This window comes from Panulirus ornatus, chromosome 28 (assembly GCF_036320965.1).
Source record: "Panulirus ornatus isolate Po-2019 chromosome 28, ASM3632096v1, whole genome shotgun sequence".
NCBI lineage: Eukaryota > Metazoa > Arthropoda > Malacostraca > Decapoda > Palinuridae > Panulirus > Panulirus ornatus.
In genome coordinates this window covers 12,910,802-12,982,890 of record NC_092251.1, presented here as the reverse complement: position 1 = coordinate 12,982,890, position 72,089 = coordinate 12,910,802, and the positions used below count along the sequence as shown (strand labels likewise).

The 72,089-nt window shown below is 44.2% G+C and overlaps 3 protein-coding genes and 1 long non-coding RNA gene across 4 annotated transcripts; 2 read left to right on the top strand and 2 right to left on the bottom strand.

Annotated features, from left to right (window-relative positions):
• Window positions 1–9,129: 9,129 nt before the first annotated feature.
• LOC139757848 (uncharacterized) lies at window positions 9,130–10,772 on the top strand. The gene is made up of 3 exons (XR_011714714.1): window positions 9,130–9,261; window positions 10,150–10,277; window positions 10,500–10,772. It is a non-coding gene; the product is annotated as an uncharacterized lncRNA (long non-coding RNA).
• A 13,413-nt stretch (window positions 10,773–24,185) lies between these two features.
• LOC139757846 (cuticle protein CP575-like) lies at window positions 24,186–25,406 on the top strand. The gene is made up of 3 exons (XM_071678747.1): window positions 24,186–24,303; window positions 24,792–24,919; window positions 25,069–25,406. Exons 1-3 carry the CDS (start codon window positions 24,292–24,294, stop codon window positions 25,226–25,228), a joined length of 300 nt encoding a protein of 99 aa, XP_071534848.1. The 5' UTR covers window positions 24,186–24,291; the 3' UTR covers window positions 25,229–25,406.
• Window positions 25,407–29,082: 3,676 nt separating this feature from the next.
• On the bottom strand, window positions 29,083–30,556 carry LOC139757704 (cuticle protein CP575-like). Its single transcript, XM_071678454.1, has 3 exons — window positions 30,420–30,556; window positions 29,553–29,680; window positions 29,083–29,433 (listed from the first exon to the last, which is right to left on the bottom strand). Exons 1-3 carry the CDS (start codon window positions 30,429–30,431, stop codon window positions 29,274–29,276), a joined length of 300 nt encoding a protein of 99 aa, XP_071534555.1. The 5' UTR covers window positions 30,432–30,556; the 3' UTR covers window positions 29,083–29,273.
• Window positions 30,557–43,239: 12,683 nt separating this feature from the next.
• On the bottom strand, window positions 43,240–47,834 carry LOC139757845 (uncharacterized). Its single transcript, XM_071678746.1, has 3 exons — window positions 47,699–47,834; window positions 43,889–44,016; window positions 43,240–43,743 (listed from the first exon to the last, which is right to left on the bottom strand). Exons 1-3 carry the CDS (start codon window positions 47,708–47,710, stop codon window positions 43,551–43,553), a joined length of 333 nt encoding a protein of 110 aa, XP_071534847.1. The 5' UTR covers window positions 47,711–47,834; the 3' UTR covers window positions 43,240–43,550.
• Window positions 47,835–72,089: the final 24,255 nt, after the last annotated feature.

Here is a 72,089-nt window from a genome sequence, read left to right as displayed (position 1 = left end):
GCTATCTGCTGGCTTTGTGCGCCTGTTGGGAAATAACCGGTGTAGACCCCGTTGCTCACCAATGTGAGACGAAAGGTATTCGAATACATAGTATTCGAATAGTTATTTCCTATCAACCAGGGCCCATAGCCTAGCGGTAGCATTCCCGCCTGTGGCAAAGGGGTCCCGGGTTCGATCCTGGCTGTTGAAGGTTTGTATGTTCTAGGAAGGTGCGCGTTCATATGCACTGTATTAGTATATATATATATATATATATATATATATATATATATATATATATATATATATATATATATATATATATATATGCGTATGTGGGTAGGAGAGATGGCCATAGAGCGTTATTGGATTACGTGTTAATTGATAGGCGCGTGAAAGAGAGACTTCTGGATGTTAATATGCTGAGAGGTGCAACTGGAGGGATGTCTGATCGTTGTCTTGTGAAGGCGAAGGTGAAGATTTGTGGAGGTTTTCGAAAAAGAAGTGAGAATGTTGGGATGAAGAGAGTGGTGAGAGTAAGTGAGCTTGGGAAGGAGAATTGTGTGAGGAAGTACCAGGAGAGGCTGAGTGCAGAATGGAAAAAAGTGAGAGCAGAGGACGTAAGGGGAGTGGCGGAGGAATGGGATGTATTTAGCGAAGCAGTGATGGCTTGCGCAAGAGATGCTTGTGGTATGAGAAGTGTGGGATCTGGGCAGGTTAGAAAGGGTAGTCAGTGCAGGGATGAAGAAGATTATTAGTGAAAGAGAAGAGAGAGGCATTTGGACGATTTTTGCAGGCAAATAGTGCAAATGAGTGGGAGATGTATATAAAAAAAAGAGGCAGGAGGTCAAGAGAAAGATGCAAGAGGTGAAAAATAGGGCAAATGAGAACTGAGGTGAGAGAGTATCATTAAATTTTAGGAAGAATAAAAAGATGTTTTGGAGGAGGTAAATAAAGTGCGTAAGACAAGAGAACAAATGGGAACATCGGTGAAGGGGGCTAATGGGGAGGTAATAACAAGTAGTGGTGATGTGAGAAGGAGATGGAATGAGTATTCTTAAGGTTTATTGAATGTGTTAGATGATAGAGTAGAGATATACGGTGTTTTGGTCGAGGTGGTGTGCGAAGTGAGAGGGTTAGGGAGGATGATTTGGTAAACAGAGAAGAGGTAGTAAAAGCTTTGCGGAAGATGAAAGCCGGCAAGGCAGCGGGTTTGGATGGTATTGCAGTGGAATTCATTAGAAAAGGGGGTGACTGTGTTGTTGATTGGTTGGTAAGGATAATTAATGTATGTATGACTCATGTTGAGGTGCCTGAGAAATGGCAGAATGCATGCATAGTGCCATTGTACAAAGGCAAATGGGATAAAGGTGAGTGCTCAAATTACAGAGGTATACGTTTGTTGAGTATTCATGGGAAATTAAATGGGAGCGTATTGATTGAGAGGGTGAAAACATGTACAGAGCATCAGATTGGGAAAGAGCATTGTGGTTTCAGAAGTGGTAGAGGATGTGTGAATCAGGTGTTTGCTTTGAGGAATGTATGTGAGAAATATTTAGAAAAGCAAATAGATTTGTATGCAGCATTTATGGATCTGGAGAAGGCATATGATAGAGTTGATGGATATGCTCTGTAGAAGGCATTAAGAATATATGGTGTGGGAGGCGAGTTGCTAGAAGTGAAAAGATTTTATCGAGGATGTAAGCCATGTTTACGAGTAAGAAGAGAGGAAAGTGATTGGTTCTCAGTGAATGTTGGTTTGCGGCAGGGGTACGTGATGTCTCCATGGTTGTTTAATTTGTTTATGGATAGGGTTGTTAGGGAGGTGAATGCAAGTTTCGCAGAGAGGGGTAAGTATGCAGTCTGTTGTGGATGAGAGAGTTTGGGAAATGAGTCAGTTGTTGTTCACTTATGATACAGCGCTGGTGGCTAACTCGGGTGAGAAACTGCAGAAGCTGGTGACTGAGTTTGATAAAGTGTGTGAAAGAAGAAAGCTGAGAGTAAATGTGAATAAGAGCAAGGTTATTAGGTACAGTAGGGTTGAGGGACAAGTCAACTGGAGGTAAGTTTGAATGGAGAAAAACTGGAGGAAGTGAAGTGTTTTAGATATCTGCGAGTGGATTTGGCAGCGGATGGAACCATGGAAGCGGAAGTGAGTCACAGGGTGGGGGAGGGGGCAAAAGTTCTGGGAGCGTTGAAAAAAAATGTGTGGAAGGCGAGAACATTATCTCGGAAAGCAAAAATGGGTATGTTTGAAGGAATAGTGGTTCCAACAATGTTGTATGGTTGCGAGGCGTGGGCTATAGATAGAGTTGTGCAGAGGAGGGTGGATGTGTTGGAAATAAGATGTTTGAGGACAATATTTGGTGTGAGGTGGTTTGATAGAGTAAGTAATGAAAGGGTAAGAGAGATGTGTGGTAATAAAAAGAGTGTAGTTGAGAGAGCAGAAGAGGGTGTTTTGAAATGGTTTGGTCACATGGAGAGAATGAGTGAGGAAAGATTGACCAAGAGGATATATGTGTCAGAGGTGGAGGGAACGAGGAGAGGTGGGAGACCAAATTGGAGGTGGAAGGATGGAGTGAAAAAGATTTTGAGCGATCGGGGCCTGAACATGCAGGAGAGTGAAAGGCGTGCAAGGAATAGAGTGAATTGGAACGATGTGGTATACCGGGGTCGACGTGCTGTCAATGGATTGAACCAGGGCATGTGAAGTATCTGGGGTAAACCATGGAATGTTTTGTGGGGCCTGGATGTGGAAAGGGAGTTGTGGTTTCGGTGCATTACACATGACAGCTCGAGACTGAGTGTGAACGAATGTGGCCTCTGTTGTATTTTCCTAGCGCTACCTCGCGCGCATGCCGGGGGGAAGGGGGTTGTCATTTAATGAGTGGCGGAGTGGCGACGGGATTAAATAAGGGCAGCAAGTATGAATTATGTTTATGTGTTTATATGTATATGTATGTGTATGTATATATATGTATACGTTGAATTGTATATGTATGCATATGTGCGTGTGTGGACGTGTATGGATATACATGTATATGTGGGTGGGTTGGGCTATTCTTTCATCTGTTTCCTTGCCCTACCTCGCTAACGCGGGAGATAGCGACAAAGTATGGTAGATGATATAAAAGAATAAATATATGTATATATATATATATATATATATATATATATATATATATATATATATATATATATATATATATATATATATATATATATATATATATATATGTATATATATATATATACATATATATTGGAAAGGATCACAATTATGCGCGTGATCAAGTATATTCCCATGAGCCAATGGGGAAAATGAAACACGATAAGTTCCCAAGTGCACTTTCGCGTAATAATCACACCATCAGCGGAGATACAAGAAAGAAATATAACAATCAGTTGATATACAACGAAGAGACTTAGCTAGGACGCCATTTGGTAAACAAGTGATTGTCCAAGAAAGACAACGAACGTATCATAAACTTATGATGTGGACAAGAAGGTGAATTGCTTAAAAATTTTATCAACAATAAAGTTATCCAATATGTATAGGCCTTCACTAAGATTAAGGATATAATTCTTTGTGTTTTTAATAATAGATGATTGAATGATATTGTATTGACTGGAGTAATACCATCTCAGTTATCAACTCTACCTCTAGTACCACGAGAAATATCATTGAATCTTCTATTATCAAATACACAAAGGATTATATCCTTACAAGTTGGATAACTATATTGCTGATAGAATTTGTAAACAATTCACCTTCTTGTCCACATAATAAGTCTATGATACGCTCGTTGTCTGTCTTGAACAATCACTTGTTTACCAAATGCCTTCCTAGCTACGTCTCTTCGTTGTATATCAACTGACTGTTATATTTTTTTCTTGTATGTCCCGTGATGATGTGATCATTACATGAAAGTGCACTTGGAGCTCATCGTGTTCCATTTTCCCCGTGGACTCATTGGTCTTGGACGATCGAATGTTTACCAAATGGCTTCCTAGCTACGTCTCTTCGTTTGTATATCAGCTGACTTATATTTCTCTCTTGTGTCTCCCCTGATGATGTGATTATTACATGAAAGTGCACTTGGTAACTTATCGTGTTTCATTTTCCCCGTGGACTCATAGGAATATACTTGATCACGCGCAAAATTGTGATCCTTTCCAATATATATATATATATATATATATATATATATATATATATATATATATATATATATATATATTATCTCTGGGGATAGGGGAGAAAGAATACTTCCCACGTATTCCCTGCGTGTCGTAGAAGGCGACTAAAAGGGGAGGGAGCGGGGGGCTGGAAATCCTCCCCTCTCGTTTTTTTTTTTTTTTAATTTTCCAAAAGAGGGAACAGAGAATTGGGCCAGGTGAGGGTATTCCCTCAAAGGCCCAGTCCTCTGTTCTTAGCGCTACCTCGCTAATGCGGGAGATGGCGAGTAGTTTGAAAGAAAAAAGAAAAGATATATATATATATATATATTTTAAGATTTAGTGTCTATACACTGCTAATTAGTTAACAGACAACAAATCATAACACTTGGGTCAGGTAAAATTATGACAAAATGAGGAAAAATTGCTGGTTTTCGGAACTTTGTTTTGGATTCTACAGGGATTGTTATAAAGAGAATAGACTATTCATTCTACAGATTTCGACGCTCTACGTAATGGTAGCTGTTTGGTTAGTTTGGATTTCGGCCTATCGACTTCCAGGGTCATTAAGGCCACAACCATAACCGAGAAAATCTTAAACACCTTCTTTAGGTGATATGGATAAGCCTACGACCATACATACTCTCACTATGTATATGGCCCTTATGTCTGATGCCACTGAGTCAATTTCAGAGTAAGAAATAGGTTTCAATTTTCCCCGCTTGTTATGTAAAGCAATTTTTGGTTACAGAATTTCATACTCCTTGATTTGTTCTTATTTTGCAACAAGATACCCGTCAAGACCCGTTGTTAGAAAACGGGTACCAGTGTTTCTGAATCGTTTTATCTGATTCACTATATCTATCAATTATCGTTTTAGTTACGCAGGTTTTAGTCATGTCGAGCATTCTGAATCGTTTTATCTGATTCACTATATCTATCAGTTATCGTTTTAGTTACGCAGGTTTTAGTCATGTCGAGCATTCTGAATCGTTTTATCTGATTCACTATATCTATCAATTATCGTTTTAGTTACGCAGGTTTTAGTTATGTCGAGCATTCTGAATCGTCTCATCTGATTCACTATATTTACCAATTATCGTTTTAGTTACGCAGGATTTAGTTATGTCGAGCACCATTGTTGATATAATGACAATAGTAGAAATTTCTGCTTAATAATAGGCTTACACTGCCGTTTCTTTTTGTTATATGGGTGTGTGTGTGTGTGTGTGTGTGTGTGTGTGTGTGTGTGTGAAATATATACATATACGACATGTTTGGCGGACTCATACTGCTTTATGATATATGAGAGGGATGAATGGTGAATATGAGACAGAAAATCCCAAGAAGAGTACGCCACAAATGTTAGTAACATACGAGACAAACTTTACTGATAAGTGAATTATCATGGCTATGAACAGAATGAGGCTCTGAAAGCAGGCCTGTTAAAGGGGTACAGTGACTAAACGATGGTAGGGAAATCGAAAAGCAATAGAATCTGCTTAAAGAGATGTTTAACTCCAAATATGTCAGCTGGAAATAATCGGTGCACGTGTTAGAGTCCACAAGTATTATAGAAGTTATATACGTGTCTTGTGGTAGGAAAAAGGTGGCTGTTAATGATACACTGTTCAAAGAATTAATGGAAGGAGATCGTGGGGAGACGTTCGCCACGATACAATGCCACTATTGGCAGGTGGGGCATACAGCAGGAGTGCCAGCATTGAAGAGATGTGTGGAACATGTGCATCAGTGACCATGAGTGTAGTAGGAACATACTCTCCAGGTGTTTCTTGAACGTGCCTCTGGCCATGACCCTCTTAATAGGAGCAAAAACCTGATGTTTGGCTGAGAACCAACTGCACGTTGCAGGTCATATAACTTTAGATCGAGTCACCAGAGTGACGTTACTGATGACCAGCAGTGACGAACCCTTACACAGTAAACTAGGTGTGAAAGTGCCTGGGTATCAACCGTATTGGGTAGATTAGATGCACAAGAAACTGAACATCATGATCCTATCATCAGTCCAGCATCGTTGACCTGTAAATGCTACACTCGGATTGTCGTAAGTATTCAGAGCATTTATATACGAATCAAGCCACAGTCTACTGTACTTAACATACTTTTAAGAAATTGAATTCCTAGATAAACGAAGGAGAGGAGGCTGGGCAACTTAAATTCTCCGTAACAAACGCCGGAATTTAGCTTAGATATTCTGCACACAGGCAGCAGAGGATTGACAACGTCTTGTGGATTCCACATAAAAGAAACAATGGTTAATACGCGAGTGTGAGGGTCGGCTCTCAACCTCCATGAGGGGATCCTAGGTCTACTGAAACTTCACATTATAATTCACTCTGACAGGTGCTTGATTCTACCTGGATGTGGATACTTCAGCTAACTTGATGCGTCAGTCGCAAGACAGACTGGCGAAGTCTTTATATCTTTTTGAGAATAGGTCACAGAGGAGTCGGTTTGCTTTTTGAAGGACGAGTAAAACCTTAGCTTGCTTTGGATGTTGTCTGTGGGTCAGCTTGGAGATCATTTCAGTTTCTGGTATCAAGAATGTGCCACTAGAGTTGATGAGGTGGATCACGGGTCAGACGTGTGAGAGATCGTTCCTACAGAACAAAGGAGAGAATCAGCCAGATGGATTATGAGGCTGAAAACTGATATAACTCCCTCCAGACACATCTTAAACATTTCCCAAGGCAGTGGGATCCATATGTGACGGAGGCAGCCTATAGTTAAGTCAACTTGCTAACTTACTACTCGTCAAATAACAGAAGACATTTCATTTTCGCGATTCCCTTCCTTTCTTAGTATTAATGATTGTTCAATGATATTTCACCTCTCACATTGTGAAAGATAACTGTCGTTTAACGAGTATTTTCCTATTGCACAACGTATTAGTGGCCGGAGAAGGTGTATTCCAACTGGAAGTTGCTGACTAACACGAGAGATTCATTACTCTGTAATGCCAGCTTATCTCTGAGTCAAGCGTTTGACAAATGGTGGACATTGTTGCCCAGATTGAGGGTGCGAGCCATTTCTTGGGACACTGTACGGTGTTGTTGCTTCCTCTTAATTGTTATATTATTATCAATAATTGACATCAAGCTTGCAAAATGTCTTCACTGGGCAAGCCGATATCTACTGACTCAGCATCGACACGCGGTCTCAGAGACTGACATCTAGACACTGGTACACAAATGTTATCTTGTTTTGTGATATGTCTTAAAGGAAAATTGTCAGTTCAAGATCACAGTTGGTTACTTCACTTTGGCTACGAGACGTCGAGAATGAGCGAGGCGAAGACAATCAGTAAATGTGCAAACATTCTAAGACATCCCCGTCCCTCCTTCAGCCTACTTCAAGGTACAGGTGCGGTTTGCCCAGCATGGCAATAAGGAACAAGTGGCTTCGATATAGATCTCTGCAACACAATCAACTTTCTCACGATGACCCGCATTTCAATCACATCACTTTCGGTCTACCAGTTGACACAGAGCCAAGAGAAAACTTTTGTTCCCACATAACTGACCCAATTGCCGGACAAAGCAGGGCTCCCACCCTATACGAGAAGATTCCCTTTGCTTGTTGATCACTTCCTTCCCTGCTTGGGTTCATCGTCTTTTCCTAGGGCGGCGCGGAAGATTCCCAGAAACGGGATGCGTCCCCAGCCCTGAGAACACATGATCAACCAAAGACGACACTAACGTTCGTAGCCAAGAGGGCAAGACGAATGTGGAAACTGATGCCGTCCACGACAAGATACTTCCTTCGACGAACTGCGCATCTTGACCCTCTGCTTCGGCCGGACCCTGAGCGATAGCGCACCAGTAGATCCCTACTGGCAAAAAGTAGTTCATGAGCTACTCAGTGACCGTGATCTGGTCGTTGAACTCGTTTAGAGCTCATCACACCCTCCCTACACAACATAAGTCCAATCTGTCAACGTCTGTGGCTTACTCAGTGGCAGATCACTTAAGATCTTAAGCACCTAAATCGAGATCATGAGGGTAGTCGTTCCCTTAACGCGTACTCTCCGTTGGACAAGTGACATTAAAACCTACAGCTACTTTTCCATTGAAAGCCAAATTCACTTAGACCCATGTGGACCAGTTATGGTGACTTCCTCCTCACCTGACATCACTGGAAGGCTGGGTGATCTGACTGCGAAGGAAGCAGGTGTGAGTGTAAGTAAGAAGGCTGTGGAAAGCATTGATGAGGGGGGAGTATGCTCCTATAGGTGGGTGAGTTAGTTGAGGGCTACAAGTCTAGTGGGTCTAGCTGACGAAGATGTGAGTGAAGAACAATCGACGCTGGTGATTGAAAACCCAGACACTGTAGGTCACACGTCGGACAATCTGCAGTAACCTGTAACCCAGCGACGTATAATGCAGCAACTGCTTCTTGGGCCACGACTCTCGTAGTTACAGCCAACTAGTGGCTTTCACTAGCTCAGGCAGTACTGAACTACCTATCCTCTGCTTGATGTTGATATTGTCTGCCATATCATCTGCAGTTTTATTGTCTTTTCATAGATCATGATACTTAGTTTTTTTTCTTTTAGAAGGGTAAAATGTAATCCATAGAGAAGAAAAACTTAATATGTTGAATTAGTTAATGATATTCATCTACTGTGCTTTAGATATTCACAGATGTAGCCTAATTTTCCACATCAGGGTGGTGGCGCCAGGGGCGAGTGACGTCACAGACGGGTTTACCATAAACAAACAAAGGAGACAGTCTGAAGTCGGGGGAGGGGGTGTGAGGGAGGTGATGGAGGACATGGCTTGGGTGGGAAGAGAGCCAGGTCGTTGGAGTGACCCCTCTCTGTTAATGACCTGAACCTGATTGGCAATGTCATCTATCAGATAATGTACTGGAGGAAGGACTACAAATAGCCAAACGAAAAAAAGAAATTGATCTTATTCTCCATCTGATGTGATCTGCCTGACAGAGGGCAGGTGAAGGTCAGCCTACAGCAGGAGGTATAAAGGTCTCGCCAGACTGTGGGGCAAGACACTGCGTCTCCAGACCACCACCGAGTTCCCCCACACCTCACACTTCTGAACTTCCACCATGAAGGTCTTGGTAAGTGGCAGTCGTAGCACCATAAAAGTCCTGGTAAGTGGCACTCGTGACACTATAAAGGTCCTGGTAAGTGGCAGTCGTGACACCATGAAAGTCCTGGTAAGTGCCCTTCGTGGCACCATGAAGGTCCTGGTAAGTGGCTGTCGTAACTCTATGAAAGTCCTGGCAAGTGGCCGTCGTGGCACCATGAAGGTCCTGGTAAGTGGCCGTCGCGACACCATGAAGGTCCTGGTAAGTGGCAGTCGTGACACCAGGAAGGTCCTGGTAAGTGGCTGTCGCAACTCTATGAAAGTCCTGGCAAGTGGCCGTCGTGACACCATGAAGGTCCTGGTAAGTGGCCGTCGTGACACCATGAAGGCCCTGGTAAGTGGCCATGACAACCTGAAGGTCCGTCGTGGCTGGAGCCTTGCGAGTCATTCTTTAATCCGTCATCATCACCTTAAGATCTCATGCAATCTAAGGACAGCATAGTTCATGACCGGCAGGATGGGTGACAGCATAGTTCATGACCGGCAGGATGGGTGACAGCATAGTTCATGACCGGCAGGATGGGTGACAGCATAGTTCATGACCAGCAGGATGGGTGACAGCATAGTTCATGACCGGCAGGATGGGTGACAGCATAGTTCATGACCGGCAGGATAGGTGACAGCATATTCATGACCGGCAGGATGGGGGACAGCATAGTTCATGACTGGCAGGATTGGTGACAGCATAGTTCATGACCGGCAGGATGGGTGACAGCATAGTTCATGACCGACAGTATTATCATTTTCATAGGATTCGTACTGGTAGTAAACATTTAGTGTCTCACTTCCCACCCACGTCTATGAAGGACGCCCCTTCCTGTAGAGGTGATGACCGAAGTGTTCTTTCTCCCATCTGCAGCTGATCATCACCCTTGCCCTGGTCGTGCTGGCCGCCGCCAAACCCGACGATGTCTTTGACTTCGACGGCGACAACGCCGAGCACGAGCAAGACGGCTCCCCTGGAGTCTCTGTCAGTGGCACGTATAAGTGAGTCTTCGTTCCAGCAACGCCCTCTCTCTCTCTCTCTCTCTCTCTCTCTCTCTCTCTCTCTCTCTCTCTCTCTCTCTCTCTCTCTCTCTCTCTGGAAGGTGGATGTAACCTCATTCAATCTATTCATTCTACATATATCTTTCGCAGTGTATTATGGATATAGCAAAACCCTGTGCATGTCTTATAGTTAATGGTGGGGTGTGACGGTGTTGCCTGCAGGTGGGTGAGCCCAGAAGGCATCGAGTTTGAATACAATTACATCGCTGACGACCACGGCTTCCGCCTGGTCTAGCTCAGCCCCGTTCACATCACCACCTGTGTCATCATGGCCCATGACGGACACCATAATGAAGGCAACGACATTACACAAACTTCAAGGACAAGAGTCGTGGATGGAATTTGATCCTCATCACAGAAGGGATCCAGTAGTCAATAGCAATAAGTGAATCACACGCAAATCTCCTTTGTTCCACAACTGTTTTTTTAGTCATTATCTTTAATCTTACAAAATATTTCATTTATATTTGATCTTAAGAATATATTATTAATGACGTTTCTTGAGGTATTATGGATCCTGATGTGAAAAGTATATTCATTGTTATTATTATTATTATCATTATCATTAATGAGAAAACAGTGAGAAGTGCTCCAGTATCGCTGAGTTACAGTTGACATCATTATGCACCAAGATAATGCAGAGCAACACTGAGTGGTCTGGACGATAACAACAGGGCAACAAGACATTAACCCACAGAGGAACAGCAGCAAAAGTTAATAGTTTAACCTCCTTAATCATTCCTTGAAAAGTAAGTTTAATGATGGCGTGTTTACGTGCACCTGATCACTATAGTCTTGTCAGCAATCATCTGTGTCTATAGACTTGAATATATCTATACTAACCCAGAGATAGAAGTTTTCTGACGACTTAAATAGATTCAGGATAGATCAAATGAGAGTTAATGTCATGTATATGACAACGTACGATGAATCAATGAATCATATGATGATACAAGACGATGACTTTTTTGCTTAGGATGATAATGATGAGTATATTCTCCACCGGCTGATATCAGACCATTAACCATAACCATGCCCTTGAGATGACTGGACAACATAACCCACGACGTAGGACGAGAGGACGGACGCCTGGCTTGTGGAGGACCTTCGTGACTGAGAGGTTTTCCTGCGTGGTACACATGAAGCTACTGAGTCTCGAATCACACAATTGTAAGCTACTATTTCCATCATTATGGTGTTATAGCTTAGCAGACTGATTTCTCTCCCCAGAAATCAAGAGGAGGAGTGACTATTCCTACGTTTGAGTCGATATAAGGAAATTTCACTGCGTGAAAGTGGGTTTTAGTGTCAGCAAGAAGATATAAAGAAAAAAAACTAGTACAGTTTATCTGATAACTCACTTGCTGGCCGTAAGAACAGCGCGTAGTAAATAATTATTGGTGGCGCCTCACAAGACGGTAATATGATTTCTATCAGGTGTGGGTAAACACCGAGTCAGAGGCAACTCACCATCGGGGTCAGAAAGTTATGAAGGATGAGATGCTGCATTCGTTGCCTCTCTCTCTCTCTCTCTCTCTCTCTCTCTCTCTCTCTCTCTCTCTCTCTCTCTCTCTCTCTCTCTCTCTCTCTCTCTCTCTCTCTCTCTCTCTCTGGTGCATGAAAACTCCTCCTGCTTCGTGTTCAGCAGGAAAAGCCTTCAGTATCAGGTAAGATATCGGGTTTCCCAGGGAATATCATCTGAGATATCGTTCTGAAGTGACGCGAGGTACCTTGTTTGTGACAGAGAAAACTGAAATGTGTGAATCTGGATCATGAATAATGAGGTAGTGAAGTGTAGAAGTTGGTTAACAGGATTTACGATATTAATTATATGAATTTCTGAAGTCCTTCATACAAAATCTTTCAAAGGTGAAGAAATACTGCTATGAGAGACAGTTTATTTGTTTCTTTGTTTTTTCAGGCCATCAAACCACTTTATTGTTGGCACAAAATCGACGAAATATTCAGTTCTTTGTAGATTATCATCACTATCATATATTATCATCACTATCGGTATCACGTTATCATCACTATCAGTATCATGTTATCATCACTATCAGTATCATGTGTTGACGCAAAGTCGAGGGTACGAGGGGAAAAAACGACTCTCAGTCATAGAATACAGATGCATTGCATGATGTTTTGCAACGAGGCAAATGATTGACCTCAGCACACTTGATACATGCAGAGCCACAACACCTGGAACACTTCATTACTTGTCAGTGTTTGTCAGTAGTTCTGGGTAACTGGAAGAGTTCGGCTAGCTGTTGAAACAAGCAGCCTCCCCGCTTAACGAGCGTTAATCACCTCACCAGTGAAGATGCAGCATACCTTACTACTGACCTTCGTAAGTCGCACCCTGACCTTTGTCATAGACGGAAGTCTTTGATCTGCATTCTCTAACGGTGAGATCGACTGTAATTTCCTAGAGGCCTTTACGCATCTCACTCCTCCTGCCCTGATGTGCTCCCGTGTTCTCACAGACGAACTTCTACTCAATAAACATGTTTCACGTCTCTTTTTGTGACCTCCACAGTAGGTCGTTACAGAAGCTATTAGTGAAAGCAGTGAAGCTGTTGAATGCCCTTGCAGTAGATTAAGGATGTGTGAGGGGAAGGGAGGACTCGTTGTAGCCAAAGCCATGCACTTTAGGGATAAGGAGACAAAGGTTATGCCTGAGTCAGGAAAGTTAAGAGACATTGTGGTCAGGGTAGAGTGTACGTCCATAAGATAACAGCAACAGTTGCTAGGTGGTTGATAGGGGTACGAACCCCCCAGCTAGGAAGGAACGACCAGGGGACAGAGACAAACGTAGGGGCTAACTTTTTGTACTTACACGGTATTTACATTTGTATTCCAGATCTATTCCTATGAGTCCACGGGGAAATGAAATACGATAAGTTCCCAAGTGCACTGTCATGTAACAATCACATCAGCGGAGATATAAGAAACAAATATAATAGTCAGTTGATATACAACGAAGAGACGTAACTAAGATGCCATTTGGGATCCCTTTACTTCACGCGTGTACTAATGTAGAAACTGATTTAAAGAAGCACAGGTGTATGATCTTAGTACATATATATACTATTCTTAGAAATTACTCATCCACTTGAGTGACCTTAACAAGAAAAATAGTGTCAGTTATTCATACAGCCATAGTCATCCATCAGTGAAGCAGTACAACAACATTAACAACTGTGCTTGCATTAAATCTCGTCCCAAAGTGACCTAGTTCAAAAGGCTGTGGCCAGTTCCCCTGATACTAAGTAGATACAGTACACCAAAGTTTACTCTGTACAGATGAGACGTTCAGCTCTACACTAAGGTCGTTTCACGTTAAGTCTTTTAATCTGAACCAGGCTACTTGTTTGCATGATGATGATCATGAACTAGATGCACTGTTCCGTCCATTGCTCCAGAGAGAGAGAGAGCAATTCCTGGAAGCTTTTGCTCTTGACATTATCAGAAGCGAAGCAGGTCTTATGGGTAGAGGCATCAGGAAAGCGAATTCGTACAGTTGATCGGATAGGAGATATCTCAGTCTCTGGTCTACTTACGTCACCTTAGGGTATACTAAACGCCATCACATGGGTTACTTGTGACGTGGCTCTGGTATACTTTTGTCGCCCCCAAGATGTACGAAATGTCATCACTTGGGTTACTTATGACGAGTCTCTGGTCTACTTATGTCACCCTCAAGGCATAGTAAACGCCATCACATGGGTTACTTATGACGAGTCTCTGGTCTACTTAAGTCACCCTCAAGGCATAGTAAACGCCATCACATGGGTTACTTATGACGAGTCTCTGGTCTACTTAAGTCACCCTCAAGGCATAGTAAACGCCATCACATGGGTTACTTATGACGAGTCTCTGGTCTACTTATGTCACCCTCAAGGTATACTAAACGCCATCACATGGGTTACTTATGACGAGTCTCTGGTCTACTTATGTCACCCTCAAGGTATACTAAACGTCATACCATGGGTTACTTATGACGAGTCTCTGGTCTACTTATGTCACCCTCAAGGTATACTAAACGTCATCCCATGGGTTACTTATGACGAGTCTCTGGTCTACTTATGACGCCCTCAAGGTATACTAAACGCCATCACATGGGTTACTTATGACGAGTCTCTGGTCTACTTATGTCATGACGAGTCTCTGGTCTACTTATGTCACCCCCAAGGTATACTAAACGTCGTCGCATGGGTTATTTATAACGAGTCTTTAGGAAGTAACCACCTCACCAACCTGTCTCATCTGCACATGCGACATTTGCACTAATCCATTTCCGTCTAGATTCAACACTCAGGCAGCAGAGTGGCGCCTCTCTTGAGACAAGATATCCTTAATGTATCCGGGAATAATACTGATACAAGAATCCTTAAAGTGACAACATCTTCCTCAATGTCTACAGCCCAGAAGTCTCTGTACCCAAGACTACAAATTCCATAAAGCTTGGGGTGAACACTCGACTGCCGGAGTGCACTGCGTGAGCGCAATAGAACATGAACGATTATGAACAAGGGTCCCTCGGACGAACACCACATTGCATGTAAGCGTGCGGTGGCTCAGACGAGGACTGTAAGAATAACCAGAAGGGACTCCCAGCTTGGCTGTGCTTCAACTATCACAAAGGACACAAATCAGTCACGTTTGATCTGCAAATAAGAAAACATTATAGAAAACAGAAACAAACCCATCTACCTACCCATCTCATTAACAACAGCCAACACAGTCGTCAAAACCTCTAACATTGTGTGCTTGGTCCACTATCTACGGCCACCGTTTTCCATGCCATAAATAAGAGACCGAACAACATATAATTATATTTGATGCTGAAGATGGAAATTCATGTTCTAAAAACGTAAACACATTAAATGAATGATTTGATCTCTACCTTGAAATGCTGTGAAGGTTAAAAAGTCCTGGATCTACCGGGATAACATACGAGATTAATCAGCCTCATAATCAAGACAACCTAAGTAAGCTGTCAATCCTCTACAGTGAGATTTGAACGTCTCGAATGTTGCCTGACTCATGACGCTTCGCGTATGATATCCAAATTTCAAGGTGTTCAATCCATTGTATGGACAACTTGCATTTGTTTCCATCAAGGAAAGGGAAAAATAATCTATCAAATGGTTAACATTGTGGCTTCAGGAAAAGCAATGGACAATTTGATAAATCTGGAATAGTCTCTTAGTGTAAATCAGCAACTATATATTTTTGGACTGGAGTATTCTTCTTTTTACTAACAGCGTATGACATGAAACAGTGAAACGGAATCATGAGGAAAGCGTATCCCACTGGTCACAAAGATTATATTTGACCGTTCTTATCATTTGCCCATGAGAATGGAGTGCCGCAAGGCAGTTTTCTTAACCCTATTCGTTACTCGAAGACTCATATGCTTAACTGCATAATATGGTACTCTTCGCCTAATGCACAATTTTCGGCTGGGCGAGCTCAAATCTAAGTCCGTCCACTGTTGGCAACCACAATCTTTCATCGACTGAAAAAGTTGTTATCACGCTTACCCGAAACAGCAAAATCCTGAAGCTCAATTCAAAGGTAGAATTCCTTTTTTTCTTCTATTTTCTGAGGATGCCCAGCGTCCCCATGATTCTGATGTTGTGCATCGTGACTTGTCTGTCAGCCGTGGTTCGGTCACCAGAGCTTCTGCAGATCAAACTCCGCACGAGCTGGAAGGACGGTTCAAGGACTTCATATGGTCGGTATGTTGTTAGAAAAGAACGTCTCTCTTCTCCTCAGTACGGGTTCCCCAGGCAATACGATGATGGCTGAATACTTTGTAGTCTTCATGTCTCTGTTGGCCACAGACGCCATTCGCGACTCCTTTGCATCGTGTTAAAGGACAATGGAGGTAGTTTCTCTCTCTCTCACTCTGAATTTTGGGTTTATGACAATAGTAAACACATTCCTGCTATTCACTGCAGGAGACCTGCAGTTGGGACATACAATTGTGACGGACCGTTCGTTGTAGAACACTTGGAGAAAACATTGCATTATCATTGATGATGATGATCTCCTCCTTAGTAAAATCAACAGAGGAGGTAGAATTTTTAGCCGTAAAAGACACGTACTCTACTGTGAGAGTGGAGGATCATTGCACGATAGGTCCTGAAAGAAAAGGAGTGACAAGGAAACTGAAAGAAAAGTCTGTGGTTTATCGGTCTGGTAATTGTGGCTTTATGGACGTGTCTGAATAGTCTTCAGCAGAACTGGCTACGCTGGGACTGAGGCAGATCAGGATTACAAGATGGGGAGAAGCAGTTTGTGTGAGGACACTGACACTCACACCTCACTACCTCTGGTCAACATGGGTCTGCATGATAATAACAAGGGTGTACGTGCATTTCCCATCCCAAAATCATGTCGAATACAAATGATGGACTCTTGAGTGTTTGATGTCAGGAATGGCACTGCACGTGTTTCTCTGACCAAAAGATGCAGGGATACATCTACTTGAAGGAAGAGCTTATATCATCGGTTTTAATATGAGTGTCAAGCAGTTCCACGCTGTGAATGACATTACGGGAAGTGGAGTAAATGCTATAATCATAGACGAACAGGATTACTGCAGCAGATCACAGCAGCGTGCTGTAGAAAAAGACTGTTAAGAGAGCTAGACGGGATAATTGTGCTAACCGAACTGTCCTGTGTAAGGCAGGGTTAGTTACCTTGCATTATCAAATCACTTTTGAAGTGACACACACGATGCGCCAGGAGAGTCGCACAGTGCTACAGATAACCCGTGAGTAGGAAGTGTCCTTGACTTGGATGACTTTGAGCTAAATGCCCTAAATGAGGACGCAGAGTATACCTATTTTGTCACCAAGGAGCCAGGATCTAGTGAGTGTAATACGTATATTTACTGATAGTTTTAAGAACAAACTCCCTCCCTCCCTCCCGAGTTGATACACTCTCCTCTGATGATGTAGAGTTGTATGTTAGATTCTCAGGGAAGCCAACCTGACTGTATGAAATTTGAAGAAACCAATAAGGCCCAAAGTCTTTCCCTGAGTACCTGTGTGATAAGGCAAGTTCGACAATGAGAAATTCCACACTTGATCTTGTCTTGTACCCATGTAACATGTCTAGAGCTGTCACCCATAACATTGTCCTGAGGAGAGTGCCAGATTAATCCACAAGGCTTTACGAAAACATGTAAACACAAGCAAGGCTATTAAGGGTAACTTGATCCCTGTGTGTTAAGCTGACAATGTTGCTGACACGATGGTCAAACCTGCACCCACGTCCTCTCTGCCACTGAAGGAGTAGTTAATTTGTCAGCATCTTAGAATGTCCGCTGGTAATCTCTCGAAATCTCGTGGTGGTATGTGTGTAACATAGCATACCACACTCTGTGTGTGATGCTTCACATGCCAGCGTCTCGAACGTGTGTTTCCAGTTGTTATTCGGAGAGTTGGAACGTTTAGCCCTAATCATGGCTTAGTTACCCGAGACGTGAGATTCCCTAGTAAGAAATGTCTCAAAAATGTACCATTATGGTGTTGTGAGGATTACATCTTGTGGTCCAAAGAGATCCTCATATAATGCTACTTAGCCTTATGAAATTCTCCATTTATCAGCTACAGTTATGATTGGCATTGTTCAGTTAAGAGTCCCGTGTCATTCGTGGTTAATGGAGACTTAGAAAACATTAGGGTGATCCGAATAACAGCAACACAATGCTTCACTGTGCAAGTGAGGCAGAGTGAGATGCTAGTGGCATTCTGGGTAGGAGACGAGGCAGGCATCCCACAGGAGAGAGGCGTGATAGCTGGGTTTCGTTCACCTTCTGCAGGAGGATGAGATGGCGTGCCACAGCCCTGAGTTTAAAGGGCTGTTTCCGTTTGTGCTTTAGAGGGCGTGGCTATAGGGTCCCGTAATTCAAGCTGCTTCTTAATACAGGCGGGAGCGATGTCCCACATGAGCCCTGCCGATGGGAGCCCTGGTAGATGAGGTAGCAGAGAACCCTGCCAGGAAGGTGAAAAGTCAAGAGTTTCACGGTGCGCTGCTAGCGATGGTACAGAAGCCCAAGGGGCTCCTCGAGTCTAGTAGCATCACACACCCCAGGTGTACTCAGGCACCACCTGTGGCCAGAGGCGATACGACCGTATGACTCAATGACTGCTGATATCTAGGTCTTCATGAGTACGTCAGATCACCTACATGGAGGGCGTGGCCACTAAGCTCACTGACTTTCTTTTTAGGGATCAAAAAGTCAGGTAAGATCACTGTTCGTTTCTGTCGGTTGCTTATTGTCGTATTCACAGTGGCCAGGTTCAGCGGCCTATGACTGATTTCCCCAACACATCAGGTGGGTGTCAGATGTTACGCCAGATGTGTCATGACATTGAAAAATATCACTACTGTGGTCCCCTTCTGAGTATTTTTCCTTTTTTTTGTGTGTGTACGTGTCTGATAAATTCCCGGAGTACTAGTAGATGCTGTAGTTGGGTGAGCATCCAGTGCTAGTGGATAGGTGTGGGTATCGAGATGGCCTCTGAGGTTAAGGAGCGTCCACGCGGTAAGAGGCTTAGGCAGCAGAGTGCAGGGAGCTGCTGGATTAGCAGGATGGTTGCGAAATACTGCCTGGACCAGTCAAAGATACATGAGGGTACAGAAGCAGGTGTGAGATGCAGATGAGTGGGGTAATGGCATCGGTGGTCGGGTCGAAGAAGGTTGACAATTAGCACAGTGTGAGGGTGTCTCTGTCACTCAACTCCCCGGGGTCACCAGTTAAGTAGTGTTCAGTTATGTGTGTAAGTTCTTTTGATATTGTGAAGACTGAGGAAAGATTACGGTATCACTAGTGACAAAAGCAATACAGGGGTTTAATGTTAAGTACAGACGTGGTGAGCTGGTACGCATGGTCTAGGTCTATGCTAAGAAATGAGGTCAGGTTTAGTCAGTCATTCTAAAGGTAGGCTTGACAGGAGTCCATCGGTGCTTGTGTAGGTGTAAGATGAGAGAGGCATCCCTGGAGGGAGAGGTGCGCGATCACCAGGTCTCTTGGAGAGAAGGATGGCATGCCGCGGTCCTGAGCTAGTGAACAGTCGAAGTTTGTTCGTCATGGTGTAGAAGCACGTTCTCGTAAGTCCTGTGTTTCAAGCTGTGTCTCGAGAGGGGTGGTGGCGACATCCCACGGGAGTAATGCCTAAAAGGGACACAAAGGCAACAGGTGAAAATTTAGGAGTCACATGATGAGCTCCTACTGACGTTGGAGACCCAGGGGCGCCAGCAGTCACTTACCGCCAGTCATACCCAGACACCAACAACACAACTGTGGTCTGAGGCAACTGCTTGACAGATTCCTTTTGGTGGTGCTCGGGTATTTATGAGGTAGTCGGGTCAGCTAAGCCATGAGTGTGGCCGCCAAGCTCGTTAACGCCTCCTTTGGGAAATAAGAAGTCAGATAAGATCACACTTAACTCGTGTCAATTGCTTAATGCGATGATTACAGTATCTAGGTGCACCGACCTGTGACTGATTTCGACACCATGCTAAGTCTCCGTCAGAATCTAAACTGGATGTGTTGTGACAATGAGATTAATGTCACTAAACGTATATTTCGTTCTGGAGCTTGAATGTGTCGTGGAAGTTTACGTAGGTACAGCTCCATGTGCTAAATTACAAGAGATAAACCATAAACTGCATCGTCCCCCTTACAAGCTCATTGCAGCATTCTCTGTGGTATGGAGAGAGTGACTCGACCTGGGCCACCTCCCTTTTTAGGTTTCCATCCAGTGTCAACACGTCCTATCTTCCACGGTAGTGGCATTAGTCAGTGGGTTGTCTCTTCGGCAGGGTTCCCACCCATTGTATCATGTGTGCCATCCTAACGACGTGGTATTAGCCATACGTTGTGACTTTTGATCTTATCGCTCCGCTGACATCTATATCTTTTACTACCAGACCCACGATAACTTCCGTTTCGAGCAATCAACGTGGTCTTGTGGTTCGGCTGAAGCATTTAAGAGCCCTTCCACCTACCGTGGTAGAGATCACCCAAAGACCTTGTCACCTGTGCCACAGTGAATACCCTACCATCACACCGCAGGGGTTGGCCTAATGGATGTATCTTGGTAATCAGTGGAGGTGTGATATTGACCATGAAAAGCCATAGTGGCCACCACTGCTGCCACATCCCTGCTGCAGGAAGGTGTTTCCCGGATGCTCTTTGATCTCATCTCGTCTGTCTGAATGGGGCAGCCATGAAGGTCTTCAGGTGACAGTAACCCGGAGACCTTCAGTGACACTCGTGGTCTCTGTACCCCTGAGTTCCCTACAGCAAACACAACACATCAGGAGGAATTCTCAGATCTGCAGAACAAGAAAACAAATTGTACTTATAGATGAATTAAATCTAAGGCCATAATTTTTTGGTGGGAGGGAAATAAAGGAATATTAGTGAGTATTAAGTGATCACAATCAAGTGCTGTTGATCATACTGAGTAGCGTTACACATAGCAACTCCGACAACAGGGAAATAAAGGAATATTAGTGTGTATTAAGTGATCACAATCAAGTGTTGTTGATCATACTGAGTGGCGTTACACATAGGAACTCCCACAGCAGATAGTGACCAGCTGGACCAGAAAAGGAAGGAGAGTTAAGGTTGGAAAAACACAATGGACAAAATACATACACAAAAAAAATCTGATATAGTTTGATTGTTATTTACATGAGTACCTCACCATCACCCGAGACCAGTTAACAACACTTGATGTTATGTATTGTCAAAAATGACCTAAATATATTCAAGAAATAATCATTTACCTCAACATTTAAACCAGATATCAAATTTTTTAAGTTTTTCTCGATCAGCGAGCTCTATCTTAGCTCCCGAGCAAGATGCAGCCACTTAACAACCATATGACAGATATACTGTGATATCTTCGACCATTTGGTAGAACCAGAAGCGAGTAACAACACACTGCCTCATGTATTAGCAGGACAAACAAGGAATTGCATATCACAGATCCTAAAGTATTTCACCAGGACCTCGCCCTGGAACACACGGTAAACAGTTTGTAAGTCCCGTACCATAAAACCTTTTCTCATTAACAGTTGAAAATTAGAAAAAAGAACAGTATTGTTAGAACTGCGTCATTGCCAAATTACACCTAGAATACTTCAATGGCATTTATACGTCTTGATGTCAGGACTCACATGGAATCGAATCTCAAACCGTGCGTGAGACAAGGCCTCAAAACAGACTACCCCGTATAAACACCAGAAGCAAGTCCACACACTCCACATATACAAACAAATGACGTATGATCTCCCACAGATTCCTCATAACTAGAGCGACGGTATAACCATGATTACATTCTCGATACTTGGCACACAGACTGGGACCCCAACTCCACTGAAGTTTGAGAAGAAATCTATATTCAATATTTGTTCGATCAGTGGCTGATTCTATCGTGAGTGTGTATGTGTGTGTGTGTGTGTGTGTGTGTGTGTGTGTGTGTGTGTGTTCTCCCAGGTGGTGATGAATGACCTTCATCTAATTAGCCAACTCGTCATGGACGATCATCATGCAAAACATCGTTGTATCTATATAACGATAACCTTCCCCCACCACGATGCATCAGGAAGGACGTGTTGCATGATGGCGACACCACTCGCTATCTGCGCCCATTCAAGGATCGTCAATGCCAGTTTGTGTTTGATCCGAGCAATAAAAGTAGGCCTTGTGTTTCCCACTTGTGTTGGCGGACCATTCCTTAAGATGGGTTGTCGTTGTGTTCCTCAAGCACGTCCCCCTGATTTATTAACATGTAATGGCGTGCCCTATACACCCGCCATCGTCTCTCAAAAGCTGAGTGATAAGTGGAACACAGATACGTTGATCTGATGCGAAGGCAAGATTCTACGACAATGTCCTCGATTTAAACATCTATGATGAATACTGGACTACCACCTCAGTGTCCACCAAGAGGAGAAACCTATCTTGTGGTAGTTACTAACCCCTTGGGAACACACGGGGCTGTGTAAGGTTACCTCCACATAAACACACTCAGCCAAGGCCAAGGAAGAAAAAACAAAAAGGCTCAGTCAAGAGAACGAACACGCCCAGCGTGGAATCCGGCACGCTCAGTCAACATTGTCGAGGTAACGATATAACACTTGCCCGACTTTCGAGTGCCAAGCTGCAGCAGCAGTAACTAGGATGCTCTCTCTTCCCTGACACCTGGCTACTGACTGGGAGTGCGAGCTTCCCGCTATTTACCACACACTAATGGTCAACTCGTGTACTTACGTCCGACTGCCACACCCGTTCCTTATTCCTTGTCTGAACTTGAAATAGCGAAGAAGATTTGACTACCAAGCGCAACCCGAAGATGAATAAAGATATTGATGAATAAGATCTTAGTATAAAAGACACAGTTTTTACATTTACACCAGCATGATATATGACCTAACACAATTTGGGTAACTTCCAATTTCTAATCCTCTTCTTTCGCCAGCGAGAAAGCAGCTCATACATTATTTGTTCCCATTTGACAAACAGAAGGACGATGTCGTCACACTGTACACAGTGACGAGGCAGAGTGATCATGAAAACTTACCCACAGCGCAGTACCCACACACACACACACACACACACACACACACACACACACACACACACACACCGCCACAACTGCAGTCCATAAAGTTTGCCCCTCAGTCAGCTGCGGGACAACTGAACTTCTCAGCAGGAATTGGGTGGAGGGCGTAGGTTGTGGCAAGCCTACCATGTACATTCCCGAGGACCAGTTACACTAAGACTTGCCATTACTTTCCCTCCAGAACTAGTCTCAGACGCAATGATCCTCACCAGTTATGGAAACAAACGCACCAAACATACATGGGAGGCTGGCTGATGTGACTGATGATGTAAACACAGTAATACACATGTAAGTGACGCGAGTATTGATGGTTAAAGTTACGAATCAAAAGGGTGTAAGAGAGATGGGTGTGGAGGACCAAGGTGTAGGTGAAGGTTGCTGAAGGAGCAAGAATATATGACGATGGTGTATCTGTTCAGGGTCTTGACTACTATGTTACATGAAACACATATGTAGTTACTGCACATACATATGATGGGAGAACATGGTGGGGGTACATGAAAATATGGTTATAAATGACGTGTTTAGCCGACACAGGTGAAGAGTATATGGTTCCGCTGGGCTCACATTGTGAAGTCATAAAGGAGAGTCATGTGTAGTCTGAGATTCAGTTGTGATACTCGGAACTAGCATGACCAATAAGGTCATGTATGATTCAGTTGATAGAAAACTTGCACTAGTCTCATCACAGAATCTGAGGGTCACAGTGAGCGAAGTACTGACTGTACTCTCTCATGTCACTGTATCAAGCCAGGCCTGCGTACCAAGCTACTACACGTATGGTATACATACATATATATATATATATATATATATATATATATATATATATATATATATATATATATATATATATATATATATATATATATATATATATATATATATATATATATATATATATATATATATATATATATATATATATATATATATATATATATATATATATATATATATATACATATATGACTGGGACATGAAGAGGACAGGGGTGACTGGACAGGAATAGGAAGGAGGTCAAGTGGCTGACCAAGGGTGTGGCCTCTCAGTGTTTATGTCTTGGATCTACATTACGGCGCTGCTTCCCAAGTTTTTTGTCAGCGTGACGGACACAAGCAGAAAAAAAAAGATAGATATCTGACCTTATCCCGACTGATGTGACCTCCCAGGAAGAGTGCAGGTGAAGGTGAGCCTACAGCAGGAGGTATAAATGCCTCGCCAGGCTGTGGGAAGACACTGCGCCTGCAGACCTCCACCGAGCTCCCCCACACCTCACACACTCCCAAACTTCCATCATGAAGGTCCTGGTGAGTACCAGACGTGGCCAGAGCTCAGTGTCTCACACTTTCCTCTGTGGTGATTAACTTTAGAGTTCCAAGGATGGCGTTCTTCATAAGCAGCAGAACTGTAATCCACTTCTGATCTTCGTTTTGTACATATTCACTATCATAACCTCAGCCTAAGGCATCAATGCCAGCGGCCTACCTCCTTCCTGCAGTAATCACTCCCATCTCCTGTTTCCTTCTGAAATAACAGGTGACCAAACCCACATCTGCAGCAGTATATACTAGAGTGCTTTTCCCCCACTAGAAGCAGTATAACTGTTCTTCCTTCCACCTCCAACAGTAATAACAGGAGTATTCTTCCTCCCACCTACAGCAGTATCAAGTGTTCTTCCTTCCACTTCCATAACAACTGGAGTGGTCTTCCTCCCACCTACAGCTGTAGTTAGCTGAGGTTTTCGTTGTTCCACCTCATGCAATAGTAACTGGAGTGCACTGCTTCCCTCCCACAGCTGATCATCGCCCTGGGTCTGGTCGCACTTGCCGCCGCCAAACCTAACGAAATATTCGACTTCGATGGTGAGAACGCTGAGCACGACCAAGACGGCGACCCCGGACAAGCCGTTACCGGCGAGTACAAGTGAGTCAACTTCCCCTCTGTTTCTCTCTCCTTTGTGCCCAGATGGATTTCGTAACACGGTATGACTTCTGCCCGTTCAAGAAAAGAAAAATATAGTCCTTATCTTTAGCTTCTGATATTTTTTTCTCTCTTTTTCCGTTGCTCAACAGGTGGCAGAGCCCTGAGGGCAACGAGTTCGTAGTCAAATACATCGCTGACGACAAGGGCTACCGTGTCCTCGAGTCCAACGCCGTCCCCTCTACTGACGGCGTCCTAGCTAACGGTGAGCAGGCCGACCTCGAGGGCGACGAGGATGATGACGATAAGTAGAAGCTGAGGACGACAGTTGATGGATGGAAACCTTGAACACGACGGCAGAACTATTGTACCGACCGTGAAGATCACACAACTCTGTTTTGTGGCAATACATCATCACTAATCCTGTCCCCCGATGTCATGCAGGACATTATAGCGTACGTGTAAATTATGAATAAAGTATTTATGGCAGTATTTTCGTCTACATAAACCCTACTCTCTCCCAGGTTATGGAACCACTGTCCAGTACAAGTGTTATCTAAAGTCTTGAGACTTACAACTACAAATATACATGCATATTCCTTGGCCAGATATCAGGTTTGGATGAACCCAAGATAAGATGCTGTTCCATATATTAGCATCATTTTTATTACCTTCTTTTTCACATATACACATCTCTCCTTACTGTCGTGGATTGGTCTTTCCCAAGACTGTCGTGGTCTTCTCCCAAGACTGTCGTGGTCTTCCACCAAGACTGTCGTGGTCTTCTTCCAAAACTGTCGTGATCTTCTTCCAAAACTGTCGTGGTCTTCCCCCAAGACTGTCGTGGTCTTCTCCCAAGATTGTCGTGGTCTTCTCCCAACATTGTCATGGTCTTCTCCCAACACTGTCGTGGTCTTCTTCCAAAACTGTCGTGGTCTTCTCCCAAGACTGCCGCTCAGTGTAGGAGCAAAATGACCAGATTATCCCGCCATTTCCAGAAAGCGCAGCCGAGTTCCCTCGCCCATGACTTCCAAACGAGTACACGCATCTTCATGAATCCGTCAAAACTACGATGAAAACAATTTCTTCAGGTCTTGCGACGCCGGTGGGTGTAGAGGGGCCTCACCGTCACCCTCACAACACGACATTAAAGAGCTGAGCTTCAAGTCTGCAGTGTTGGCTGTGAGCCAGGTACCGGGACCCTATTCACTCCTCCCTCCTACTGATCTTCGAGGACTGGCATTTTGGGAGATCCTAATTATGTCCAGACCTTAAAATATGTCTTTTCAATGTACCTTTTTCGGCTAAAAGAAAAAGAATTGCGAGAATTAAAGAAAAACATGTCCTATTTTGCATGTTTTGCGATCGCACAGTACTGAAAACAGCCTCGAAAAATGGGTTAGTGATATATTTGACTCTGATGTATATCATTTTGCAAAGCTATAAGGCCCAGTAAGTGATATGTGGTTGAATCAAGATGTTCAGTGAGTCAAGGACAACAGAGAAGGTCAGAATCTAATTTTTGGTCAAAAAGATTGACGTGGCAAAGGATCAATGTCAGTGTACAAATGTAACCAGTACTTTAGATTTTTATACTCTAAACTTTTGTGACGAGAGCAGGACCAACACTTGAGCAAATGGAATTGTATAACTTTTGAAATGATAATGACAAATAGTAATGGCAAAAATGCAAGGTACATTTTACACCAGCGTGTGCGTTTTCATGTCATAATCAATGCATATAGTCTTCAAAGTAAAGAAATTACCCTAATGACAATGTCATATTTCATTATGAGATTGATAGTCTTTCACATACATTAAAGCAGTTATGATCCTTTAACATCAGTACATTATGTGCATATACGGTCATCCATCGTAGATAAAAGGACGGTCATTAGATAAGTAAAAGATATTAATTCTTGCTACATATTCAACAATCTGTATTTAGTTAACACGATCCTTCTTAGTTAATACAATGCAGTGCTTAAAGGACATGGGGCTCGAGTACCACTGTCTTTCCACTGTATTAAAGGTAGAAAGAAATATTCTCAACGTCTGTGAATACAAATTATTCAAAACAATATTGTTATGTGACTCTGAGAAGTAGAATAAACAGTCGTTGAGTTCAAAACCATCAGAGCACATGAATCGTAAAACTAAAATACGTACGTACATCTGAAGGCATCTGAAGGTTCTGTATTTCCCCTTTACATTTGCACCTTTCCCTCTTAATATGCAGACAGTAATCTAGGCCTTTGAACACTTCATATAAAGACCTTAATGCAGGCCATCAAGCTCTAGGATTTGATATGATATTTTCTACCGCATGTAATAAATAAGTCTGATATTGTACGGAGATAATATTTCAACCAGAAACACCAGTTTCACCATCTTTCTCATACATAACACCAGTCAGACTCACTCAGTCAGGGATTATTCATCCCATATTAGATAGAGTTGCAGGCCAAATGATCTTCCTCATAGGTCACTGGTTCTTCCATTAACTCTTATGGCAGGAGACGACCCTCCTTCCACCTGACCTCCAGCTTTCCATCTACCGTTTTCTAGCCATAGCCAGCCGGTGCAGACGTGATTGTCAGGTGTAGCTCTCTCTTGTCCTTCACAAAGTATGGCTCAACTTCCTTTGGTCAGGAGGTGCCTGACCGACCGTATATTCTTGGAAGAGAGGCAGAAGTAAAAGGTAAAAGTCCCACAATTACCTTTTGGAGATTCCTGATTGATGATTCTGTGGGCAGTGTGTGTTGTTCCAAAGCCAAGTGCTGTCACTCCTACCATGTAAAGATTGTCCCACTACAAGTGTGGCAACCGTTCCTGTAAATTGTAAATGAAATTACGCTTTCGTTTTCATCAATGTTATGAATACAGTCTCAAGTTAACTACAATACTATGCTCAAGGTGACACAACTTCAAAATTGCCTGTAAGATGTCTCAATGTTAAACAAGTAGGAAGTGTATTGCATAGTCCGCTGTTATCTTGAAACAGCTTGACAATTGGCAAAGATCTTGAGAAAAAGATAGAATCCATCTCTGTCTTTTTTCTAATGAAAATTGCAGTGTCTCGCTCGTGGTCAACTGGATGCAAAGGCCATATGGAAGTATGGTGTTGGGTGACTCGGGATTTTGAGGATTTTTCCTTCTAATGCTACCTCTCTAATGCGGGAAATGGCGAATATATATGAAAAAATCCTTTAATGTAGATGTTAATTTCAGCAACAACAATACTCTAAAGAATATCTTAATCAGGAACTCACTAGAAAGTTCTGCAGGATGCATGTGTAGAGTACCATGCAGAAATTGTGATAGATTTTATGTTGGGCAGATGTGGTAAGGATCTTTCTGTTAGACTTAAGCAACATAAATATAGTATAAGAACAGGACAAGAATCAAATGCCTTGTTTGATCATGTTAGAAATTATGACCATTGTATTGACCGGAGTATTGCCATCTCAGTTATTAACTCTAAGTCCAGTACCACATCATTGAATCTTCTATCATTAAATACACAAAGAATTGTAACATCAATATTAGTGAAGGTCTACACAAATTGTTCAGCTTTATTGCTCATTAAATTTGTAAACAGTTCCCCTTCTTGTCCACATAACAAATTCATAATAAGCATGTCATCAGACTTGAACGCACCTGACATCCATTCGGATGGTCACTTGTTTACCAAATGGCGTCCTAGCTACATCTGTAATAACAAAACTGTAATAACAAAACGAGAAGAAAAGTAAATGTTCGAATTCGGAGGGTATATGTCTGTTGAATATACCTGGTAAGTTACATGGAAGAGTGGTGTTGAGGGGTTAAAGGTAAGCACAGAGCATCAGTCTGAGGAGGAGCAATGTAGTTTCAGGAGTGATAGATAGTTCGTAGGCCAGGTGAACGCTTTGAAAAATTTGTGTGACAAAAAAATCTGGGTGCTTATTATGGATCTTGTGAAAGCATACGACAGGAATGTGTGTGTGTGTGTGTGTGTGTGTGTGTGTGTGTGTGTGTGTGTGTGTGTGTGTGTGTGTGTGTGTGTGTGTGTGTGTGAAACGGAAGTAGTCATACACTTTCTTGTTTTACTGAAAATAGATAGAAAATACACAAGGTCCCAGTCAAGAAGGATTTTTCACAACAAAGGCCCATAAACTCTCGAGTAATGCTATAAATACTTTATTTATGAAATGATATATAAAGCAAATGTCCCGTGAGGATCAGGGTGATAAATAGTGTTTATGATAACGAGGCCACAACGCAGGGTTGTGTGTTATGTAGGCCATTGTCCTTTTCATTGATGTCCACCTGTGTCTGGGATCAATCTCCCATCCATGACTGTTGCCTTCGATGTTCATTTGTCATCGTCATCTTCGTCACCTTCGAGGTCACCCTGCTCACCATTAGCTGCGACGCCGTTGGCAGAAGGGACAGCGTTGGACTCGAGGACACGGTAGCCCTTGTCGTCAGCGATGTATTTGACGACGAACTCATCGCCCTCTGGGCTCTCCCACCTGCAGACGACAACATATAACGTTAACGAAAAGCTTCGAGTCAACATGCTGCACTTCCTTTTTTATCTCTATCGCGAAAACGCAACACATTGTCAAACACAGCCAGATAGTTGACTCACTTGTACTCGCCAGTGACGGAGTGGCCGGGGGAGCCATCCTGCTCGTGTTCGGCGTCGTCGCCATCGAAGTCAAAGACGTCGCCGGGTTTGGCGGCGGCCAGAGCGACCAGACCCAGGGCGATGATCAGCTAAGGGTGTGGGGAAAGAACACTCCTGTCATTACTAGTGAAGGTGGAAGGAAGAACAATACGGCTGGAGTGTTATTGTTGCAGGTAGAAGGTAGAACATTCCAGTTATTAGTACTGAAGGAAGGAGGAAGAACACTCCCGTTATCAATGATATAAGTGGGAGGAAGAACACTCCAGTTATTGTTATTGAGGATGGGGAAGAACACCAGTTACTACCAGTGAAAGGGAGGAAGAACACTCCAGTTATTGCTACTGAAGATAAGAGGGAGAACACTACAGTTACTGCCACTGAAGGTGGGAGGAAGAACACTCTAGTTATTAATGCTATAGGTGGATGAATGAGGACCTGTCCTGAGACACCCGAGTATGGAATGGACACTTATTGCTGCTCTAATTACGTGTGAGACGTTATAATTACTGCAATGGGAGGGACAGTGTTATTACTGCTATGGGTGGGAGATGGGACAGTGTTATGACTGCTATAGGTAGGAGGTGACACAGCGTTATTACTGCTATAGGTGGGAGGTGACACAGCGTTATTACTGCTATAGGTGGGAGGTGGGACAGTGTTATCACTACCATAAGTGGTAGGTGAGACAACCTTGTTAATGCTGCAGGTGGGGCACTGTCACTACTGCTGTAGGTGGTGATGATCCTATGTAAACATTGTAGTTTGTTGTGCTCTGATGTTGTCAGTTTGTGAAGCTCTTGGTTCTCTGAGTTCTATCTATGTACTCACCATAACTTTCATGATGGAGACTTCGGGGTGTGAGGAGAGGGAGAGAGAGAGCACTTGGAAGTCTGGAGATGCAATGTCTACCTCACAGCTTCACAGGGGCTTTATACCTCCTGTTATTGGCCAACCTTCACTTGCGGGTAATGGGAAAGGTGGGCGTGGTAGCCGCTATGGTCAAGATCCCTACTTTTTTTCTATTATTACTGCTCTCCCTGCAGGCTCACGTGTAAACAGTGAGTGGCCACACCCTTAGCCAGCAGCCTAAGCACTTTCTCTCCCCAACCGACCCTCTCTACCTAAGTGCACCCCTCATCTCTTTGCACCCATCAGTCTGTGACATCACTCACTCACTGAGGTAGCTAGAGTTATATCTCTTTAATTCACACTATTTACCCTGGTATATCCCTTACCTCTGTACACCCTTCAGTGCGTGACATGAATCGCTCTGTCAGGACAAAGAGAAATTACTCAGGTTAGGTTAGATTAATATATATTTATCAATGCATACTTTAAGTTCTAGGGACAGAACTATTCAATCCCCTCACACCAAACTGTTTCTCATTCCTAGTTCAGCCTTTTCGTGCCAGAAGACCACTGAACATATGTAGTCTACATGCAAACACTGACAATATGACCTACTTTCAACATTATCAGAGTTGGCCAAGAAAAAGGATGATCCTACATTTCAAACCCCAGTCTCGTCATACCCTAGATTACATCTAAGAACAACAAATCGTTCTGCTTCTTGTCCATATCATTTCATAATAACATTTGCACAACGTGACTTAACTACTGTCAATACATCTCAGGCAAATCAATCGATTGTCTCAAAGGGAATCACCCTTAGATCCAGTCATCCACGTCAGCTTCGAAGCCTAACATCTCCAGCCTTCCTATACTAACCTATATATTCTATGGCAGTAGTTTCTTTTTTTTATGATGTCTGACCGTTGAGCCCAAGAGAAGAGTTCCCTCTCCGGTAGACATTCCTCAATTATTTCTTAAAGAAATCCCTTAGAAAGGCCACTCTAATCATTCCTGAGCATTTCCGACTATCACTCTCCACTGTTAACTGTCTTAGGTGAACGTAAATTTGCCAAGTTTGCCACAGTACACCTCAACCCTAGAACAGGTGGCCTCGCTTCCTCCTTAAATCATACCCCAGCAGCCACACCTCAGTTATCTCCAAAGTCATGAAAACTACTGAAATAAACAATCTATCCATCGCTTGGCACAAAAAGCGCAGGCATCACCTTCAATGTTCTTCCTAAGATTTTGTATATTGACTCATTCACAATTGTAGATCCGTGTTCGATAACTATGGTGAATACTCTTACTCGTGTTTAGATATCGAGAAGTCCCTCGAGGAAAGTTAGCATCGGGTTCGTCTCTCCAGATTTTCCTGTTTTAGTCAGACTGTTCCTCCAATCTCCTGGCGAGCCTTAACCTTTCACTGAAATGCATATTCATGTTGGTAGAACTGATCGCAATATCACTATTATCTAGTTCATGTTGGGAGTTCCCCATGAATCTTTTCTCACCCTAATCTCTTATGCTTCATCGCGTCAATGACCTTCTACTAGTCAGACTCTACACAAAGTCATGTGTGAATTATATCAGTCTTCTTAATATTCTTATATTTCAGCCCAGCTGGACTCCATCTACCTCCTGACAGACTCACCTTCAAACCACTTCTGCTCTCGTCAGATCTCACGTCCTTTCTTCGCAATAGATAACCTACCCTCGTAATAGATACTGCATCAGAAACTCAAGTGTCAATCATTTCTCATAGATCATCTTCAACTGATCACCGTATTAGTCCCATCGCACCCATTACCAACATAAGTATTCTATGAGTGACCATATAGACCAGCCTCTCCTAGAATGAACGTAGCTTGCCTCGAAATTTCTGAAGATGTGATGCTTCATCACTCGAGGCTCATTGATGTCTGCTGTAGTTATGCCACATTTATGATCAGAAACAAACGAGAGAGAAATGCAATATTTCTTAGCTTTAGAGTGAACTCCGAGCAGTTGGTCGAAAAGTGAGATGGCAACTCACAGTTCAGTAGATTCTCGAATATGCTCATTTGTATTCTGTTCATCTGCGCCTATTGCATATGCAGCCACATAATGGCCATCACCAGTCAAGCACTTGAGGACCCACACCAGCCTGGTACTTGAGGACTCACACCAGCCTGGTATTTGAGGACCTACACCAGCCTGGTACTTGAGGACCCACACCAGCCTGGTACTTGAGGACCAACGCCATTCAGGTACTTGAGGACCCACACCAGCCTGGTACTTGAGGAATCACACCAGTCAGGTACTTAGAACCCACGCTTATCTGGTAATTCAGAACCTACGTGTTTAAACCAGACAATAGCAAGACACAAAACGGTACTCATGGACCACAGCAGCTTATTTCTTCAGGACCCTTACTGCTCTGGTACTTGGGCCTTTAAATCAGTCTTCACTTAGGGATCAACGCTAGTCTGGTACTTCAAGACTCGTACCATTGGTATTTCAGGCCTTAAAATAGCCTGATACTTTGAGATCCCCACTACTGTGGTAATCTAAGGTCTATACCAGCCTCGTACCACAGGGTCCACACCAGTTTGGAACTTTGATACCTACATCAATCTGTTGCTATTGGGCCTTCAGTATATAATCCATAATTGGCCCGAGCCAGAGTAATACATGATTCAACACCAGATGGAGGCTTGTGTTCCTACATGCCTGGTAACCAGAGGCTCACAACACTAGGTACTTGAGCGTCCATACCAAACTGGCATTTCTTGAGCGACGGTAGCCTGATACCGGAAGACATACGAGAGACTGGTATCAAAGGATCTACAGCTGCTCAAGAAACAATTAACCTTTACTCTCTTTAAACAGTAATGCCCCCGGGTCTAGCATATACCATCACAGAGGCAGAATTTCTTTTGATATTTTCTCCAGTGACCTGAAAATGTAAAGAGCCACAATATTGTTTATCACCGTGTTAAGGTCACGGTGCTAAGTTCCTTTGTCTTACGTAAGTATGACTATCTTACCTTTCATCTTTTCATTTTCACAGATATAGACAGTAAATTTGGTCTGCCATAAGAGTATTGTGTAAGGACTATATTCTGTAATATGGTTAACCTCGTAAGGTAAGATGTAGTGTTAAAGGGAGCGTCGGTTTTTAGAGACAGCTGGAACACTGTGGTTGCGGAGCAGGGGAGGACTGGTCTTGTGGGATTGTGAGGAACATTACTTGTGTTCCAAACCATAAGAAAATTATCAATTGTTTACCTGTGGGTTCCTGTGCCTTAACATTCTCATCTAATGTTGTGCTGAGAAGCCGCTACCTCACCGAGCCAGGGGAGAGAGAAAGCTCAACGAGCAACCGGAAATGTGCCATGTGTAGAGTGAGATGCCGCCGCTGGTCGAGTGACGGAAGGTCTACATAGTAGGCCGAGTGTGAGACGGTGTTACGAGGTCACCTTCAGAATGATGACCCGGTTACCAGACCCGACACGAGAGGCGGGAAATGTTACGGTTCCCTCACAGCTTCCCTCCCGCGAGCCACCCGTGTCCAGTCGGTCTCTCCTCCCAGCAGGGTGGGGGAGTGAATGTGGAAATAGGGCGGCCTACCAGGCAGGAATTATATACCACCAGATTACATTATTCGCACAAATGCATATAAATACTTTAAACAGAGACTGGATGAGCACCGCCCTGCCAGAATCAACTCCTTATTGAAAAAAGAAAATGATCATCAACATTTGGATGTTTTCACACACTTACTGCTGCTGAGCAGCGATGGTCGGTCATCCAGTAAATAGCAATGATAAAACAAGGGAAGTAGGACATGCCAGACTGTCTGGTCAGCTACAGCTGTAATACGTCACATCCTACGTGTACTAGATAACTGGGAGAGAAAGTTCTACCTGAAATTTGAACCTGAATGTGTCTACATAACCCATGAGGAGGCATAATGTCCTCGCGTGAACTATTCTCCACGACACATCATCACGATCTATACTTCCTCTGTTTAAAGAACTTGTGTTGAGGAACAAACTTCCCGTAAGAATGTAATCAGCGGAACCCTTGAATGAACGCTGGTGGCCGTGACCACCATTGTCTAACGCCATGTCCCAGGACATGACCAGGGAAGGTCTTCCCCGTGTGTGTTCTGTACTGATTCCCTTGCTCGTGGTGATGAGGCTACGATGTGGATACTGAAGATTATTTCAACGATATTAATCATATTAACTGCGGAACTTGCAGGAATGAAATATGAGAAAGATAAAATCATTTCACAGAAATTTCACAGCAATGTAGAGGAAGCTGGTGCATGTATGACCCAGGAAACACCAGACGGTCCTACTGGTAGACGGTAGCCGTATATGGCCACCACGCACCAACACAAAGCTCGAGTGTACCGTGATGTACCTCAGCCGACGAGAACCACAGTGATCGGGGGTCAGGTACTGAAGGCGTTCGTGGCACAGATAGATATTCACCGCCGCCTTGACTTTTCTATTCTTTAAGGGTGGGTGGGTGTGTGTGTGTGCGCGCGCGAGCGTTTGTATAGCAAGCCTGTAAGCAGCCATCACATCCCTTTGCCTCCTTACTCTTCGTCTTCACACCCTCCATCTTACCTCAAGTGATTCCTCAGTGCACTGACATTGTTAACCGCTCCTCACCCAGGGTCATCTGTTTGAAGATATGACTCGGCAAAACACGCATCTGCAGCCCTGATTCACTTGGAGAAGGTAGCGCCTGCAAGAGAGAGCATGTCTCTTCCAAATCTGCTGATGTGAACATCAGACCTGACACACCTGAAGAAATCTGCGATGCGAACATCAGACCTGACACACCTGAAGAAAGGAACAGCAGTCTTGACACACAACAGAGCGGAGCAGCAGCGAGGAACAGGAGGGAACAGCAGCCATGATGGAGATGCGATCACAACAGAAGCAACAGCACCTACAGGAGGAAGCAACGTTCCTGATACCCTGCAGAAGGGAGCCTCAAGCGACCTTGTCCCACCTACAGGAGAAACAATAGTCTTGACACATTTCCAAGAGAGCAACAGCCTTGTCGCGCCTACAGGAGAGAACAACCGCCTTGACCCAACAGCATGAGAGAACAGCAGCCATGACACACCTGCAGGAAGATTCAGTATATCAGAAACACCTGCAAGAGGGGTTCACCAGAAACCCCTGGCACTTCCCCAGGTGACTAGCAACTCTGATATATACAAAGGAGACAACAGCTGCTCCAGTTTACCACCAGGGAAATGCAGTAACCCTTACACACCTACAGCGGGGGAGCAGCAGCCCTGCCTCACCTGCAGGAGGAATCAACCCCCCTGACTCTTTTTTAAACTGAAACCGCACGAGCAACTGAGGCCCTAAGCAGAGCCATCCCATTAACGCTATGTATGTATATATCGTAACCACAGCCAGGTACCCATTTTATCGACCAACCTATAGGGGTTGATGAACAGCTGGGTTGACTGTAGACCGACAGCCGCGTCCAGGATTCGAACCTATGCCCTTGACCCTGGACGGCTCGTGAATGCGCTACAGTCAGAAATGCTAACCGCTTCACCGCAGAGGATACAGCAAACCCTGCTATGTATGAGAGAGCAGCAGCTCTGATACATTTACACCAGACAGCCGTAACCTAACCTTAACACACATAAGAGAGCAGCGGACACACCCCCACCTGCAGGAGGGAGCAACTCCCCTGACACACCTATGCCAGGACACAGCCACCCTGACCCGCCTACAAGAGGATCCAGCACTCATGATATGCATGAAAACTGCAGCATCCCTAACACACTTGCAGAAGGTAACAACCTCAAGCCTTAACACGTCTTCCCATCTGCAGGAGACAGCAACAGCCCTACCACGCTCGCAGAAGGAAGTATTACTACGGACGCATCTTCAGGAGGGAATAACCCTGGCTCTCTTGATACACCTGGCTCCCTAAAAAGGAGTGAGTAGCATTCATGACTTAGTTGAAGACAAAACAGCAACTCTGACACACACCTGCAGGAGGGAACAGCAACTCTGACCTACCTGTAGGAGGGAGCAGCAACTCTGATTCACACCTGCAGAAAGGTACAGCAACTCTGACCTACCTGTAGGAGGGAGCAGCAACTCTGACACCCGCCTGCAGGAGGGAACAGCAGCAAACCGAAAACACCTTTAAAACAGTAGTTATAAACATCTGCCGGACTGAACTGTTGCACTCGAGAGTTCCACTCTGACACATATGAACTGTGAGGCAATGAGAAGGTTATGTCAATAAACTGCAACAATTTACGACATTTTCTATCAGGAATATCAATAGATTTGCTGGAAGAAATAAAAATCCAGCTGATAGTTAATGATCGGTTGCGTCGAAGCGATTAGAATTATTTTATATATAGAACAAACGACTTTCATCTTTGGGGTCATACCATCCCAGGAGACGTGACCAGAGATCCCCCATCATACCGTCAGCACCCGCGGATGTGACCAATGGCCGCTCGCCATACACACAGCATCACTGCGGGTTACGTGCCGTGTGACCTTGGCAGTGTTAGTTTATGCTCATTCCAGGCCAGACTTGCCTGAGCGGCTGAATACACATACATACACACACACACACACACACACACACACACACACACACACACACACACACACACACATGCAGCTTGCTGCGAAGAAATGCTCCCTGAATTGCAAGCTTGTGTTCAAGATTTGGGAGGGTCTGCATTCTAGCAGGCCTTACGTTCAAATAAAAGGGAGGAATGGCGTGTGTGTAGAGACCCCTTAAATGATACCTCCTTTGCATACTAAGTCGAACTGTACCAGATCTTAAGAGTTCAGTGACAGGTGAAGCGAGAGAATCTTAGGTCTCAAACGAATGCCCAGATAACTAGAATCTAAAATGTGCATTTAAAGGATAACCAAGTAATGAATAATGTAAGTGGCTGACATGAGAAGAGTGAGAAGGTGCATTTAGGAATTGATATAAAGAGGCGCCGCTGTGATTAAATGTAAGGTAATTATAACTAAAAGACAATACCAACAGCTGATTCCCTGGATAGATCCGGTCTATTTGCCAACAAGGTATATTACTGTTTTTCATGATATTTTGGGGGAGAAATTTAAGACCTGAATCATGAAAATAAAGAGTGATAAATGTAGACATGAAATTTAATCCAGACAGCCAGACCAGCAGGGACTGTCATGTTAAATCTGTTATCACATTTTAAAGTCTCTTGATTTTCTCAATTCTTCAGTCTCTTATTAGTCAGGATAGGGTTCATATAAAGTGGTAAGGTTATGAGTGCCAGAGAGAGACAACTGTAATTAAATCCACTAGAGGAAAACAAAAGGAGAACACAAAGTTTGAAGCTGTCTGAAATAACCAAATATTTGCCAGAGGTGAAAATGCTTGAACTAAGGAATCGAGTTAAGATCGTGAAAGGTGTTATGAGATGAGGGACGAACTTAAGGATCTTAGATATGCATTCAGTGGGAATGAACAGTTACAAATCCACTGACGGGATTCAGTGGGAACATGAACAGAGGAAAGATGGTATTTCCTTGAAAAGCAAATAAGGTTAAATGGGTCTTTTCTATGTGTCCCAGAGGCTGCTTAGAAAGAGGGAATACCTACAATACGTAGAAAATCTATTGAGAATAGCAAGCAGGGAGTAGAAACAAGGGCGATATCGGCGTTAATCAACAGACGCAGAGCATAAAGACTGACGTGGTAGGACAGACAAGGGGGCATGCAGGCAGATGTACACAGGAAATTAAGAATGATATGCAGTGTTAGGGACAGTTCAGTTTATGGCTTGGCTGATGAGCGGTTTAGAACAGTGCAGAGCGTACAGGACCAGTGCGTGTGAGATAAGAGGAAAAGCATTCGAGAAAGTCATAGGCACAGAGGCTGACAATTCACCTCTGAAGGATCATGATGAAAAGTGGGTGGCACCAGGATTAGCAACAGCAGTAGACCTTAAGGCTGATAGATGTGAACCAGTCATTATTTCTGTGTTGGAAGATGATCCTACACTAAATAAAGAAGAAAGAAGAAAGAGAGAAAAATGTCCATTAAAAGAATACTGAATGATATAGAACTGCCAGAAGCAGAACTAGAATTGGTGGTTATAAACAACACGTGAGGAAACGACCATTTATAGTTACGTTCGTCTTGGAGTTATCAAGGCAGGAGGTACTTAGGGAAGCTAAGAAATCTAAAGACAAAGTGGAATTCGGCAGCGTATTTACTAGAAGTGATAACCCAAAGGAAGAGAGGGAGAAAAGCAAATAACTGGAGACACCCAATAAGGCAAGAGGACGGAGCAGCCGTACCAGCACTGGAGAGGTCGGGAGTGATGGGAGACGGTAATGTCAGACCCAAAGTAATGTTTAGTATACATTACAAGTAAAGAGCTGAAATTTAAGGATCTTATCAGGAAAAGTACATCTTTTATTGTCGGAATCATGGAAACAAAGATTAGTTAAGAGATCAGGTCTCATCGAAATTATAAGATATTCCTTTCAGCTAACTAACACTGGCTCTGTAATCACTGCACTTTTCTAAGTCTCTTATAACTCAAGCCACAAATTTCCTTGCTTGCTCCATTTGTCATTGTGCATATTATTCCTTTTACAATTTCACTTAATTTCCTCTGTACCTCTGTTTGAATGACCCCATGTTTATGTTCCACTACATCAATCTTCGTAGTGAATTGGGACGCGAAATAGGACTTCGAAAGAACTAAATTTGTTACGTAATACCAAAGAAGGATATTGAAAGATTTTGATCTATAGAAGACGCATGGGCCTGATGCATTCTTTCCACACGCACGGAAGAAATGTGAAGAGGCACTTGACAGATTGCTTGAAATGTACTTTAGAATAATGTTTGATATAGATTTAGTGCCAAAGGAGCGAAAGGGAACAAATGTGGTTCCTATTTCCTAGGAAGGTGATCGAGAATTTGCTCCGAGCTAGGGATTAAGGTATCTTTTATTTTTGGTTTAGTTCTAGTAATGGTTTAATGAGCATTTTGTATCCGTGGGTTATATCTCTAGTACCAAAGTGCATGAATTTCCATTTTTCTACAATGAAATCCATTTGTCATTCTTCTGACCACTCCATTCTTTTGTCTCAGTCCCTCTGGTTCTTCAGGCAGTCTTCTTTATTTTGACTGGACTGTATTTCCTATCACTGTGTCGTCGGCAAATTTCAGAATCGTTCTGGTGAGTCCTGTCTTCAGTTCTTTGATGAAGATGACGAGAAGTGTGGGTTCTAAGACTGAGCCTTGAGGTACCCCACTCGGTAAGTGACACACCAGCTAGATGCTCCCACATTAGTACAACTTGTTGTTTCCTCTCTGAGAGAACCACTGGTATCCAAGCACAAGATCGATCTTTCCTATACCGCGAGTTCGAGCTCTCATTTTACTTAGTAATCAGTGATGTAATGCCGGTCGAAAGCTTTGCAAAAGCTTCAAAAATTAGAGGATGTTTTTGGAGTCCCATTGATCATATGTGTGACTAAAGAATTCAAGAGTCGTTGAACGTGATTCTTTTTCCTCTTCCTAAAACCATGGTGGTTGTCGGTTATCAGTTTACTGACCTCTTCGCTCGAACTAAGGTACGGCTGATTGGGCAGAAGTTCGCAAGTGCATCGTCTATCTTCTCTTTGGAAATCTATGGTAGACTAGCCAGTTTTCAGATATTTGGCACTGTCCCTTCATGCAGTGAATTATTGAATATTTTAGAGATTGTGAAAGATATTTGCCGGATAATTTCACTCACTATCTGTGGGAAAAGCCGTCGGAATTAGTTGCCTTGTTCGGATTTGATATTTAAGTCCTTCACGATTTTCAATGTCCTTTTTAGGTTATTTTTTTCATTTTTGGTAACCAAAAATTCATTTTCTGCCTCTGGCATTTTAGGCAAATTTTCGACGGTGAACATTGAATCGAATCTTTTGTTTAGACGGGAAGTTATTTCTTCAGTATCGTTAGATGAGCTGTCATTCTCATTGATACTGTGATAGCAGTATCTTTTTTTTTCCTTGCTTCAAACATATTTAAAGAAACCTTTAAGGCTTTTTCCACGATCTGAGAACTTTTTTTCTCTAGATTCTTTTCTTCATGGTTTTGATTCCCTTTCTTAAAGATCTGACATACATATCATAGTCCTGTTTGTTACCATTTGACTTACATGCCCTGTAAAACTTTCTTTTATCTTTAACTTAAACAGTAATCTCTTAGGTCATCGAACTTGGCTCTCCTTTTACAAAATCCCTCTCCACCTCTCTATGAAGTGTGTGTCTGCAGACTGACGTGAGCCATTCAACACCGTCCCACACATGAAACTGGGAAAGATTAGCTGGAGGTTAAGGCTGACTGAAGGAGAGACTACCTCAGTGGATATAGAACTAACTTTAGAAACCAGCGGAAGACACTTATCACAGGAGCCTTTTCTGAACTGTCTGGGGTTATCGTTATCATACCGCTGCAGGGCAAGGTCTTGGGGCCATTGCTCTTCTTGATCTTTGTCTATGACTTGCCAGGAGGACGAGATTCGTGCCGGGATAAATGTGTGAGTGATCTTTAGCTCATGAAAGTAATATGGTATGACAAGGATTGCACCAACTTACCAAAGTGCCCAGAGAAGCTCTCAGAGTTGGTCTGATACATGTCTGATGAAGTTCAGCCCAAGAAAAATGCAAAGTAACGAAGGTGGTACACAGTCAAAGAAGGGCCATAATATGACTATACTTGGTAGGAGATAATCTACATGGATTCGTAAGTGAAAGGGGCTTGGGAGTCGACACTGTAGCTAATCAGTCAGCACTATGACACCTAAAGAAGGTTAACACCTTAAAGAAGCAGACTGTCTTTTAGTTAATGTTAGAATGGTATTCAAGTTAGTGGATAAGAAGATATTCAAATATCCATGGTTTAGATTGGGCTTTAATGTGGATATACATCTCAAAGAAACATATAGACATGATAGAGAAGGTTCAGAGGAAGGCAACACAGACGGTAACTGAAATAATAAGGCTTCTTAACCAGTCCGACGATGATGTGGACTGTGAACTTTTTTTCCTTCTTTTTAAAGATGCGAAAAGAGAGAGGAACTAGAAGAGCTCATGACCAGAAATTATTTAAGAAACTTGTTGATAAACATTCAAAGAGATATTTTCATAGTATCGATAATAGATGAACAGGATAAACGTAGTGGCTGAAACTGTGAGTGCAGGCAGTATACAGAAGTTCTGAAAGTTGTATGATGGTGAAAGAAATAAGAAAAAGAGCTTCACGCGTGTAGAACTCCATTCCAGGATCATACTTTAAGTAACCACACACACACACGCACACACACACACACACACACACACACACACACACACACACACACACACACACACACACACACATATACACACATAAAAAACGGCAGATGGAGCCTTACGATGTAAAACTCCCTCTCCATTTAGTACAAATAAATAATTACACACAGATACACACGTAGACAATGACTTTCCTGTATAACTTCATATCAATAAGTGAGGCACAGCACATAACTACGATATTCTCCAACACTGTAGGAAATATTAAGAAACATAAGTAATACTGAATAAGACGATGATTATATCTTCAGTTAGAAGTCAGAACAAATACGTTTAACAGACCCGCTTTTAAGAGTGACTTCATTGCCAAAGTATCATACTTTTTCCCGTAAAAATGTACTTTTTCTCGTAAAAACGTAAAGTGAAATCACAGTATCTCGCAACCCAATAACAATCTCAACAAACTGTGTCGTTCCCACAAGATCTGGGAAAAAAAAAACTCTGGAAAATATGAGTTTGAGTCCCAGGGTCGACCTTGGGACTACTGCACCAACATTACGGTGTTTTATTCCCTCTCAGGATTTTGTCTCAGTTCCTGCTCGACCGTGAAGAGTGGAGCTCCACTCACGAAGCAGTGGGCCACGTCAGGTGCGTGTGCAGCCCGCGTGTGCTTCTTCTGTCCTTCAGGAGTTTGAAGAGACAGTGTTAACCGTGTTGTTACAGTAATGTCATGCTGGGGTACTCTGAGGCAAGACTGTAGTGACCTCAATGCTTTTTCTTCACTGCTGTGAACAATATACTTTTACTTCAAAACATTCTTTGCGTGATCATTTAAATTGCGCATTAAATTTTGTGATTTATTCTGTATGTTATTTATCTGAACCTTTCATCAATATGGTAATGCTGGAATGTGGGATCTAGACAGACATTTGTTTGCCCACAGGGAGCTGACAATGGACCATGTCAGGTTCACCACCTCCTCTTTGTCTCGGTGGTAACATTCAGCCTCACCAGAATCCAAGAGAGCTGCTGACAGGGCTCTATGACAATCCGCGGAAACTATGAAGGATGGACGACCCCTGGAGAAGATGCAACATGGGTCGCTGTTTATGGATCACCAGTACATTGAGTGGTGAAGGAAGGTTTAGATTGTGTGGGATGATCGAGAGGACTTGTAGAAGGCACCTTAACCTAGGCGTCACTAGCTGAAGACGAAGCAAGAATTGGCATCCCATCATGACGGGCTTACAGGGGTTTTTGGTCACACAACTGTGAGTGTGACACACTGTGGCCACGGAGAGGGAACCAGACAATCATGCCAGGAGGGCATTCAAGGTGTTCACGGTCTTCAAGCTGATGACATGGTTTTCTGGCGCATCATTAGTTTGAGAGGAACTTGTTTCCTAACCGAACCTCAGGGAATACTTTAGGAACTGAATAAGAGGAACGCGTATGTGCAATAAATATACTTATAAATATTCTCGTCAAAGACACACGTAAGAAGAACAACTACAGCATAGAAAAGAGTAATGGAGAGTAAAATTTTGCACAGCATCTTACAAGACACTATGATCTTCACCACAACAAATATACAGACTTTCGAAGTGACTCGTTTGGTTCTTAAGAAGAATCTGACTTTGCATGACCGTTGTAAAGTGTCCATTCACCTATACTTGTACTTAGTCAAAGACAGGATTTGTGACGAGGATTATAACTCAGCCGTCCACCCATGGACGAATCACCCAGGCTCTGTGTTCTCTGTTTACTTGTCGTCTTCCTCTTCATCATCATCGTCGTCATCACCATAGTCGTCTTCGTCGCCCTCCAGGTCGGCCTGGTCACCGTTAGCTAGGACGCCGTTGGCAGAGGGGACAGCGTTGGACTCGAGGACACGGTAGCCCTTGTCATCAGCGATGTATTTGACCACGAACTCGATGCCTTCAGGGCTCTCCCACCTGCAGGGAGACAAGAGGATATGAGTAATGTAGGAATTTGGACCTAAGGACGCGAGTGAAGGAGGCATCAGACTACACCATTCGTCAGTCATGGATAGATAACTTTGTGGCAAGACAAATACAAGTGATAGACTCTTTGACTCACTTGTACTCGCCGGTGACTGAGTCTCCGGCTTCGCCGTCCTGTTCGTGATCGGCGTCGTCGCCCTCGAAGTCAAAGATGTCCTCAGGTCGAGCGGCGGCCAGAGCAACCAGGCCCAGGGCGATGATCAGCTGTAGATGGAAAGAGGAATGAATTTGTTACTATCAACACAAATGGACTGTAGAATGTTACAAGTGCACGTGGTGTAGTGTCTGGGTGTATGAGTTACAGGTGTAGCGTCTAGGTGTGTGGGAGAGCCTTAGGTATAGATAACGGGTGTCAGTGTGTTATTGTGGTATGTGTAGCGTTCAGGTGTGTTGATGTTAGGTGTAGTGTAATTCATTACCTAATTGTAATGATCTATTGGTACTTTATGGGGAGGGAGTTTTACACTCGTGGGGTCCCTCCTCTTAACCACCCTCTACTATCTTATAACTTCGTAAAATCATGATTAGTGTGCATCAATTATGTCCACAGACATCTCATTTCATTCAACCACCACTCTTGTACAATAATATTCGTCCTTTACATTTTCTAACATTTCTTGCATAATTTCAACATCCGGGAGTGTGGGTGTGACAGAGAGTGTGCGAGCATGTAGGTGTTTGGTGTAGTGTCTAGATATGTGGGAGGATGGTAAGTGTAGCGTCCGGTGTGTGGATGTCAGGTGTATTGTGCAGGGAATATAGGTGTTGGGTGAAGTTTTCGGACATGTAGGTGTTAAGAATGTACGTATTGCCAGGGTGTGTAGATGTTAGATGTAGCGTCCAAGCATGTAGGGGTTACGTATGATATCCGGAAATGTAGGTGTTAAGTATGATGTCCTGGCGTGTGAGTGTAAGGTGTAGTATCTAAGCGTGTATGCATTAGATATGATGTCCAGGTGTGTAGGTATTAAGGACATAAACCCTTGGAGGTCACACATACATCAGTGATACACAAGGACGTCATTGCATTGCACTGGACGTGTGTAGGTTGTTGGCATGACAGCTTAAGCACCTGGACGTGAGAATGTAGGTCGAGTGAGGGCGTGGGTGCAGGTGTCTCCCGCTGGGTACCATGCCTACATAAAACAACGCCCGGTGGTCTGGCGACGTGTGGCGTCCTCCTGCAGGAGCTTCCGACGCGGGGAGTATGACCTCACCTGTCGCATGATGGTGTTATTGTCTGTCTCTCCCATGGTCTGCTGGTGTGGGTCGTCTCTCCCATGGTCTGCTGGTGTGGTCCTTTCTCCCATGGTCTGCTGGCGTGGGTCGTCTTCCCCATGGTCTGCTGGTGTGGGTCGTCTCCCCTATGGTCTGCTGGCGTGGGTCGTCTCCCCCATAGTCTGTTGGTGTGGGTCGTCCCTCCCATGGTCTGCTCGTGTGGGTCGTCTCTCCCATGGTTGTGTCTGCCATGGTACTCCCTCTCCAGTGGATCTTCGCCCATGGTCATCGAATGCATGGCTGCATCCTACATGGTAGTCTCTCCCATAATTATCCTCTCTCTCTCTCTCTCTCTCTCTCTCTCTCTCTCTCTCTCTCTCTCTCTCTCTCTCTCTCTCTCTCTCTCTCTCTCTCTCTCTCTCTCTCTCTCTCTCTCTCTCTCTCTCTCGTGTGGTGAGCACCAAGCGGCGACCCTCCCATCACGGCAAAATCTCGTAGTAGGTACTCGTAGGTAGGGGTAAGATCACTATGTACCTTAATCCTGCGATTGCCTTGGGACTGACATCTGCCCTTCTGTGACCATTTCTCTCTTGTCTCCATAAAGATCTCCCACAGCTGACACCCTACCACTCCCCCCTGTGAGCTGGACACGTACATCCCCTTGATATTCCAGTCGATTATCTTTATGAAGAATATCGACCCTGAGGACGTAGCAAGACCTTGCTATTATAACACACTCATCTCAATGATCCTTTAGACATGGAACGTCAGGTAACGAGGCAACACCATTGTCGGCTTCGTTGGTTCTCCCAGTTCAACCCTAGTGACAGAAACCTGCCCTGAAGAATTAACGTTAGAGTATCGCTTATGGTGTATCCCTGATCGTTTCGCGTGGCCATAACTTGGTGACGTTCAGTATAGAGGAGGCCAGAAGGATGAGCCTGTCAGGTAGAGAGAAAGTGAAATGCTCTCAGTGATGATGAAACACACAGACTGATTTTTTGCGTCATGACAGTGATTTATAGTACGGGCTACCCACCACACACACACACACACACACACACACACACACACACACACACACACACGCACACATACATACACATACACACACACACCACTGTTGCTTCCACTCCCCAAACATTTTTGCTGTACAAAACTGTATTTCTTCGGAGTATAATATCACCAGTGAAAGTAAATAGTATATCATTATGCCAAACACTATATCACTCTACTGAACTATATCATCACAGACTATAGATCAAGATATAACTATTCATCAAGTATTTTGATTGTTCTGATAGACCCACCTACCATTGGCTTGATAACCTCAAGCTAAATGTTAAGGCTTCGTATTTTAGAAATCATACTTGAGTTTCACACGAAAGACCTATTGTAAGCAGAGTCCCAAGCTTAAAGGGATAAATGAGTGTCTCTCTGTGGCTACAATCAACATCAATTTGGAATATATTCAACAACACATTATTTTCTCAACAGACATCAGTATCTATAGATAAAATGATGAGTATTGTATCCTATAACTACAGTCTTAGGAAGGCGCACCATGGGCAAGGGTGCATAGTGCTCAAATTCACCTGCTTCAGATCCAACTCCAAATCACAGGGACTATGGTCGACTCAGACATACAGAACACACGTCCCTAACACACACACACACACACACACACACACACACACACACACACACACATGTAGAGTGCTTCGAGTGTGATAAACTCAGTCAGTGCTGGCGCGGGTTGGGTCACCACACGCGCGCGATCACCTCTATATACGGGGTTCGAATCTTGGCTCGAACGAGGATGTGTCTCGCCACAAAGCCTCACGACAGAGAGCAATCAGCAAAATCTCTGAGTTGAGAAGCATGAACGAGACTTCAGGATGATGAGTGGCTGAATGGATGGGTGAGATGCATGGCACTGACTTTACTTATCATTCTTCTACTTTTTTGTAAATTTAAGTATACGTAAATGAATTAGGGGATATAAGTATGAATGGGTAGATATAAGGGTGAGTAGATTTATGGTCGTGTTGGAAGTCCCTAAAATGTAAGTCGTCCGTGTCTAGGGTTAGTGTGGGTATGTCCTTTATTGTGGTGGCGTATGTCACCCGTGAACTGTGGTCCGTGCAGGTGGTCTGCATTTCCCAGTTGTAGGTCACCGGTAGGTCGTACTCATGAGTCGTACAGAAAGGGAGTGAGAACATGGGTCTGGACTAGCAAGGGTGAGGTAAGTTCTCCAAGTAGATATCTAAACTAGAATTTGTTGAGAACTAAATTGCCTATAATTCATCTTCGCACAGTCTGACATTATATGATCATTGTCAATATCCACAATGTTCTCTGGTCTCAAAGTTTTCCTACCAAGAGTCAAGTCTCTTTGGGTCTTGGAATCCGCCTTGTATAGAAAATGGATCTACGTTTTAGGCATTTGAAAAAACAAGCGCAATCTACAACGCTACAGATCCTGAACTGTACTACTGGAGTAACTCATCTCCCTCCACCTGACTGTTGCTCGCCTACAGTTCCTCCCGCCACGAACTCCTCCTTCGCTTCATCCCCGCTGACACATCGCGTCAGCCACAGTACCACACCCAGCACAGTCACACCCCACCTATGCTGAAAGGGGAGTAAGGGAAAGGTGTGCACTCACCATAACCTTCATGATGGTGACTAGAAAGTGTCGGAGGTGAGCGTGGCGCGGCCGAAGATGAACTAGTGCCACGGGAGAGGAGGCATCCTGTTATATACCCCAGACTCATAAGACCGGCCTTCACCTACTAGGGTAGAGTGGGTGAACCCCCGAAATGTTATGGTGACGGAAGGGTGGGGCGATGACGGGCGTCGGCACTAGGGTCACGGTGGGTGTAGGCAGAGGGCGGGGCGGGAATCGGCATCAAAGCTCAGGTATACGTGGGGAAGACAGATATCTGAAGATCACATGGTCCATGACGAAGTTATAAGCTGGAAGTTGGTAAAGCACAGAGCTCCTCCCCGCCCACCACGCCCATTGGAGGAACAACCAGCAAGGAAAGAGCTGAGGAACACCATGCGCTACGGGAAGAATATACTGTCGTGGAAGTTCTATAGGAAAGTGTGAGGGCAAAATTACCGCGATCGAAACTGCATAAGGGTGGTCAGGGGAGGAAATTGAGATCTCATAAAAAGATAAGAAACAAATGAATGTAGAAATAATGGAAATAAGTGAAGTGAGTTGATATATGTAGTTACAAAAAGTTGATTTGTACTTTCTTGACAGACTTATTGACTGATATATGATGTTAATTAAAGTATAAGTCTAGTCATGATTTAAATGCATCGATAGTCCTCGTCTTTATGACATTAGATGTAGTTTATTTCAATGCTATTCAATTCTACAAGTAAGAAAGAAAATGTTTTACCAATGTTAGAATTACAGTCTTTCCTTTAATTTCCTCATAATTTTTGCTGGTCATTGACACCTTATCCAACGTGAACAAATCATCACGAGTAATGTTGTACATATTAAGCGATCTGTCCCTTATTTTCTAGAGAAAATTATTTTAGATCTTAATCTTGTACTTAATAAAAAAAATTATTTTCTTTACCTCACCAATCTGACATATCATTGTCACCTCTCTCACCTCTCTAGGAAAGAAATCTATCCTAAAAATTTCTGTCTTATCTTTTCATCTGTCTTCATCTAGTTGCTTGATCCGGATTCACATCACTGAAATAGCAACAGATGTCATCAAAGTAGAAAGTATCGACTGTTACTATCTTGAAGATAGAAAAGTACTTCTACAGTGATGATGATATGATCACTGTTTTCTAACTTTTTTCACTGAATTGACAAAAGTTGATCAGATATCTGCTACTGGATAGCACCAAGTCTAATATGTTATTACCTCATGGTGGACCATGGATTAATTGACATAGAATATCAGTTAAATCAATCAGTGTGCTCAAGCAGAAGGGAAAAGGATTGGGTCTCAGGTCAACGAGGTATAGACACGAGGCAGGAAGAGGGTCACTGAGATATGAGGCAGGAGCAGGAACGGCTCCAGGGCCACGGGAGCATTAGCAACACAGAAGGGAGTCACTGTATGAAGAAATAGAAGGGTAAGTTGTCCGACAACGATCCACCCCTACCAGCTGCTGATGCTATAAGAGAAAACTAAGAATATCTATACATCTAGTGACTGGCTATGTTCAGGTGTACTGAGTCAGCGCAACACTACGTTGGCCGAAGATTAAGTTGGTGTAGCAAAGTCCTGATGATGGTCAGAGGATGAGGAATACCATGGTGCCTTCATCAGGCTAGCATCAGACACTGATGAAGCCTCTTAACAACACTTAATATATGTAGGAGTTCACGTAATCCCACGCCATCCTCACTTTCGTTGTCCAAACCGAAGACCTCTGACAAAAAATGAATTCCAATGCCTTCGTTCCTCAGGAAGATAGAATACACCCACGCAAGTTTAGTAACTAGTGAGGTGCAGGTACTCTTAGTCGGCATCACCGAGTGGTAATCTGATACCTAGTTTCTGGTCTTTACTGCGTTAACAGCCACCTACTGTTCCTTTCAGCCTGGAGACAAGGAGGTTATGGGTGTGGAGGATCGTGGCTCTGAGGTGTGTCAGTTGTCGAGGTTGTGCTTCTGCCTTTGGGTTTTAGTTGTAGTTACGGTTGTGGTTATAAAGGATTACAATCTCGAGTCTATAGTGATCTAAGTCATTATTAAAGAGAATCACAATAGACAGACTGTTATATGATATTTCTGAGTTGTGATTATAGAAAAATCATTACATCAAAGTGGTTCTGACCTGTCTCTGAGTTGCCATAGTAATCAGTTGTCTGGAGGATTGCTTCAGCTCTATGTTGCGATCGTAGGGAATGATCACTCTCCCTGGGTTGTGGTTCTGTTGACTCTGAGGCCCTAATGGAAGTATTGTTCACGGGGGTTCGCACTCGGGGCGTTTGTCGCTGTGTTCTACCTTGTGATAATCGGGACTCCAGCGATTTGTAGTCCCAGGACATCAGAAGTTAAAGATGGTTGTAGTTCTGTTGTGTGTTGTAATTATAAAGGACTATTATTCTCGTGAGGGTGTGACTCTGTTTAGGGTTGTGGTGATGGGGGACTGACACTCTGGGGTGGTGTCTGTTCTGTTCTAGATTACATTCATCAGACACAACCAACCCACGATGGATGTGGCTCCTCCCGGGACTCAGATTACAGGGCATCACCACGAAAGGATAGCTTTAGCCCCGTTCTTGATATTGGAAGAGGTCACCAGACCACTTAGAGGTGGTTATGGTTGAGGCTGTGGTTATGAAGATCACCAGTAAGAGTGTTCGTGCATCCAAATTGTGGGACACATGGAAGAGCGTGGCAATAGTAGAGTGAAGCTAAGAGAGGAGATGAACACGGGAGAGTGTGGCCAAAGGACTGGGGTGGCCACAGTAGGCTGTAAGCATGGGAGAATGTGGCCAGGGTAGGTATGGCCATGGGAGACTGTGACCTGAGATGCTTGACCTGGGAGGAGTGCGGCCATGAGAGAGAGTGGGCAAAGGAGACTCTGGCCATAGGAGAGCATTAGCACAAGAGAGTATGGGAATGGGAGATGGGGCCACGGTAGATGTCAAGAGCTGAGGTGAGGCAAACGAAGACAAGTAGAGTGTTGCGGTGATAAGTGAGATGTGGTGGAAGAGGAGACCATCAGAGTGTGAAATAAAAGCTACGTATGAAGGGAAGGATGAGAAGGGATGTGAAAGTGGGAGAAAAAGAAAGGAGTGAGCGAAATGAGAGAAAAGAAGGTATGTGTGGTAGAGAGGATCGTCACACATTCTAAAGGGTTGACCTCAGCGCAGGTTTATTCGCTGTGTAAGTGTGATCCTTCATCACACTCCCTTAGTACCACAACCCATCTAGACTGCTGGTGGGTCTCCGTCAGTAGGTGGTGCCCGTGCATAGTAGTACACAAGAAGGACAGACACCAGGAGACCTGATGAGCCATAACGAGGGTATCTCTTTCCTTTGCCTCGATTGTCACGGAAACAAGATACAGCAGATGGCATCTCCCTACCCACCTCTCCCTCCGGTTCAACTGCCAGCAGGAAAGAAAATGAGAACTACCATGTAGTAAGGGAAAATATACAGCCAACGAAACTTTATAGGTTATTGTGGGCGGGAAAAATATTCTCTACCAGGTAAAACTAATGGCTGCAGTAGGGCAGGATTCTGAATAAGAAGGACTTGGTTTAGTGACATTTATCTTGGCAAAATTGTTTACAGACAAGAAATATCACTGTATTATGCGTCTAGCGTTAATCTGAAGATGGTAATAATTTTTACATTATCTCCAGCTGGATGTACTCTCTTCCAGTGGCCTACCACTCTACAGAAATAATTTCTCTCGTATTTGATATTACATCCCCTTCCCTTTATCTTCACACCATTGCTTCTGGTCACTGATTCTCCATGTATCTAAAGTGAAGAAATTTTTGTATTTGTATTGTCAACATTACCGAGTATTTTTTCAGAACCTCTACTAGATCACCTCGGAGTGTGGGCTTTGCCAAGAAAAACAATTTTAGGTCTTTGAGTCGCTCTCCATAAGGCTTATTTCTGAGTGAAGGATTTAGTTTGGTTACTCATCTTTGAATTCGTTCTAGCTTTTCTTCATCCTTACCCAGGAATGGCGACCAGAAATGAAATACGTATTACATGTGAGATCCGACCAAGGCATTATAAAGGACGAGCATTGTATCATTAATGTTGTGGTTTACATTTCTTCCTAGAAATCGTGGCATCCTTTTAGTTTTACTGTAAACAGCTGGGCATTGTTTTCCATATCAAAGGTCATTACTGAAAATCACTCCATTCTTTGCTTTTCCTTCTTTAACTTCTATTAACAGTTTAACGAGAAAAAAAAACTCGTCGTGATTTATATTTTGGTCCCAAGTGTTTTACTTTGCTTTTGTCAAAGATTCTGACCACTCCATTCATGGGTCTTGTTTCCAGGTAGTCTGTGTTTCCTAATTTCAAGTCTTACATAAATGTCGAAATTCGACTGACACATTCTGTCTCCAAGTCGTCGACGTGGTTGTTATAAAAGGTACAGGTCGTAGCACTGAACCTTGTGGTACTCCACTCGTCAAGTGAAGCCAATGGGATGTTTCTTCATCTAATACCACTCCGTGTCTCCTGTCTGAGAACCAGTCTTCTACCCAGGTGCAGATTCGACCTTTTGTGCCACGATCTTTCATCCTATCAAGCAGTTTTTTTTTTTTGTGGTACTTTATTGAAAGCTTTACGAAAATCGAAGTATGCAACAACATCAGTTGGGTATTTTGAAAGTCTCACTTATCATACATATATAACTAAATAATTCACTGAGATTCGATAAATGTAATCTTTTATTCTGAAAGTCATGTTGATGATCGGTTATCAGTCGATATTTACTTCTTGCCCTTCGAGTCCCTTCTATCCTCATAAGGCTCCTCTATCGCTCAGGAAGCCGGCCACGTCTACGGGTCTGGACCACAGGTCATGAAGCGTCGTATTATCCATTTGTTATCTTCTAGGATGTTCTTGTTTCATGTTTCTATCACTTTTCCTCGAAGTAAAGTAAGGCTGATGAGACAGATGTTCGACGGTGCACATTCTATTTCCTTCTTTTAAAAACGGTGTTACTTTTGTGAGCTTCCAGTCATTTGGCATTTTCCCTTCCTGCAGTGACTTGTTCAATATTTTGTTGATCAGAGAAGCTTTTTGCCTGCTAACTTCTTCCAGCATTCTTGGGGAGATTACGTCTGGACCAATTGACTTTTTCGTACTCAGCTTATCTAGATATTTCAATGCTTCATTCAGTATCCATTTCGGACATATTTTTCTTTCCTTTTTCGGTGTCCTGAAACATGTTTTGTGCCTGTGGTATGTCAGATGAATCCGAATCGAAGTATCTAGTTACTCACTGAAGAAAGAGCCATTTCTTTACTTTCGCTAAATGTATGAGGTTATATCAATATATCATAATCATTGGGTCTCGAGTCATTTGACTTAAAAATCAATTTTCAGTTAAATCAGTTAGTGTGTGTCTCTCGTGGTCATCTATCAGAAGGCCATAGTTCGTTTTTCCCTTTGTTTTTCTTAATGACTGACATGGCAGAAATAAAGAGACCTTAGTCATGGTCATTTCGGGTGAAAGAATAAGAAAAATAATGAAAAAATTAATCAAAATTGCTTAGTTGTTTGTGGATCTGACTTTTAAAGATAAAACGGATGTAAAATGATGGAAAAAAATGAAAGAAGGAAGAGAGTTCCAGAGTTCTCTCTTCAAGGGGTGAAGGAGGTATCATAATGGTCAGTCCTCATGTGGCTGGTCTCCACCTAGAAACTATGGGATGCTGCAGGCAGACAGGAGCAAAACCATTCGTGGCACGGACACAGTCAGACAGATCACGAGAGAAATAACTTAAATAATACCTGTACAATAGGGAGAAGACGGCAACATCACAGTGGGAGGAGAGATGGTTGAGGAGAGGTGATGCTTGGAGAATCAGTGAGACAGAAGACTCCTCAATCCACTCTCGATATGAAAGAGGACAAGGAAAAATCGCCCCAAAATATGTGAAATCTATATTGGAGGAGTTGTTAGAATCTCTTACAGTCACTGCTTCTTTTTTTAGCTACTAGAATTGAATTTCATCTTTCAAAACTTCACCGTTTTCAGGGGAAGGAGGCCACTACACTCTCCTAGAGATATTTTTAGACTCCTTATTGGTCATTTCATTATAGCACAATTATATGTATCGACTTATGATTTTCCAATCCTTTTTGCTTATTGTTCGCCACGCATGTGTAATAGAACACCTCCATCGGATTTGTGACACCTATATTTAGAAAAAGAAAATAACCTTGGATCGCTAACCCTGATTATAAGTGATCTATAGGAGGATTTCTCCACTCTTCTTTATTGCTATGATATCAGTATTTTTTTGAGAGCATATGAGGTCAGACCATCGCGTCTAGGCTAATAATTCTGACACCGGTATAAAAAGCGTTACTGTTTCACTTCGATAAGCACAGTGAGTGTGTCTTAAGGCTATAAGGTCAGACCCTCCCCAAGGTCAGGCGCGTAACAGGGTGAACCAAGGTGAGCCTTCGTCAGTAGATGGTGACCTTTAGCGAGACGATCTACGTTGGGCCTCCGTCAGTAGATAGTACCCGAAGTGGGAGGATCTATGATAGGCCTCCGTCAGTAGATAGTGCTCGTAGCAGTGTGATCTACTGTGGGCCTCCGTCAGCAGATGGTGCCCATAACGGCGTGATCTTTGATGTACCTCCGTCAGAAGATGGTGCCCGTAAAGGGACGATCGATGTTGGGCCTCCGTCAGTAGATGGTGTCCGTAGCGGGACGATCTAAACTGGACCTCCGTCAGTAGATGGTGCCCATAGCGGGTTGATCTACACTGGGCCTCCGTCAGTAGATGGAAAACGCACTGACAATGTACAGAGGAAGTGGATGTGTTGAAGATAAAATATATGAGGATAATATGTGGTGATCGAGTGAGTATTATAATTTTGAGAGAGAGAGAGAGAGAGAGAGAGAGAGAGAGAGAGAGAGAGAGAGAGAGAGAGAGAGAGAGAGAGAGAGAGAGAGAGAGAGAGAGAGAGAGAGAGAGAGAGAGAGATGTGGTGATAAGAGGAGTGAAGTTGAGAGAGCTGAAGAGGATGTGCTGTAAGGGTTTGGACATATATAACTGAGGAGAAACTGACTATGGGGTTATAAGTGCCAGACGCGGAGGAGACAAGGAGAAATCAAATGGAAGAATGGAGTAAAAAGAAATAATGAGTGCTTGAGGCATAGACATGCAGAAGTGTGAAAGTCGTGTACAGGCTTGAGTGCACTAGAGCGATATATATACAAATACATAAATCCTGGCTGTTGAAGGTTTGCATGTTCTATGAAGGTGCGCGTTCCTATGCACTTTGTTCGTATTCATATACCTTTGTGTTGTACAGTTAGGTTCGGTAAAATGCTATCTGCTGGCTATGTGCGCCTGTTGGGAAATGGCCGGTGTAGACCCCGTTGCTCACCAACATGAGACGGAGGGTATTCGAGTACATAATATTTGAATAGTTATTTCTTATTTGCCAGGCCCATAGCCTAGCGGTAGCAGTCCCGCCTCCTTCGCAGGAGACCCGGGTTCGATCCTGGCTGTTGGAGGTTAGTATGTTTTTTATATATGAATATATATATATATTTATATATATATATATATATATATATATATATATATATATATATATACACGGTTGTCGATACATGTAATTAGAAAGTTTCAAGAGTATGGATTACTACTTTTGATTCTGTTGAAATCTCTTATCACACGCACATATATATATATATATATATATATATATATATATATATATATATATATATATACGAATGTAGTGCACATGAACGCGCATTTCCATAGAACATACGAACTTCCAACAGCCAGGATCGAACCCAGGACCCCTGCGTGGCAGGAAGGAGCGTTACTGCTAGGCTATGACCGCCCCTGATAGGGAAATGACTATTCGAATACTATATAAATAAATACCCTTCGTCTCACGTTGGTAAGCAATGCGGTCTAGACCAGTCAAATCCTGGATGATGGAGGTTTGTATGTTTTCTGGAAGTGCGAGTTCATAAGTACTATATTGGTTAGGTTCTGTAAAATGCTATCTGCTGTGCTGTATCATCGTTGAGCAACAACTGACTCACTTCCCAGACCCTCTCATCCCCTGGAGAACGCATATTCATCCCTCTCTCTCCAAATCAGATAACCATGGTGACATCATAGACCCCTGCCGCATACGAACCTTCACTGGGAACTACCAACTCTCCTCTCTTCCCACTCGTACACTTGCCTTACATCCTTGATGAAAACTCTTCACTGCTTCTAGCAGCTAAATTCCCACACCATGTATTCGTAAAACCTTCCACAAAGCATCTCTGTCAACCATCTTTTTTTCTGAGCATTTCTCATGCACATTTTTCAGAACAAACAACTGATTCACAAATTCTCTACCACTTCTGAAACTAAACTGCTCCTTCCCAGTCTGATGCTCTGTACATACCTTCAACCTCTCTATCGATACCCTCCCATAAAACTTACCAGGTATATTCAACAAACTCATACTTCCGTAGCTGGAACACTCACCTTTATCTCCTTTGCCTTGATACAGTGGCACTATACATGCCTTCCGTCAATCCTCAGGCACTTCACATACATTGATTATCCTTACCAACCAATCAACAACACAGTCACCATCTTTCGTGATAACTTCAACTGCGATCCATCCCCTTCTGCCATTTGTTGCATTTCATCTTATGCAAGGCTTTCACCACCTCTTCTCTCTTCACCAAACCACTCTCCATGACTCTCTCACTTCGTATACCACCCCGACCAAGACACCCTACATCTGCCACTCTATCATCAAACACATTCAACAGTCCTCTAAAATACTCATTTCATCTCTACCTTTTGTCCTCTTCACCGATGTTCCCATTGCTCTCTTGTCTTATTTTTACTAAATTTTAATGATATTCTCTCACCCCAATTCTCATTTGCCCTCTTTTTCAACCCCTGCACTTTCTTGACATCCTGCCTCTTTCTCTCATACATCTCCAAATCATTTGCACTCCTTTCCTGTAAGTACCGCTCAATAGTCTCTCTTTCCTCTTTCACTAGCATCTATACTTCTTCATCCTATCACGCACTACCCTTTCCAATCTGCCCACCTCCCACCTTTCGCATGAGACATGCATTTCTTGCACATGCAATCGCTGCTTCCCTAAATACCTTCCATTCCTCACCTATTCCCCTCATTCAATTTGCTCCCACCCTTTGCCAGTCTACACTCAATCTCTCCTGGTACTTCTTCATACAAGTCTCCTTTCCAAGCTCACTTCCTCTCTCCGCTCTCTTCTCCCCGACAATGTTTCCTCTTTTTCGAAAACCTCCACCAGTCTTCATCCCCACCTCCACAAGACGGTGATCAGACATCCCACCAGCTGCTCCTCTCAGCATATTTATATCCAAAAATTTCTCTTTTACACGCCTATGAATTAATATGTACGTAATCTAATAATGCCCATTGACCATATCTCATACTCACATATGTATAGTTGTGTATATCTCTCTTTAAATCACCAGCCTTTTTTCAGCACACAAATCCACAAGCTCTTTATCATTTCTATTTACAACACTGAACACCTCATGCGTACCAATCATACGCTCCACTGTCACATTACTCACCTTCACATTCAAATCAACCATCACAAATATCCGGTCTCCTACTCTAAGACTGCTGACACACTCACTGAGCTGCTCCCAAATCACTTGCCTTTCATGATCTTTCTTCTCATGACCAGGTGCATAAGCACCACTAATCATCCATCTCTCGCCACCCATTCTAGAATTTTACTTCCTTACACTATATCACACATTCCCACAACTCCTGCTTCAGGAGTAGTGCTGCTCCTCCCGTAGCTCTTGTCCTCTCACTAACCCCTGACTTTACTTCTAAGACATTTCCACACCATTCTTCCCCTTTACCCATGAGCTCGTTTCACTCAGAGCTAGAACATCCAGGTTTCTTTCCTCAAACATACTATCTATCTTTCCTCTCTTCTTATCTTGGTTACATCCGCATACATTCAGACATCCCAATCTGACCCTTCGAGGAGGATGAGCACTTCCCGCTTGACTTCTGTTTCCTCTTTAGAAATAGAAATACAAGAAGGTCAGGGTTTTCACACACACACACACACACACACACACACACACACACACACACACACACCCGCTCCCGAATCCCTTTAGTCACCCTCTAAAATAAATGACTATATAGAATATATAGCTATATGAAATATATAAGATACATAGAATATATTTACGTATAAAATATACAAAATATATTGATATAGAATTGCTTTTCATGACCAGTGGATAAGGAGTTAACACCCGTTGACATATCTTCCTAAACTATCAACTGAAGAATTTCAAACAACTTCTACGTGACGTTGTATAATCTTAGCGAACGCTTTGATAACAGTATACTCCGTGGCAAACGCTCGAGTTATCGCCGCCAAGAAGATAAGCATTAATGCTGGGATTTAGTTTCGTAATGTGGCAGAAAAAATGTGAGATGAAATATCGTATGGTCAAGGCTGGGAGTCCTCCATATGGCAGAGGACGTGGGTCGCACGTCACTTTTACCGTCTCCTTTCTTGACAGGGTACACGGCCCAGGCTCCTCCTCCTCCTCCTGCTGCTGGGGAGCCACACATGCTCACGTTTGAAGCCCCCGGCACCCGCAGCATTGTGATGGATGTCCCTCGACACCCGCAGCACTGTGACGGATGTCCCTCAACCCCTGCAGCACTGTGACGGACGTCTCTCAACCCCCGCTGCAATGTGACGGACGGACGTCAGCACTCGTAGCACTGCGACGGACGTCCCTCAACCCCCGCTGCAATATGACGGACGGACGTCAGCACCCGTAGCACTGCGACGGACGTCACTCAACCCCCGCAGCACTGTGACGGATGTCCCTCAACCCCCGCAGCACTGTGACGGACGTCCCTCAATCCCCGCTGCACTGTGACGGACGAACGTCAGCAGCGGTAGCACTGTGACAGACGTCCCTTAACCCCCGCTGCACTGTGACGGACGGGCGTCAGCAGCCGTAGCACTGCGACGGACGTCACTCAACCCCCGCTGCACTGTGACGGACGTCCCTCAACCCCCGCTGCACTGTGACGGACGTCACTCAACCTCCGCTGCACTGTGACGGATGTCCCTCAACCCCCGCAGCACTGTGACGGACGTCCCTCAACCCCCGCTGCACTGTGACGGACGAACGTCAGCAGCGGTAGCACTGTGACGGACGTCCCTTAACCCCCGCTGCACTGTGACGGACGGGCGTCAGCACCCGTAGCACTGCGACGGACGTCCCATAACCCCCACAGCACTGTGACGGACGGACGTAATCATCTGCAGCACTGTGACGGACGTCCTTTGATATCTATAGAACTGTGATGGACGATTCCCTTGACATCTGCAACACTGTGACGAAAGTCCACTGACACCCGTAGCACTGTGACGGAGCACTATGACGAAAGTCACACACACACACACACACACACACACACACACACACACACACACACACACACACTTATTATAGCTGAGTTACGTTGAAAGGCTAAAGGCTTTAGATTTTCCCACCTAAGAAGAGACAAAAGGAAGGAGTGACTTGATCACGACCTATAGATTTTCAAAACAAATCGATGACGTGGACAATGAACAATTCCTCGAAAGAATTAGGGACAGAATAACCTGAGGACATAACATGAGATTTAACGAGAAACTTGTTTAATGAAATGTAAAAAAAGGTAATTTTTAGAGCATAAGAGAGGTGCAGACAGCACGCATGAATCCAAAAATTGTGCGATCACCGATGATATATATATATATATATATATATATATATATATATATATATATATATATATATATATATATATATATATATATATATATATATATATATATATATATATATATATATATATATATTTTTTTTTTTTTTTTTTATACTTTGTCGCTGTCTCCCGCGTTTGCGAGGTAGCGCAAGGAAACAGACGAAAGAAATGGCCCAACCCCCCCCCCCATACACATGTACATACACATGTCCACACACGCAAATATACATACCTACACAGCTTTCCATGGTCCACCCCAGACGCCTCACATGCCTTGATTCACTCCACTGACAGCACGTCAACCCCTGTATACCACATCGCTCCAATTCACTCTATTCCTTGCCCTCCTTACACCCTCCTGCATGTTCAGGCCCCGATCACACAAAATCTTTTTCACTCCATCTTTCCACCTCCAATTTGGTCTCCCTCTTCTCCTCGTTCCCTCCACCTCCGACACATATATCCTCTTGGTCAATCTTTCCTCACTCATTCTCTCCATGTGCCCAAACCATTTCAAAACACCCTCTTCTGCTCTCTCAACCACGCTCTTTTTATTTCCACACATCTCTCTTACCCTTACGTTACTTACTCGATCAAACCACCTCACACCACACATTGTCCTCAAACATCTCATTTCCAGCACATCCATCCTCCTGCGCACAACTCTATCCATAGCCCACGCCTCGCAACCATACAACATTGTTGGAACCACTATTCCTTCAAACATACCCATTTTTGCTTTCCGAGATAATGTTCTCGACTTCCACACATTTTTCAAGGCTCCCAAAATTTTCGCCCCCTCCCCCACCCTATGATCCACTTCCGCTTCCATGGTTCCATCCGCTGACAGATCCACTCCCAGATATCTAAAACACTTCACTTCCTCCAGTTTTTCTCCATTCAAACTCACCTCCCAATTGACTTGACCCTCAACCCTACTGTACCTAATAACCTTGCTCTTATTCACATTTACTCTTAACTTTCTTCTTCCACACACTTTACCAAACTCAGTCACCAGCTTCTGCAGTTTCTCACATGAATCAGCCACCATTGGCGGAATGCGTGCATAGTGCCATTGTACAAAGGCAAAGGGGATAAGAGTGAGTGCTCAAATTACAGAGGTATAAGTTTGTTGAGTATTCCTGGTAAATTTTATGGGAGGGTATTGATTGAGAGGGTGAAGGCATGTACAGAGCATCAGATTGGGGAAGAGCAGTGTGGTTTCAGAAGTGGTAGAGGATGTGTGGATCAGGTGTTTGCTTTGAAGAATGTATGTGAGAAATACTTAGAAAAGCAAATGGATTTGTATGTAGCATTTATGGATCTGGAGAAGGCATATGATAGAGTTGATAGAGATGCTCTGTGGAAGGTATTAAGAATATATGGTGTGGGAGGAAAGTTGTTAGAAGCAGTGAAAAGTTTTTATCGAGGATGTAAGGCATGTGTACGTGTAGGAAGAGAGGAAAGTGATTGGTTCTCAGTGAATGTAGGTTTGCGGCAGGGGTGTGTGATGTCTCCATGGTTGTTTAATTTGTTTATGGATGGGGTTGTTAGGGAGGTAAATGCAAGAGTCCTGGAAAGAGGGGCAAGTATGAAGTCTGTTGGGGATGAGAGAGCTTGGGAAGTGAGTCAGTTGTTGTTCGCTGATGATACAGCGCTGGTGGCTGATTCATGTGAGAAACTGCAGAAGCTGGTGACTGAGTTTGGTAAAGTGTGTGGAAGAAGAAAGTTAAGAGTAAATGTGAATAAGAGCAAGGTTATTAGGTACAGTAGGGTTGAGGGTCAAGTCAATTGGGAGGTGAGTTTGAATGGAGAAAAACTGGAGGAAGTGAAGTGTTTTAGATATCTGGGAGTGGATCTGGCAGCGGATGGAACCATGGAAGCGGAAGTGGATCATAGGGTGGGGGAGGGGGCGAAAATCTTGGGGGCCTTGAAGAATGTGTGGAAGTCGAGAACATTATCTCGGAAAGCAAAAATGGGTATGTTTGAAGGAATAGTGGTTCCAACAATGTTGTATGGTTGCGAGGGGTGGGCTATGGATAGAGTTGTGCGCAGGAGGATGGATGTGCTGGAAATGAGATGTTTGAGGACAATGTGTGGTGTGAGGTGGTTTGATCGAGTGAGTAACGTAAGGGTAAGAGAGATGTGTGGAAATAAAAAGAGCGTGGTTGAGAGAGCAGAAGAGGGTGTTTTGAAGTGGTTTGGGCACATGGAGAGAATGAGTGAGGAAAGATTGACCAAGAGGATATATGTGTCGGAGGTGGAGGGAACGAGGAGAAGAGGGAGACCAAATTGGAGGTGGAAAGATGGAGTGAAAAAGATTTTGTGTGATCGGGGCCTGAACATGCAGGAGGGTGAAAGGAGGGCAAGGAATAGAGTGAATTGGAGCGATGTGGTATACCGGGGTTGACGTGCTGTCAGTGGATTGAATCAAGGCATGTGAAGCGTCTGGGGTAAACCATGGAAAGCTGTGTAGGTATGTATATTTGCGTGTGTGGATGTATGTATATACATGTGTATGGGGGGGGGGGGGGTTGGGCCATTTCTTTCGTCTGTTTCCTTGCGCTACCTCGCAAACGCGGGAGACAGCGACAAAGTATAAAAAAAAAAAAGAAAAAATATATATATATATATATATATATATATATATATAATATATATATGTATATATATATATATATATATATATATATATATATATATATATATATATATACAAATAAAGTGTATATGAACGCGCAACAGAACATACAAACTTCCAACAGCCGGGATCGAACCCGGGACCCTTGTGGCACAGGGATCCCGGGTTCGATCGTGGCTGTTGGAGGTTTGTATATATATATATATATATATATATATATATATATATATATATATATATATATATATATATATATATATATATATATATATATATATATATATATATATATATATATCACAAGTGAGCAGGAAGCACGGGGTTTGAGGGTCACGAGGCCTAGAAACTCCATGAGAGGGAGTGGTTGGCCTAAGTTCTCGGGGAGGGAGGCAGTCCTCCACGCCTCGCCCACTCCTCCAGACCTCGGTGGCAAGTTGGCCAACAGTTTTTTTTTTTTTTTTTGAGACTTACTGTTGCCTGAAAGCATATATGAATAATTTTCTTTTAATTGCATTATTTGCATCATAATTCACCTTTAAACGATATTAGTTATAGTCCATGTCACTCAGCGTCTGCCTCACAGCAAGAGAGAGAGAGAGAGAGAGAGAGAGAGAGAGAGAGAGAGAGAGAGAGAGAGAGAGAGAGAGAGAGAGAGAGAGAGAGAGAGAGATTGTTTATCTCAGGAAACCATCTCAACGAACCAGATTTATATGCAGCTTATGTTTACAGGCAATACATCCGACACATGAATTACCAGTTTGATCTGAGTGGCGAAAACGAGCTGGTGTAGCTAAGGGAGTATAGGATGTGTAGTCTGAAGTGTCTTGTTTAGCCACCTGTGTGTGTGGGGGAGGGATCATGTAGCCAACTGGGCATGGGTTATGTGGCAAAATTCAACAGTGTTGTGTGGTTTGGTGAGTTGGGCCTGCTTAATGACCCTGACTGTGGTGCATGGGATGAGTGTGGTGGTCAGGTGGACGTTAGTTTCGTGGTGATATAGACATGTGTGGTGAGGCCAGGTGTGTCGAGGTTGTGTATACAGGTAGATGTAGATACGTTGGCTCAGTAGGCTGTACCTGGACATAAGCAGTATAGATAAATAGATGTAGGTGGTGTAACCTGGTCCATGTTATCATGTGGCCAGGTTAGCGTAAATCTTGTGACCAGGTGAGTTGAGAGGAAGTTATTAGGTTTACATCACATATATGGCCAAGTGGAACTCATGTTACCAGGTTAGGTGGACTCGTGTGTGTGAGTGCGTCTGTGTGTGTGTGTGTGTGTGTGTGTGTGTGTGTGTGTGTGTGTATCCATGCGTGTAAGGGGAGGATAGTTCTATCGTCCAACCTCCTCACCGTCACGACACATCACTCCAGTCTGGTCCTAACTGCTGTATTCTTCCCTTTAGTGTAAACCTAGTCCAACGTTAAGACCCGCCTGCTCAAACCATGAGATGGTTTATCTATAGTTTATGTATTTCTCAGTTAAGCAGACTGTAACTCACTGTAACAAAGGAAGACGAGATCTTTTTTTCTCTTTTTCGTCAGTCATAATTACAGCGGTAGTATATTAAGCTGTGGCCGACGAATTCATACTTCGGGTACATCTGACGAGCCACACAGACAACCGAAGAGTATCTCACCACAGGAGGAGCGGAGGAGCTACTCGGCAGCAGGAGGCACCAGGGGCGTCCAGAAGAGTTCGCTCCACCCGTCACTCCTCATCTGAAGCAAGAGAGCTACCCAGGGTGGCGGGCAGGCCTGTGGTAAGAACAATGAACTGATGACGAGGAGGATTTGACCAACATCTCCTCATAACCGTGTCACCTCCGCCTCTTCCTCATCTTCTTGCTGTCAGTAATTTTTTTCTGCACAGACGTCTGGATAGGGGACGGTGTGGCTGCTCTTTTCCCGGAAGCGAAGATTATCAACCGAGAGTTGCATTCTGTATTTCCGATGAGATAACTCCAATGTCGGCCAGTTTTTGCCAGCTTCACCTGGATTGCATGTTACGCAGGTGGTGTAATGTGTTGTACCACTTCCCTCAGAGACGTGGTCGAGTTTCCCACCACCTCTGTGGCAACAGCAGGAACTGGGTACCATCATTATCCAGCGCTGAAATGGAGAGATTCGCTACGACCAAAGTGGCCACAATACCCGAAGGAAACGTTACGCTCCGCTTACCACACTACCATATCACTCCTACACCTGCATCACAGACCATATCACCCCTACGCTTGCATCACAGACCACACCACCACCACACTTGCACCACGGACCATACCACCGCTACGCCTGCACCACAGACCATACCACCGCCACACCTGCACCACAGACCACACCACCGCAACACTTGCACCACGGACCATACCACCGCTACGCCTGCACCACAGACCATACCACCGCCACACCTGCACCACAGACCATACCACCGCCACACCTGCGCCACGGACCATACCACCGCCATGCCTGCACCACAGACCATACCATCGCCACACCTGCACCACAGACCACACCACCGCTACACTTGCACCACTGACCATACCACCACCACGCCTGCACCGCAGACCATACCACCGACACACCTGCGCCGCGGACCATACCACCGCTTCCCTAATACAGACCACACCACCGCCACACCTGCGCCACTGACCACACCACCGCCACATCTACACAGACCACACAACCACCACACCTGCTGTCTCCCACACAACCTTGGTTGGCATGTATGAACAATACACCAGGACGGGAGGCGGGTGCACGCGCACCGGCACCTCACCACAGGTCAGGTGGTCGAGAAGCTGAAGGCAGGTCAATGTTTTACTCGCTTCTTACCCACTTTCCTCGTGGCTTGATATCATGTTGTCGTGCGTGATGCACCCATGGATAACAGCAAGATGTGTTTCTCTTCTTCATGCTTGTTCGACGTTATCCACGCAAAGAGGTAGCGACAGGAACAGAGGAAGAACAGACTCGTTATTCCGCATCCATTTTCAAGTTCACAGCCAAGTCCCACACACTTTTCCGTGTTTTCCATGTCATATGCCCTCGTTCATCGAACTTACAGCACGTCGTCCCCTGTATACCACGTCGCTCTATCCCATGTACTTCTCACACCCTCCTGCACTTCCAGGTCCTGATTACTCAAAGCATCTTTTATTTCGTCCCTCCATCTCCTCTGTCTCCCCTTCCTCCTTGCTCCCTCCACTTCTGACACGTATAGCCTCTTTGTGATTGTTTTCTTACTAATATTCTCCATATGTCTAAACCCAAGCATTTCAAAAGTCTTATTCTGATCTCTCACACATACCCCTGCTACCACACCTTCCTTTTACCCTACTATTTCTTACTCAGACAACCTCCCTTACATCACATATGTCCTCAAGCACTTCATTTTGAACCCATCTACCTTCTTCCGAACTATTTCATCGATGACACAAGTCTCGCATCCATACAGCTCTGACGGGACTACAGTCCGATCAAGCATACTCATCTTTTCCCTCACAGACAGTGACTTCTCGTTCCACAAACTCCTCAGCGAACCCAGGACTTGGACCTCTCGCCCACCCTATACCTTTTTTCAGCTCCTATTGTTTCGTTCACTGTCATATTCACTCCAAGGTATCTCAAACACTCCACTTCCTTCACTTACTTTCCATTCAAAGTCACATTGTTCCGAGCAGCCTGTTTCTCTTCGCTATTAAATCTGATCAACTTGCTTTTAGTCAAGTTCACTGTCAACTATCTCCTGAAGACTAACATCCACCTCACTTACACCTACACCTACACCTACGTGTTTGATATGCTTAACGTGTATATGTTGAGGTGCAGTACCGCTCCCACAGTGGCCGACGATGGAACCTACTTTGTCGTGTGATACATGACCAGAGCCTTGTCATAGGAAAGCCCAAGTACATGTCCCAAGACTTGTCGAAGGAGAGGACCCCAGAAACATGTCCCTAGATTTGTCGAAGGAGAGGAACCCAGAAATATGTCCCAAGACTTGTCGAAGGAGAGGAGCCCAGAAACATGTCCCAAGACTTGTCTCAGGAGAGGAGCCCAGAAACTCGTCCCAAGACTTGTCGAAGGAGAGGACCCCAGAAACATGACCCAAGACTTGTCTCAGGAGAGGAACCCAGAAACATGTCCCAAGACTTGTCTTAGGAGAGGAGCCCAGAAACATGTCCCAAGACTTGTCGAAGGAGAGGAGCCCAGAAACATGTCCCAAGACTTGTCGAAGGAGAGGAGCCCAGAAACATGTCCCAAGACTTGTCGAAGGAGAGGAGCCCAGAAACATGTCCCAAGACTTGTCGAAGAAAAAGGAGCCCACATACGTGTCCTCAGACAACGTAGGAGAAGACCTAGGTTTAGATACGACTCTGTTCTTTTCTTTAGGTAGTTCCATTGGTGTTCAATGCCCCAAGTCTCGGGTCAACTTGCCTCTTTCCTTACTCCTCGGGTCGTCGCCTAGCGGAACTAATACTTCCTAACCTCAATAAAACTGTTCTTCCTCTTCTTCCTCTTCTTCCTCTTCTTCCTCTTCTTCCTCTTCTTCCTCTTCTTCCTCTTCTTCTCTTATATCTCTTCTTATTCAAATTGTCATTGCTTTTCCTCCTATCTCTTCTTTCACTTCATTTTTTTCACCCTATCTTCATCTCACTCTCTGTTTTGTGCTCTGGTCTCTCTCTCTCTCTCTCTCTCTCTCTCTCTCTCTCTCTCTCTCTCTCTCTCTCTCTCTCTCTCTCTCTCTCTCTCTCTCTCTCTCTCTCTCTCTCTCTCCCCTCTCCCAGTCTATCACCCTGACTCCTCTGACATAACACGGAAGGTGGCCACTCTGCTCTGTTCCCACGACCGGCAAAAAAAGAGTGAGAGAGAGAGAGAGAAAAAAAGAGACTCTGAAGGTAAATCTAATGTAATGGTCACGACTCTTCCTTGTTGATCTCTTACGTGTTGGTCTGGGGGAGGTGGGTGTGTCGGGAGGAGGGGAAAGGGCTGGGGTTACGGAGAAGAAGCAAGAGAAGAGGGAGGAAGAAAAGGAGATGGAGAATAGATATGAAAGGGAGGAGAGAGAGAGAGAGAGAGAGAGAGAGAGAGAGAGAGAGAGAGAGAGAGAGAGAGAGAGAGAGAGAGAGAGAGAGAGAGAGAGAGAGAGAGAGAGAGAGCGAGTTGAGCTGTGACGTCAGGGCTAAGAGGCCGGAGAGGTCGTCCCGTGGTGTAACTCTTTCCTCCTTTTCTTGAGGGACAAAAAAAGGATCATAAAGTTAGTGTTCAGCTGAGCGACGGACGGGCGTTTATGGCTGGTCTGGAGGTGCGACGTTGTCACTATCCGTTTGGAAAACAATGAGAACAGAAGCAGTTATTTCCCAACGCCGTGTGTGTGTGTGTGTGTGTGTGTGTGTGTGTGTGTGTGTGTGTGTGTGTGTAGGTGGGTGTGGGTGTATTACAGACGCCTGGCCTGCCGCCCATGTACCAGGAAGAAGATAAATGCTCACACGATTGCACGATCTATCGATCTACTGAACGATAAGATGAACCGGATTTATCACTAGGATATCCTGAAGGTGTTGACGTCGACATCCTGCCTGGTCAGGAACCTGCTGGGAGATTACGCTGCTTCTAGATGTTTATGGTCATCGAACTGTAACTTACACTGTCGTTATGAAGAGAAGAAGCAAAGGCAGGAATAAGTTCAATTCAAATTGCTGGTGGGTACACTCATAGACGTCTTACTGACGCGTGTTTCATATGCGGGAACTGTGGAATGGGACTGAATATCGAATCTTGTATAAGAATAATGAAGAGGTGAGGAACGCCTGTGGGTGTAAGCGAGACCCGGGTGCGTGAAGCAGGAGACCAGATGAAGACCAGACGCTGGTTCACGAAGCGTGTTCGGATCTCTGATGGAACGCATGAGACCTGGAGAGGTCGATGGATGAGGAGTGTCTTGCGACGAATGATGTTGATTTAGGCTTATATAAATTGATTATCATATAGCTACATTTCAGCTACAGTGCGCAAACATTTTGGTCACGACTGTGAACACATGTGGTTCCCATTTTACAGAGGGAAGTAAGCGTAAACGTTTCATTTTCGTGTGTATAAAATTCTGAACAAAAGGAAAAAAAAAAGAAAAGAAGTATGCGATGGCTACCAGCGTGGGACGTGATCCTAGTCACCGACAGTGAAGGGTAGGTGGGCTACCAGCAGTGCCGGGGACCTCACGACACCTGCAGTAACACCACCAGCAGTGCCGGGGACCTCACGACACCTGCAGTAACGCCACCAGCAGTGCCAGGGACCACACAACACCTGCAGTAACACCACCAGCAGTGCCGGGGACCATACGACACCTACAGCAGCACCACCAGCAGTGCCAGGGACCACACAACACCTGCAGCACCACCACCAGCAGTGCCGGGGACCTCACGACACCTGCAGTAACACCACCAGCAGTGCTGGGGACCACATGACACCTGCAGCAGCACCACCAGCAGTGCCAGGGACCACACAACACCTGCAGCACCACCACCAGCAGTGCCGGGGACCTCACGACACCTGCAGTAACACCACCAGCAGTGCTGGGGACCACATGACACCTGCAGCAGCACCACCAGCAGTGCCAGGGACCACACAACACCTGCAGCACCACCACCAGCAGTGCTGGGGACCACATGACACCTGCAGCAGCACCACCAGCAGTGCCAGGGACCACACGACACCTGCAGCAGTACCACCAGCAGTGCCGGGGACCACATGACACCTGCAGCACCACCACCAGCAGTGCCGGGGACGAACACAACGCCTGCAGCACCACCAGCAGTGCTGGGGACCACATGACACCTGCAGCACCACCACCAGCAGTGCTGGGGACCATACGACACATGCAGCAGCACCACCAGCAGTGCCGGGGACCTCACGACACCTGCAGTAACACCACCAGCAGTGCCAGGGACGAACCACATGACACCTGCAGCAGCACCACCAGCAGTGCCGGGGACCACATGACACCTGCAGGACCACCACTAGCAGTGCTGGGGACCACATGACACCTGCAGCAGCACCACCAGCAGTGCCGGGGACCACACAACACCTGCAGCAGCACCACCAGCAGTGCCAGGGACCTCACGACACCTGCAGTAACACCACCAGCAGTGCCGGGGACCACATGACACCTGCAGCAGCACCACCAGCAGTGCCGGGGACCACATGACACCTGCAGCAGCACCACCAGCAGTGCCGGGGACCACATGACACCTGCAGCAGCACCACCAGCAGTGCTGGGGACCACACAACACCTGCAGCACCACGGGGACCACATGACACCTGCTGGTGCTGCTGCAGCAGGTGCCGTGCGGTCCCCCAACAGTGAATCAATAAATCATGAAAGGACGATGAAAACTGAGGAAGGTACGTGATACAGGAAGTCACTGAGTAATTGGTGGGAACACACACACACACACACACACACACACACACACTCGGTAAACAGTAAGTCAAACACTAATGAGCATTTCTATTAAACATATCTAAACAAGTGACGATATTCTAATCGCCATACGTATTGAATTACGATAAAGAACATAAAAGGAGTTCATTATGTACGTGTACAGATCAACAACAAATTCCCCAGCAAACAAGACATACTGTCATGAAATGTCTTTGCTGTTTCAGCGAGTGACTTTATCGGACTTAATCCTTCTATTTGTCGTCCTAATTCCCTCATTTCTGATGGCTAAATATTAGTTAAAAACTTTAGCCCACATGATACAGAACTTTCTACTAAGCTCGTTTTACTAATCTGCATGTGTCAGCTAATTGGGTATATCCTTACCCCAAGTGTTCGCGGGGATAAGATGCAGAAATTTTCAAGAATAAAACAATTTGTAACTTGTGTATATGAACGAGCACCAGACAGAACCTGAATATCAAGCCAATTGATTCTCCAGATCAGATCTTCTATCGCAAGCTGAACGTGAATATAGATGAAGATTATGATGCCATACCATTGGGTATACTGTCAGGGTAAAGAGGGTTATCATATACTTTCAAATCATTTTTTACAACACGTAGCTCACAGCCCGCCAGTGTCCTGGATGGTGACTTTCAACAACACACCATAATGAAAGTGAGGCATTGCCTCATCACTCGATGATGTTGTGGACTTATGGGTAACTCCAGTTGAGTTACTCATGTACCTAAAGACACGTGAGTAAGTGACCCACACAAACTAAGTTTTCATTCATTAGCCCAAAAGGATTTTTCAAGTTGCTGATCTCTGCAGCATCTCTTTAGCGGAAGCTGCTACAAACAAGAGACCTTGCGATTATCCTTCGAATCTCTGTCTTGGGATAGACCCACCTCTCCTTGATCGTCTTCATTAAGATATACAGGTCAGTGCTGAAGCCTTGCTTTCATCACCCCAGCTGACGTAACACACATCACCTGCCCCAGACCCTCGTCTTACATCCTTCAAGAGTCCTTCAAGGTGTTGTCGGTCATCTCGCTGTGTAATTGCCACCGCTCGCGGACGAAGGACTTCCCACGATCAGATCCTTTGTGTGCATGGCCCAACTTTATGGCGACCTTGAGCAGACTACTCCAGTGGCACTAGGAAATCAACACCAGAGGGATAACTCCTTCCTAGTCCTCCCTAGCCTCACCCTGAGACCTCAGACATATGCAGCTTTGCACACGTGACGCCAAGATGTCATTCCAGTGTAGATGAAGACACCAGACAGCTCCTCCGCCACCGTCACCTGAGGCTGCCACATCACCTCTGACGGGACACAAACCCGCTGTCCACTGAGGCCTGACAGACCACGAGTCGCATCGCCATTTCTTGCGTGTTGCTCGCCCCTGGTACACTCACGTCCCACCGAAATGCAAGATGCGTGTGTCTATAACGATATCGTTTCAACCGAGAGGCAGTACGAAGCTGAATTTTTACCTGTACTAATTTTCAGTGACTTTTTTTTGCTGAAACGAGGCATCACACTCCGGATTAGACTATAAGCTCACGTAAGTTACAACGGAAAGACAGAGATGTTGGGAAATGCTAAGTCTGTGAGAGGTACAAGATAAACCGATTATTTCGCTTTATCCTGGTGAGATGCTGAGTAGAAGAGAATATATAACCAGATATTTGTCAGCTTACTGAAAATTCTGAAACTGAACTGGTTCATATGCCTGTGCTCCATGGCATCCAAAGAGGCCAAAGTACCCTCATTTTCTTCGTCATTGGGAAATATCATAGAAGTAACGAGGCTGTTAAGTCTAAGAGTGAAATCGCCCTTGTTTTCATCAATCGGCCATATGCAAATTGCATCATCTACACAACAAAATTTTATGGCGAGTGTTGGTATGACGTCTGGGAGATATCTAACTTCGAAGAACTATATGTAGAAATTACTCACCATGACAGTAAGGGGATTTCCCATTGCCATGCCGAACCTTCGTCAATGGTCCATACTATTAAAAACAAACTTGCAGTCCTTGATACAAAGATTTATTACTTCGATGGTCGTACCCGGACATAGGGGGAGGAAAGCCCTCACCAAGTTCATCAAACAAGAACAGAAAAAGAAATCGTTCACTGGAATACTGGTAAACTCCACTTCAGTACTAACTTGTGGTTGAAGTCTATGTTATTTAATTTGTTGACAAGATTCTCATCATTTCATATGTTCGAGTTGGATACTATATCAACATGAAGGTTCAACGAAGAAAAAAAAAACTACCCCGAACAAATAAAGGTTGTGATTATGTCACCCATGACTCCTCTCTCTTCCATGTTGGACAGATATCAAGTCTCTAGCCTTTACCTGTAACACGACTCCTTTAATTCCGATCCCATCTTTCTTCCCCTTTTCTCCGGACCATC

Bases quoted from the DNA above. Each gene is read 5' to 3' on its own strand.
- LOC139757846 (XM_071678747.1), top strand. The intron at 24,920-25,068 runs GTGAGTCAACTT...GTTGCTCAACAG, and splicing joins GCCGTTACCGGCGAGTACAA to GTGGCAGAGCCCTGAGGGCA.
- LOC139757704 (XM_071678454.1), bottom strand. The intron at 29,434-29,552 runs GTGAGTCAACTA...TGTCGTCTGCAG, and splicing joins TCCGTCACTGGCGAGTACAA to GTGGGAGAGCCCAGAGGGCG.
- LOC139757845 (XM_071678746.1), bottom strand. The intron at 43,744-43,888 runs GTGAGTCAAAGA...GTCTCCCTGCAG, and splicing joins TCAGTCACCGGCGAGTACAA to GTGGGAGAGCCCTGAAGGCA.